A 72,089-nucleotide genomic window follows, 5' to 3' on the forward strand; every position below is an offset into this window, starting at 1 on the left:
ATGAATTAGATGCAGGGCTGAGTAGAGGAGAAATCAAGTATAGCTCCCCAGTTTTTTGATTTGATGATTGAGATACAGGGCGATACACCATGTGCTGCTGGAACCCACATCTGTGGTATCTTGGGAAGCTGGACTGTGGTTGTTTGAAATACAAGTGTCTGTGACTAAAGCCAAAGGTTTTACTTTACAATTTTGATGCCAATATAAGTAGAGAATAGAAGAGGAAAAGTAGGCATGGGAGAGAAGACAATGCATTCAGTTGTGCAATACTTTGAGTTTCAGATGTCTGTGTGACATCAAGTGGAAATGGTAGTTGATTAATGGATTTGGCACACAGGAAAAAACACAAATACAACAGGCTTTCTATTCAGTCTCTTTCTTTCTCTGGGGCACAAGGAAATAATGAGGGGCAGGAATACAGCAAGAACACAGACAGAACACAGTAAATGACTTCTGTATGCACTCAGTTGAGACTCTTCTACGGAAGTTTTATGTTTTTCCTTATTATGGTAAAATATACATAACATAAAATTGATCATTTTAACTGTTTTTAAGTGTACAGTTCAGAGGCATTAAGCACATTCACATTGTTGTGCAACCATCACTATCATCCCTCTCAATATTTCTTCTTTTAAAATTTAATTTTAAATTGACATAATAATTGTACATATTTATGTGGTATATTGTGATGTTTTGATATATATATAATGTATTGTAATCAAATCAGGATAATTAGCATCTTCATAATTTCAAATATTTATCTTTTTTTGTGTTGAGAACATTTAATATCTTCCCTCTAGCTATTTGAACCTATACATTATTGTTAACTATAGTCATCCTATAGTGGTATAGAGCACTAGAACTTATTCCCCCATGTAGCTGTAATTTTATATCTTTTAACAAATCCATGCGTGTCCCCACCTCCCCCTACCCTTGCCAGACTCCAGTATCCTCTGTTCTACTTTTTTTTATTTTTAATTTTAATTTATTATTATTATTATTATTATACTTTAAGTTTTAGGGTACATGTGCACAATGTGCAGGTTTGTTACATATGTATCCATGTGCCATGTTGGTGTGCTGCACCCATTAACTCGTCATTTAGCATTACGTATATCTCCTAATGCTATCCCTCCCCCGTCCCCCGACCCCACAACAGTCCCCGGAGTGTGATGTTCCCCTTCCTGTGTCCATGTGTTCTCATTGTTCAATTCCTACCTATGAGTGAGAACATGCGGTGTTTGGTTTTTTGTCCTTGCGATAGTTTACTGAGAATGATGGTTTCCAGTTTCATCCATGTCCCTACAAAGGACATGTTCTACTTTTTACTCCTAGGAGATCAAATTTTTTCTTTTTTATTATTTATTTATTTATTTAGCTTGTGTGAAAACATGTAGCCTTTATCCATTTATCTGTTATTGGATACCTAAGTGGATTCCATATCTTGGCTATTGTGAATAGTGTTCCAATAAACATGGAGGTACAGATTTCTCTTTGATATACAGATTTTCTTTCCTTTGGATAAATACCCAGTAGTGGGACTACTGGATCATTTGGTAGTTCTATTTGTAGTTGTCCGAGGAGACTCCATACTGTTTCCATAATGTCTGTACTGTTTATATTCACAACAACAGTGATTAAGAGTCCCTTTTCTCTACATTCCCACCAGTATTTGTTTTCTTGTCTTTTTGACAATAGCGTAATAGCCATGCTAACTGGGGTACCTAACTGTGGTTTTGATTTGCATTTCCCTAATGATTAATGGTGTTGAGGATTTTTTTTCAAACACCTGTCAGCCATTGGTATGTCTTCTTCTGAAAAATGTTTGTTCAGATCATTTGCCCATTTTAAAATTAGATTGTTTGGATTATTTTGCTGTTGAGATGTTTGAGTTCCTTGTATATTCTGGGTATTAATTCCCTCATAGAAAAATAGTTTGCAAATATTTTCTCATATTCTGTACATTGTCTTTTCACAGTGTTATTGTTTCCTTTTATGTGCAGAAGCTCTTTAGTTTGATGTAATCACATTTGTTAATTTTTGCTTTTGTTGCCTGTACTTTTGAGGTCTCAGCCATAAAATATTTGCCTAAATCAATGTTCTGGAGTATTTCCACTGTGTGTTCTTCTAGTAAATTTATAGTTTGGGGTCTTACATTTAGGTCTTTAATCCATTTTGAGTTGATTTTTGTATGGGGTAAGAGGTAGGGGTCTAGTTTAATTCTTCTGTATATAGATATCTAGTTTTCTTAGCATTATTTATTGAAAAGACTGTCCCTTCCCCAGTGAATGTTCTTGATGTCTTTGTCCATACCATTTGCCTATAGATACATGGATTAGTTTCCAGGTTCTCTATTCTGTTCCATAGGTCTATGTGTCTGTTTTATACCAATACCATGCTGTTTTGGTTACTATAGCTTCATAGTATATTTTGAATTCTGGTAGTATGATGCCTGCAGCTTTCTTCTTTTTTCTATTAGCTGCTCTGGTTATTTGGAGTCTTTTTTTGCTCCATACAAATTTTAAGATTTATTTTCTATTTCTCTGAAGAATGTCATTAGAATTTTAATAGAGATTGCAATGAATCTGTAGATTGCTTTGGGTAGTATTATCATTATAAAAATATTAATTCTTCTATTATGAGCATGAAATGTCTTTCTATTTGTTTGTATCCAATTTGATTCTTTCATCAGTGTTTTGTAGTTTTCCTTATAGAGTTCTTTCACCTCCTTGGTTAAATTTATTCCTAGGTCTTCTTTTTTCCATAGCTATTGTAAATGGGATTGCCTTCTTGATTTCTTTTTAATTAGTTTGCACTTTGTGTATAGACATGTTACCGATTTTTTATGTTGATTTTGTATCCTGCAACTTTAATGAATTTATCAGTTCTAAACATTTTTGTAGAGTCTTTAGTTTCTTTTTAGTATATAAGTTTATGTCTGCAAACAGAGATGATTTGACTTTTTCCTTTTCAATTCAGGTGCCCTTTATTTCTCTCTTGACTAATTGCTCTGGCTAGGACTTCCAGTACCATGTCGAATAAGAGTGCTGAAAGTAGGCATTCTTGTTTTGTTCCAGTACTTGGAGGCAAAGCTTACAGTTTTTTCCCCATTTAGTATAATGTTCACTGTCAGTTAGTCATATATAACCTTAATTGTGTTGAGGTACGTTCTTTCTGTCCTAATTTATTGAGAATTCTTATCATGAAGGGATGCTGGATGTCATCAAATGCTTTTTCTGCATCTATTTTAGTAATCGTATGGTTGTTGTCCTTCATTATGTTGATGTGATGTAACACATTTATTGATTTGCATATATTGAACCATTCTTGAATTCCTGGAGTAACTCCCACTTGAACATGGTGTATAATCTTTTTGATATATTGGTAGATTAAATTTCTGGTATTTCATTGAGGATTTTTGTATCTATGTTCATCAGGAATTTTGGTCTGTAGTTTTATTTTTTTGTTGTGTCCTTGTCTGGTTTTCAGATGAGGGTGATGCTGGCCTTGTAGATGGAGTTAGAGTTCTCTTTGCTTCATTTTTTTGGAATAGTTTGAGAAGAATTAGTATTAATTCTTCTTTAAAGTTTTGATAGAATTAGCAGTGAAGCCATCTAGTCCCAGACTTTTCTTTGTTGGGAGACTTTTTATTACTGATTCAATCTCATTATTGGTCTTTTTGGGTTTTTTATTTCTCCTGGACTCAATCTTGGTATATTGCATGTGTCCAGGAATTTACCCATTTCTTCTGGATTTTCTAATACATTGGCATATAGTTGTTCATGGTAGTTTCTAATGATCCTTTGTATTTCTGTGGTATCAGTTGTAATATGTTTTTATTTCTAATTTTATCTATTTGGGTCTTCTCTATTTTTTTTCTTAATCTAGCTAATGGATTGTTGATTTTGTGTATCTTTTCAAAAAACCAACTTTTTGTTTCATTGATCTTTTGTATTTTTTAATCTCAATTTCACTTATTTCTGCCATGATCTTTATAATGTTTTCTATTCTACTCATTTTGGGATTTATTTTTTCTTTTCTAGTTCCTTGATATTCATCATTAGGTTGTTTATTGGAAGTCTTTCTCAATTTCTGATGTAGGCATTTATTGCTAAAAGTGTTTCTGATTAGTGCTTTTGCTGTGTCCTATAGGTTGTTGTATGTTGTGTTTCTTTTTTCATTTGTCTCAATGAATTTTGAAACTTCATTCTTAATTTCTTTTTTCACCCAATCATCCTTCGGGAACAAGTTGTTTAATTTCCATGTGTTTAATATAAAAAATTAGCCAGGCATGGTTGTGTGCACCTGTAGTTCCAGCTACTCATGAGGCTGAGGCAGGAGAATAGCTTGAACCTGGAAGGCAGAGGTTTCAGTGAGCCAAGATCATGCCACTCCACTCCAGCCTGGGTGACAGAGTGAGACTCTGCCTCAAAAAAAAAAAAAGTACATTTGTTTGTATAGTTTCAAATGTTTCTCTTGTTATTGTGTTCTGGTTTTATTCCACTATGGTCAGATAAGATACTTGATATAATTTCAAGTTTAAAAAATTTTTTGAGACCTGTTTTGTTTTTGTTTTTGAGTCCTGAAGAATGTTCAACATGCTGATGAGGAGAATGTGTGTTCCGTAGCTGTTGGGTAAAATGCTCTTCATTGTCTCTTTAACCCATTTGATCTATGGTGCAGTTTAAATCATCTGATGTTTCTTTGTTAATTTTCTATCCACATGACCTGTTCAAAGCTGAGAGTGGAAGGAATTATTATATAGGAGTCTATCTCTCCCTTTAGAATGAGTAAAGAATTATTATATAGGAGTCTATCTCTCCCTTTAGAATAGTCTATCCAGCTATTATTATATAGGAGTCTATCTCTCCCTTTAGAATGAGTAACATTTACTTTATATATCTGGGTGGTCCTGTGTTGGGTTCATGTATATTTACAATTATTATTTTCCCTTGTTGAATTGATCATTTTATTACTATATAATGTCTTTGTCTATTTTTATAACTTTTGATTTGAAGTCTGTTTTATCTGATGTAAATAGAGCTATACTGGCTTGCTCTTGGTTTCTGGTTGCATGGAATATCTTTGTCCATCCCTTCACTTTCAGTCTATATGTATCTTTACAGACGAAGTGAATTTCTTGTGGGTAGCATATCTTTGGGTCTTTTTTTCATAAAAAAAATCAATTTAGCCCATCTATAGCTTTTAAGTGGGGGAATTAAATCTTATACCCAAGGTTATTATTGATAGGTGAGAACTTACTCCTATCATTTTCTTGATTATTTTCTAGTTGTTTTGTATAGTTTTTGTTTCTTGCTTCCAATTTCATGTTTACTTTTGTGATTGAGTGGCTTTCTGTGGTGACAAGATTTGATTTCTTTTTCCTTTTCTTTTGTGTATTGGCTATATCAGTAAATTTTATTGTTTTGCTTTTTTTTATGATGTTGGTTTTCATTTTTTTCACTTTCAGATATAAGACTCCATTGAATATTTATTGTAATTCAGTTCTAATGGTAATGATTCCTTTAGTTTTTGCTTGTCTGTAAAATATTTTATTTCTCCTTTATTTTGAACTGATAGCTTTGCTGAGTATAATATTCTTGACTGACAGTTTTTTTTTTTTTTTCCTTTCAGTACTTTGAATATATCAGCCTATTCCCTCCCAGCTTGTATGGTTTCTGCTGAGAAACATGCTGCTGGTCTAATGGGGATTCCTTTATATGTGACTTGACACTTTTCTTTTGTTTTCTAGAATTTTTTTTTGTCTCTTACCTTCGAAAATTTGACTATAAGGATCTATTCAGGTTAAATCTGTTGGGGTTCTTTGAGCTTCCTGGATATGGATGTCCATTTCTCTCTCAAGACTTGGGAAGTTTTTGGCTATTATTTCATTAAACATGATTTCTACACATTTTCCCTTCTCTTTTCCTTCTGGAACACCTATAATGAGAATATTTGTTTGCTTAATGGTGTCCCATAAATCCTATAGACTTTCTTCATTCTTTTTATTTTTATTTTTGTCTGCCTGTATTATTTCAAAAGATCTATCTTCAAGTTTAGAAATTGTTTCTTCTGCTTGGTCTCTTCTGTTGTTGAAGCTATTGATTTTCAAAATTTCATTTGTTGAATTCTTCAGCTCTAAGTTTTTTTTTTTTCGAGACAGAGTTTTGCTCTTGTTGCCCAGGCTGGAGTGCAATGGTGCAATCTCAGCTCACCACAACCTCCACCTCCCCAGTTCAAGCAATTCTTTTGCCTCAGCCTCGTGAATAGCTGGGATTGCAGGCATGTACCACCATGCCTGGCTAATTTTGTATTTTTTAGTAGAGACGGGGTTTCTCCATGTTGGTCAGGCTGGTCTTGAACTCCTGACCTCAGGTGATCCACCCACCTGGGCCTCCCAAAGTGCTGGGATTAGAGGCATGAGCCACTGTGGTTTTTTAAAAAGTCATATATCTCTTTGTTAAATTTGTCATTCAAATCATGAATTATTTTTCTGATTTCATTGATTTGTCTATTTGTATTTTTTTGTATCTTATGAGTTTCATAAGATTATTAATTTGAACTCATTTTCTGGCATTTTATATATTTACTTATGATTGTGTTCTGTTACTTAAAAATTATTACATTCCTTTGGAGGCATTATGTTTCCTTGCTTTTTTATGTTTGATGTGCTCCGACATTGATTTTTATGCATCTGGTGGATCAGTTGCCTGTTCCAATTTTATAGGGAAAGACTGATTATGAATGGGACTTGGGGTGCTGGTTCGATGGGGTGCATTGGCTTTGGTTTCAGGTGCATGCAGTAGTGTAGTCTCTGTGTAGTTCCTTCAGCCATAATTCACGCCAGTGACATTTGTGGCTTTCTCAGTGGCCTAGGCTGAGATTTTGTGGTGATGGTGGTGTGGCTTTGCCATGGTGGGCTAGCTTATTTCTCAAGTCAAAGGAACATGCGTGCACATGGTGGCCAGCTTGAGTTCTGGCCACTAGGATTGGGAATGTTACTCTGGCCAGGGGCACAGGCATATAGTTGCTTGGCTGGCCTGGGGGCTTGTTTGCTGGGGTTGGCCTATAGGCTGTTTCTAAGGCCAGGGGCATATGCACACAGCTTTGCTAGCCTGGGGGGTGCGCCCACCATGGGAAATCTGTGGAGCTGTTTCTCAGCCTCAGGATGTAGGCCACAGAGCTGTTCAGCTGGCTTGGGGGAGCGTTGCTAGGGGCTGTCTATAAGACTTTACTCAGACCCTGATTGTTGGGTGTGGGGACTTTGGGTATGCCAGGGGCATGTCTGGAAGGTGCCATGAGGCTGGTTCTCAGGCCTTGGATGTGGGTATGCAGCTTTACCACTAGCCTATGGGTATGCTATCTGCTCAGTGACTCAGGGACCCCTCCTGATTGGGAGAGATGGCAAGCATTAGTTTGGCTGGCTCTGGGGTGGGTTTGCCCTGGGTAGGACTGCCAAACTGTTCCTCCGTCTGGAAGTGCAGATAGCAGGAGTTGCTGTGCAGGGCCAGATTTGCAGCTGATCCTGGGCCTATGCTCTGCAAAGCTGGGTTTGTGGTGTTCAGCCACCCTTCTGAGCTTGCTGGAATAAAGATGGAGCCCCAGTGATAGAGAAGTGCACTGGCTACTTGATCCCAGAGGAGCGCACGCCCGAGAGGTGGCTCTGATCTCAAGGTGGTATGGTGCTATAGCAGTTTGACTCACAGGCAGTGCATGAAGGGTGGGGAGTGCGCATCTTACCCTCCCAATCTGGAGCAATGCAGCTTTGTGAATTTCTGGCAGCTCTCCAAACCGGGCTCAGGGCTTGCAAGCACTGTGGGATTCTCCTGTAGTAAGAACTGTAGGTGTCTGCGATGGCAATGGGGCCTGGGGATCTTCTGCTTACCTTTTCCCCAAAAGGGGAAGTCCCTCCTATCTACGGACTGATCTGATGGGGGTGAGGGAGATGAGGTTGCAGACTTTGCATCCACACTTTCCTCTGTGCTTCCAATTACCACAGCTGTCTCTCTACATCCCCACTGCCCTACAGCACCCTCCTTTCAACACTCCATTCAAATCTTAGATGTTTTTTCACTGCTTTGGTCCTTTCTTGTTAGGGGAATGAGGGCCAGGTGTCTGTAGCCAGCCATCTTACTTATGAATCACTCTAGAAGTTTTTTCTTTTCTTAAATCTCCTATAATTGTTAGTGATGTTGAGCGTCTTTTCATGTGCTTATTGGCCATTTATATATCTTGTTTGGAAGAATGTCTATTCATGTCCTTTGTCCCATTTTTAAAATTTTTATTTGTATTTTAAGTTCTGGGGTACATGTACAGGATGTGCAGGTTTGTTGCATAGGTAAACATGTGCCATGGTAGTTTGCTGGACCTATCAACGCATCACCTAGTTACTAGGCCCAGCATACATTAGCTGTTTTTCCTAAGGCTCTTCCTCCCCCTCACCCCGCTCCTCCGACAGGCCCCAGTGTGTCATTCCCCTCCCTGTGTCTATGTGTTCTCTCTGTTCAGCTCCCACTTTTAAGTGAGAACATGTGGTGTTTGGTTTTCTGTTTCTGTGTTACTTTGCTGAGGATAATTATTTGTTTTTCATTGTTGAATTGTAAAGAAAAATTTTAAACCCTGAAGAGGTAAAGTCTGACCATTTACCCAATTGTGATTTTCATTATTTGTAACTAATAATTTTATTCATTTAGAAAACAGCATACGAAGCATTGAATTAAAATGTGATTAAGTAGAATGAATTTCAGGTACATTTTGCACAGATCTAATATTTCTAGCTATCTTTGCCTAGCTAGATGCTTGAGATGATTTTTCCATATAGTGAATCAGTGTGTATCCTTTTTGTCCACATTCACAACTATTTCTGTACTTGGCTAAAAGTTCTAAGAACTATGCTCAGACCCTTGTCTTGCTTACAAAAACGCTAGATAAATATATGCAAATGACAGTGTGTTTTCCACTTTCAGGATATATTTGGCATTAAACTCAGGACAAAAGAAGACACAAACTTTATCTTGTGGTTTGGGTCCTCCAATCCTCATAAAAGTGTGGTTTCACCTGTTACCTCATAAAGGTGCCATTGCTGTATGCACATCTGAATCTATTTACAATTTGAGAATAGAGGTGAGAAAGAATGATTTTCTGTTTTGTGACATTCGTATGGTCAAAATTTTTATGAAACCTCACCATGAAATTTCCCTTTTCTGAAAATATAACATGAGAAACTTTTTTAAAAGAGTAAAAAAACTATTTAATTACACTTGTGTGCTCCATAACAAACCTGCACTCAATTGTTTGTAATTGGCTTAGCGGACTGATTTAGGGGCAGTAAATTTTAATAGATTTCGATGATATTCAGCTATTTCTACATTAACAAGGGGAACTATATTATTTAAAAACGCCTCAGAGTATAAAGTATTGTTTATAGAAGCATTCAGTAAAATGTTGCATTGTAAATAACCTAAAATTGTTTTCATATGTTACCATTTATTTATCCCCAGGAAGATTGTAAGCAACTCAAAGGAGCTGTTTTTAATCCCCTTTTATTGCATAATATCATGGTCCATGTACAGTGCTAGCTAAATAAGTGTTGCTGACTGATCTGGGACTTGAAACTTTTTAATTTGCTATTCAAAAGTTGTTTTACACTTTGGGTGGAAGAAAAAGAGGCTTTAAGACTTACAATGTTTCGGTTAGATAACCAGTTTTAAAACATTCTGAAGAATTCAAATGTTGTGGGTAAGTGGACTCATGTGCTCTATATTCCAAGCATTCAGAAATGTTCTTTGGCTGTACCCTATTCAATTTCATTTATCATTCAGTTTTTTTTATTATTATACTTTCAAGTTTTAGGGTACCATTCAGTTAATGATGTCAATATTTATCAGCCTGTGATAGACAACTCTTTTTTCAAATCCACTTGCTTCTTATGTATGACCCTTTGAGGCTTTCCAAACAGCATCTTCAATTTTGTCTGTCATGGCACTTGTTTAGAACTAGAAAAATCTTTGGTATAAGCTTGGGAGAGGACTTCTCTCATGTCTTGCAAATTGAAGAGCCCCAGCTCTTTCTAGACCAACAAAGTGAAATATGTATTTCTAAACCTTGGGAAATACACTTTACCATAGGGTAGCCATTAGCGACTTGAAATGTGGTTAACCTGAAATGAGGTATGCTATACATGCAAAAGACAGTGGATTTTGAAGAGTTAGTACCAAAATAATCAGAATATAAAATACTTGGATAATTTTAAAATATTGATTCCGTGTTGAAATTATAATATTTTGGATATATCAGGTTAAATAAAATGTTATTAATTTAATTTCCCATTTCTTTTTTTCTATATTTCACAATAAAACAGAAATTTTAAAAAGACATATGTGGCTCACATTAAATTTTTACTGGATAGTACTGTTTTTAGAGCAAGGTCCCTCAATCTCAGCAGTATTGACATTCTGAGTCAGATAATTCTCTGTCAAGGAGTTATTCTGTGCATTGTAGGATGTTTAGCAGCATCTCTGGTCTCTACTCGCTAGATGCTAGTAAATCTCATCCTCCTCAGCTGTGACAACCAAAAATATCTCTAGACAATTTGCAAATGTTCCGTGGTGCATAAAATTGTTTCTGGTTGAGAACCATCCTTGAGCGTGTAAAGTAGTGCTTGTAGAGACACTCATTAGAATCTTGCTTTGACATGTCCTAAGGTCTTTTTCATGGGTTTCAGGTTGTTTTACCCAATAGATTACCTGCAGTGTATGGAACGTATGTTAAGTTCATTTTGCTGCATAATATATAGTGTTCTATGCGCAGTGAAAAGTAAATAATTACTCTTCACCTCTTCCACTTTTTCATTCCCAATTTTCACCCACCCCCAACTCTTGTAGGCAGTTAGTTCACAAGGCAGAATGGTCTATCTGTCATACATAGTCTTTTAAAATGTTGACATTTAGCAATCACTGTCAACAGTGTTGTTTTTCTGTACACAAGCAGTGCTGTGAGTCAATTAATCATACCAGACTTATTGCAGAGACAAACTCTGCAAATTAGCTGTCAGTATATTAACTGTCTGGGGAAGTGCTGAAGAACAGCTGGGACCCCTCCCCTGCAAGAGCCCAAAGACACTATAATAGAAGCACACTAATTTTAGAAGAAATGATATTTGTTTTGGCCACAGCTGTTGGCATTCCAATGGGCTGTCATTCTGTCTGTTGAAATGAGGATGTTCTTTTAGAGGTTTTGTTCTGTCTGAGGATTTGGTGACATCATTTAGAGAATTACTAGGCTGTCAGCAAATATATTTTATGTATGGTGAATAACTATTTAAAACTGGTTTATAAGAATTAAGAATAGGAATTCTAAAAGCTAAGCAGGGGTTAGTTCTTAGAGGAAAATGCTTCATTTGTGAGAGCACTTTCCGAAATTGAAGTGGAGAGATTGCTTTTCTGGAGAATTTCCAGTGTCATTGGCCACCAATATAAATGAATATGCTGAGGGCCACAGCAGGTTTGCTGGCCCCATGTTTATATTTCCAACCTTCTCTTTTCCTCCTCAAATTTCATAACTTGCTAACAATTTATATAGTTAGTTACAATGGTGGCATTATCTATTGAACACCACTGTTGTGATACAGAACACACTATTGTGATTTAAGAAAGCCCCTCCATCTGCTGCCACAAACTTCGTAGATTTTGCATCGCTTTTTGCAGGGGCCCTAAGGACTTCTGTCTCATATTCGACAGCAGGTCAATTTCTAGCTCACATTCTGGTTTACCTCCAGGTATATTTAGCAGCTACTCTAACAGAGCTGTGATCATTGCCTCTTTGTTTATCATCATTAAATGTATGGGTAATTGTGGTTGAACTCAGTTCAATTTAGCCCATATTTAAAATAACAATTTTCCTAAGAAGCTAGATTCCTTGGCTTACTAGACCTTTCTTCCAAAATATATGTTAGTTCCCCTTTTCTTAATATGCGAACTGGGTTTCTTCAATATTCATTTCCAGGGCTTTAAGTGTAGCTATTTAACTACTGATCTGTGATGTATACTTGATCATCTTGTGTAGAAAAATGTTGAGGGGCAACTCTACCCAGAATACAATCATTTTTCACTTGGAATTTGGAAGTTTGAGAGTTTCAAACTTGGGTCACAGCTAGCAGTCGCACTTTAGATGATGATCTTAAACAATTAGTGTATCTGTTTCTGTCAAAAGATTATAAGTGCAGTAAGGGAAGGAAGCATGTATTTAAGGAACCAAGCATGCTGAAAAATGTTTAAAATAAAAATGTTAAAGTATCAGAAAGCAGTAAGTTTTTGTAGTAGTGGAAAAAGATAAAACTGATGGAGAGAAACCAAATTCCATACAAAAAAGTTCTAGTTCTTAGAATTGTTGATTATAAACCATAATGCCATCCCTCAGTCCTGGCTTTTAACAAGTGTTGAAAACATAATAGCAAGCCCCATCCACTTGCCTCCATCATTAGAAATACTTGAATTTACCTCTTTTTATAAAATAAGTCTTGGAAATGATGTTCTGACCTTAGGAAAAAAAGGAAGACAAGATTAAGAAAGCAAAAACAAAACAGCTTCACTCATACTCTGCCCTCCCACCAAAAAATATTGTTTTCATTGCCGTTTTAACTATATGAATAAAGTAGTTTAGAAACCATTACTGGAAAACAGTGAGACTGGAAAATTTAATCAAGTAAGTTTAGTGTCAGGCAGTCTGCAAATTGGCTATGGTCTAAACTTGGACATAAATCCAATGCATTTGGCAGTCACTTTACTTGGCTACATAAAATACAATTTTGTGTAATTTGAATGCTTTAGTCAATATTAACCTGTAACTGTCAATATGAGTTTAAATAACAAGGTTACATCAAAGTTTCAGAGCCCACAAAGTGCTATTTTACTCCCAGTTTTAGTAAATTATAGAGTATTCTTCTCTGAGCAAGCAAATAGATAAGCAATAATAGAGACACTGTAACCCACCTTATTTTGATTATGTATATTCTACCATTTTTCTAATTTTTCTTGGTCCTTCTCAACTTCCACAAATTTGTTTTTCAAAAACTCTACTTGCTCAAAGAAGAATTTACTTTTCAAATATGCCTACTAAGTACAAAGCACATTCAGGTTTTTTGAACTGTGATACCCTGAGTCACTTGTTTTGCCTTTGACTCTTGTCTTGCATTGATTGCTTTGCTTTACATTGCAATGGGCCCCTTCATATGAGCAAATCTTATTTTCACCCCACCTCCATGGCTTACTGAGATATAAAGCACCAGGAGATCAATACTCAGTAACATTTATATTGTTAGTATTCCCTATGGTGCTGCAAAGATCATTCTAAGCACATAGCCAACCCAATGATATTGAATTGCCAATATTAATTTTATAAAAACAGGGGTTGTTGTTGTGTTTTGTTCTGTTCTATCTTTGATACTTATAACAACACCTGGCATACTATAAGCATTCAGTAAATAATTTTTAATAAATGAATTAACCCACAATGATAATTTATACTAGTTAGACCTTTCTAAAAAATACAGAGAATAGTTCATTCTAGCATGATTGTTGAGATTTGGGAATTCTAGACTTTTGGGAATTATTCACCCCTTTTTAGTGTACTGATTTGATGGGCTTTTTATATCAATATTTTTTAAATTACTTAAAATACCCTCATGTTTATTTTCGCATTAGTGTGGACCTGGCCTTAGAATCTTCACCCCAAAGAGCAGTCCAATCAAACAAAGAAGGAGGAAATATTCCATTGTAGGGGGCAATCAAACAACTAGCACTGCCCTAGACAGGGAATTAGGAAAATAAAGATGGGCACTAGCTGTAATTTAAACGAATTCTATTTTTCTTTATGTGATAATGGAAGATAATTATCTCCCAAAGTTCTATTGGGTGAAAGAAAGCTGGTTTTGGTATTTTCTTATCTATTTGTCTATTAATCTTTCTGTCTATTCTCTCTCTCTCTCTCTCTCTGTCACCTATCAAAAAAGAGCCAGGAATTGGACTTGTTCAGTGATTGTAGGGGCTGTCTTTTAAGCATATATATTCATATATTTTTGTTCATGCCACCCTTTACATAATTATAGCTAAATTTATTGAGTTCTTAATATGAACCAGCCATTTTAACTTGGAAAATGGAAAAAAAATCATTTAACCCTTAAAAAATCATAATGTTGATACTATTTTTTAATTACTTCTACTTTACAGGTGAGGACACCGAGGTTCAGAGTAGTCAATATCTTTGCTAAAGGTCCACAGGCGAATACATGACTGAAGTGGGATTTAAACCCAGTAGTTATGACTCCGAAGTATGGTCTTTAAATATTAGGATAAACTGCCTTAACAGCTTTTATATTATTGTTTGTGATGTTTTTTGTCTCTCTTACTTGATAGTGAGATTCTCAAGAGCCTAAATTGTGTCTTGTATATCTTTATACTCCTCACAATACTTCTTACAGATTAGTACCTTGAACAGAGTAAGTGACCAGTACCAGATGGAAAGCAATGTTTGTATAGTTGAGAGTCGGAAGCCTAGGTATCATGGCGATTAACAGACAACTTTAGGGTCCCTGTAAATCTCACTGGCTTACATGCATTTATAGATATGTATTTTTTATTTTTTGCAAATTGAAATAATGCAAAAAATTCAGAAGAAAAAATAACTAGAATGCTAAAAAATTCTATGATTCAGTTTCAATCTACTGTTTTAGTCAATCCCCCAAGTTTTTCTTTCTTTTTTTTTTTTTTTTTTAACAGCAAGGACTTGTGAAACCAACTTGGAGTAGAGGTTTTCCAGGAATATTTAGTGAAGCCTTTGGGGGAGTTGTTTGCTTTTGACTTGGAGAATAGAATCTGCTGCCAGTGATTAACTTGAGTGCTCTCCTGGAAGATGAGCTTTGACCTGGGGGTACTCAAAGGGAAAGTTCACTGTTGCTGTTGTTCCAGAGTGGTGTAAATATCCTGCCAAAACTCTGGGTGAGCTAGACTCAGACACATTTTCTCTTTGATGTTAGAGTCAGACAGGCAGGAATTGGCCCAGAAGGTTTGTGCTTAGTGGCTTTCTCCAATCTGAACCCTTGCCAGTAAGGCCCTAAGGCAATCTCAAGTTAAATTCATATATTGATTTCAGATTTCCCATGTCTTGCACCATAGTTACACTATACAAACATCTTATACCATGTTCACTGATGGGCGAGGTCGCTGCCTTAAAAGGCAATTCATATTCATGAACATACTCTTCTATTCTTCCTCTGTCCTTATATCTCTGAGAGAGCCAGTTAAGCCAAGGTCTTTTGTATAGATTCGACAGCTCTCCCTGGAACATGTCTGAACATGCTGGTTCTCAGATTTTAATTTGTAATGAGAAGTAGAACACCTTATTTAGGCCTGGTAAAGTAGATCTCCCAAGTCTAAGACAAAAAGCTCTTTGCTGGCATCTAAGGCCTTTGATGGACTTTTAGTAGGATGGGTTCATTGGCTGTTTGGTTCCTCAGGAGCATGTAGGGAAAAGGGTGGGTTGATAGAATGGGATTTGAGTATTTTTTGGTTCCTGGTTATTATACTATCTAAACTGCACCAATTTATCTTAACCTCTACAAATACTGTCAAAATTTATAACAGTATCCTGAAAACTTCAGGGTTAATAAAATATAGAAAGTTCTATCTTGTTAACACATGTTGATAAGCAATAATGTGAGTTATGTAATCACACAAGAGTAGTTAGGCAAGCACAGACTGTAAATAAAATAGGTTTTTGGTGGACGGATTTATATAAATATAATTAATTTGTTGTTTAGCCCATGGGTATTTTTTCTCCCTTTGTGAAGTTCTGTTTAATGGAAACAGAAAAGTTCCCTGTTTAAGATACATTTTAGGATTGAAATTTGTCATTGATTATGGAATGTGGTGAGGTGGAAAGAAAACAGGTCTGAAGGCCAAGAATCCCAGGTTTCTCACATCAATTTATTTTGTGAATTCAAACAATGGGCAGCATCGCTATCTGTAAAGTAGAGGAATTAGCTGTGGTTTCTACACTGCTTTCCCCATCCAGCACGCTGTGTTCAATGTGTCCCTGTTTGAAATGGAGCACATCTCAGACTGAAATATGCTTGCTGGAAAACCTTGGATTTCAGAAATAGAAAAAAATTATTTATGGCTCCAAACATTTCCTCACCCCTCCTTCTCCTTTTGGTAAAATGTGGATGGCATAGTAAGGAGACTATGACTCAAGAGTAATGTCCTCAGCTTCGTGGAAATCATTTCTCATTTTCTTCTAAGGTTAGTGCCATTGGCTTAACACACTTTCCTCTTCCATTCTCAGCCTCCCCTTCAATTAATATCTCAGTAATAAGCTAGTTTACTGTCAAAAATCCCAGAAATAGCTTAGTGTTAGATGCAACTCCATGAGCAACAAAGACAGTTTTAGGGGCCTGATTCCCCAGGGCCAAGCAGCCATGATGTACAGCACAGCATGTGTTCCTGCTGTGAGGACCAATGACAATGTGAATAGAAAAATGGTTAAGTGCATGTTCAATTTGAGACATGAGAGTCTCTCCAGAAATAAGTGCATGTGGCTGGCTTTAACTAGGTATATGCTTCTGAGGTTTGTGCAGAGCCCCTTGGTGGAAATGCTGGACACTTAAAGAGACTGAGCCCATATATCCTGACCCCTTCCTCTCTCATTCTGTGAGTAAAAATAGCCTTGAGACTTGGCAATAATCTCAGTTAGTCCTCATTTGTCCTTTTTCTTGTTCTATGAGCTATTATTTATTCTGTATAATTTAAAAAAAAACTCATGTAAACAGGGTAAATAATGAAGTTTTATTTTAAAATGACCACACAAACTTTATAGAGATTTGTACCCACATTTAAATCTGGCCTGGCATATCCCCTTCCTCCTGCCTCAGCTGAGATCCTCCCCACCCGCTTCTGTTGTGTTAGTAGAAGAAAACACCTGGCACGGTTTCTGGCAGTGGAGCATGCAAATATAGTTAATTTCCAATTTTGGTAAAGTTGGAACTTCTGATTTATTTTTCGATGAGAAACAAGCTAGCAAATCAAAACACACAGGTTTTTTTTTCTTCTTCACAAGGAGAGAGTGTTGAAATAAGAGGTATTTTTCAGATCTCTATAAAGTAGACTTTTTCATCTCCATTTGATTTTCAATTCCATGGAGGAGCAATCTCATTTTCCTGTTTGTTGAGTAGATTGTCCATGGTCCCATGACAACACCAGTTCAAGGCTAATGTTCCATGAGGGGACACAACTTCAGTCAACAATCATGAGCACATGTGGCTCCAGCCTAAGGCACACAAGCTTTCTGGTGGCTTGGGGAAATAGCAAGACCACAGTTGAAAGTGAATAAAAGTAAGAGAGCTCCTGAGATTTTCTAGACAGTCAAATATTTACCGTAAGTCTTTCTGGATATGGTGTTATGCTTGTTGCAAAGTAAACAGCTCAAGGCCAGGCTTGCACTAACCTCACAGAGTGGAACATTTTCCTTATGATGCAGTTCAGTTCAACAGGGATTTATTGAGCTACTCACACTGTTATGGAAAATATAAAAGTATAGCAATTGAAGGCATCATCACATTTCTTGAGTAAATTTTGATCTACTTGGGGATACAAGACTTAGCAATAAAAGGTACAATATTGAATTTATTTTGAGGTGCAGATACTTCTTAACTTTTTAACATTTTTCATATCATGGTACACATAGAAAATAATCATATTTAGTTAGTATATTTATAAATTTGGAAGTAATTAGGATTAATTCCAGTATGGCATTTGGTAAAAAAATGAAACATTCTTATACTGTATAATAATGATAAGAAAAATGTAACAAAAAGTATTAGAGGATAGATATGCTAAATAGTGAATTTGTAAATAAAAAGAAATTCCAAAAAATCTTTTCAAATGTTTGAAGGAGAAACTTGAAATGTTACAAATACATTTTTTTAAATCCTATGCTTGAAGCAGCCACATGCAATTCCTGATCAAGACATTCTAATGATGATCTCCTTAAAGTCTTAAGAACCACCATTAATAAGAAAATTTGTCCAAATGTGTATCTGATAGAACATGTCAAACAAATTTTAAGATGACTGAAAAGTTTACAGTCATTGAAATTACATTTAAAAACTAATAGCTCTTTCTGATGAGGTTGTTTGTTTTTTTCTTGTAAATATGTTTGAGTTCATTGTAGATTCTGGATATTAGCCCTTTGTCAGATGAGTAGGTTGCAAAAATTTTCTCCCATTCTGTAGGTTCCCTGTTCACTCTGATGGTAGTTTCTTTTGCTGTGCAGAAGTTCTTTAGTTTAATTAGATCCCATTTGTCAATTTTGGCTTTTGTTGCCATTGCTTTTGGTGTTTTAGACATGAAGTCCTTGCCCACGCCTATGTCCTGAATGGTATTGCCTAGGTTTTCTTGTAGGATTTTAATGGTTTTAGGTCTAACATTTAAGTCTTTAATCCATCTTGAATTAATTTTTGTATAAGGTGTAAGGAAGGGATCCAGTTTCAGCTTTCTACATATGGCTAGCCAGTTTTCCCAGCACCATTTATTAAATAGGGAATCCTTTCCCCATTTCTTGTTTTTGTCAGGTTTGTCAAAGATCAGATAGTTGTAGATATGCGGCATCATTTCTGAGGGCTCTATTCTGTTGCATTGATCTATGTCTCTGTTGTGGTACCAGTACCATGCTGTTTTGGTTACTGTAGCCTTGTAGTATAGTTTGAAGTCAGGTAGGGTGATGCCTCCAGCTTTGTTCTTTTGGCTTAGAGGCAAAGGACATGAACAGACACTTCTCAAAAGAAGACATTTATGCAGCCAAAAAACACATGAAGAAATGCTCATCATCACTGGCCATCAGAGAAATGCAAATCAAAACCACAGTGAGATACCACCTCACACCAGTTAGAATGGCCATCATTAAAAAATCAGGAAACAACAGGTGCTGGAGAGGATGTGGAGAAATAGAAACACTTTTACACTGTTGGTGGGACTGTAAACTAGTTCAACCATTGTGGAAGTCAGTGTGGCGATTCCTCAGGGATCTCGAACTAGAAATACCATTTGACCCAGCCATCCCATTACTGGGTATATACCCAAAGGACTATAAATCATGCTGCTATAAAGACACATGCACACGTATGTTTATTGCGGCACTATTCACAATAGCAAAGACTTGGAACCAACCCAAATGTCCAACAACGATAGACTGGATTAAGAAAATGTGGCACATATACACCATGGAATACTATGCAGCCATAAAAAAGGATGAGTTCATATCCTTTGTAGGGACATGGATGAAACTGGAAACCATCATTCTCAGTAAACTATCGCAAGGACAAAAAACCAAACACCGCATGTTCTCACTCATAGGTGGGAATTGAACAATGAGAACTCATGGACACAGGAAGGGGAACATCACACTCCGGGGACTGTTGTGGGGTTGGGGGAGGGGGGAGGGACAACATTAGGAGATATACCTAATGCTAAATGACGAGTTAATGGGTGCAGGAAATCAACATGGCGCATGGATACATATGTAACAAACCTGCACATTGTGCACATGTACCCTAAAACCTAAAGTATAATAAAACAAACAAACAGACAAACAAAAACTAATAGCTCTTTCCTTCCTTTTACTGACAAATGTAACTTTTCAAGTTTTTCAAATAATGGTGAAGCTCTAATGAGTAGAACTTGTATGGTGTTTTTTTCTTATGTGAAATTCACATAACACACAGTTAACCATTTTAAAGTGTACAATTCAGTCATATTTAGAGCACTCACAGTGTTGTGCAATAGCCACCTCTCCTTAGTTTTAAAACTCTTTCATCACCCCGGAATAACACCTTATACTCATCAAGCACTCATTCCTTGTTTCCCTCTCCATCCATACCCTAGCAAACACTCATCTGCTCTCTGTCTGTATGGATTTGCCTTTTCTGGATATTTCATATGCAAGAAACTATACAACAGGTGACCTTTCGGGTCTGGCTTCTTTCATTTAACATAATTTTTGAGGTTCATCCAAGTTGTAGCATCTATTAGCACTTCATTCTTTTTTGTGACCAAATAATTTTTTTTTTATGTAGCACAATTTGTTTATCCATTTATCCATTCTTGGACATTTGGGTTGTATTCCCCTTTTGGCTATTGTGAATGTTATGAATATTCACGAGCAAGTAGTAGTTTGAGTCCTGCTTTATATGTATTTTTTTACTTTAAGTTCTGGGGTACATATGTTGAACGTGCAGGTTTGTTACATAAGTATACATGTGCCATGGTAGTTTGCTGCACCTATGAACCTGTCATCTAGGTTTTGAGCCCTGCATGCATTAGGTATTTGTCCTAATCCTCTCCCTCCCCTTTCCCCAGACCTCCTAACAGGCCCCGGTGTGTGATGATCCCCTCTCTGTGTCCATGTGTTCTGATTTTTCAGCTTCCACTTATGAGTGAGAACATGCGGTGTTTAGTTTTCTGTTCCTGTGTTAGTTTGCCAAGGATGACAGTTTCCAGTTTCATCCATGTCCCTGCAAAGGACGTGAACTCATTCTTTTATTGTGGCTTCACAGTAGTTCATGGTGTATATATGCCACATTTTCTTTATCCAGTTTATCACTGGTGGGCATTTGAGTTGGTTTCAAGTCTTTGCTATTGTAAATAGTGCTGCAATAAACATACGTGTGCATGTGTCTTTATGGTAGAATGATTTATATTCCTTTGGGTATATACCCAGTAATGGGATTGCTGGGTCAAATGGCATTTCTGGTTTTAGATCCTTGAGGAATCACCACACTGTCTTCTACAATGGCTGAACTAATTTACACTCCCATCAACAGTGTAAAAGTGTTCCTATTTCTCTACATCCTCTCCAGTAACTGTTGTTTCCAGACTTTTTAATGATCACCATGCTAACTAGCATGAGATGGTATCTCATTGTGGTTTTGATTTGCATTTCTCTAATGACCAGTGATGATGAGCTTTTTTTCATATGTTTATTGGCTGCATAAATGTGTTGTTTTTTAAAATTTTTTTATTATTTATTTATTTATTTATTTATTGTTATACTTCAACTTCTAGGGTGCATGTGCACAATGTGCAGGTTTGTTACACAAGTATATATGTGCCATGTTTGTTTGATGCACCCATCAACTTGCCATTTACATTAGGTATTTCTCCTAATGCTATCCCTCCCCAGACCCCCACCCTCTGACCGGCCCCAGTGTGTGATGTTCCCCACCCTGTGTCCATGTGTTCTCATTGTTCGACTCCCACTTATGAGTGAGAACATCTGGTGTTTGGTTTTCTGTTCTTGTGATACTTTGCTTAGAATGATTGTTTCCAGCTTCATCCATGTTCCTGCAAAGGACATGAACTCATCCTTTTTTACGGCTGCATAGTATTCCATGGTGTATATGTGCCACATTTTCTTAATCCAGTCTATCATGGACAGACATTTGGGTTGGTTCCAAGTCTTTGCTATTGTGAATAGTGCCACAATAAACATACATGTGCATGTGTCTTTATCATAGAATGATTTATAATCCTTTGGGTATATGCCCAGTAATGGGATTGCTGGGTCAAAAGGTATTTCTAGATCTAGATCCTTGAGAAATTGCCACACTGTCTTCCACAATGGGTGAACTAATTTACACTCCTACCAACAGTGTAAAAGCGTTCCTATTTCTCCACATCCTTTCTAACATCTGTTGTTTCCTGATTTTTATTGATTGCCATTCTAACTAGTGTGAGATGGTATCTCATTGTGGTTTGATTTGCATTTCTCTGATGACCAGTGATGATGAGTATTTTTGCATGTCTGTTGGCTGCATAAATGTCTTCTTTTGAGAAGTGTCTGTTCATATCATTTGCCCACTTTTTGATGGGGTTGTTTGTTTTTTTCTTGTAAATTTGTTGAAGTTCTTTGTAGGTTCTGGATATTAGCGCTTTGTTAGCTGGGTAGATTGCAAAAAAATTTCTCCCATTCTATAGGTTGCCTGTTTACTCTGATGATAGTTTCTTTTGCTGTGCAGAAGCTGTTCAGTTTAATTAGATCCCATTTGTCTATTTTGGCTTTTGTTGCCATTGCTTTTAGTGTTTTAGTCATGAAGTCTTTGCCCATGCCTATGTCCTGAATGGTATTGCCTAGGTTTTCTTCTAGGGTTTTTATGGTGTAAGGTCTTACATTTAAGTCTTTAATCCATCTTGAGTTAATTTTTGTATGCAGTGTAAGGAAGGGATCCAGTATCAGCTTTCTACATATGGCTAGCCAGTTTTCCCAGCACCATTTATTAAATAGGGAATCCTTTTATATGAGTTAAATGTGTCCCAGAGATTCTGGTACATTGTGTCTTTGTTCTCATTGGTTTCAAAGAATATCTTTATTTCTGCCTTCATTTCGTTATTTACCCTATAAATGTTTATGTCAGGTTTGTCAAAGGTCAGATGGTTGTAGATGTGTGGTGTTATTTCTGAGGCCTCTGTTCTGTTCCATTGGTCTATATATCTGTTTTGGTACCAGTACCATGCTGTTTTGGTTACTGTAGCCTTGTAATATAGTTTGTAGTCAGGTAGCATGATGCCTCCAGCTTTGTTCTTTTTGCTTAGGATTGTCTTGGCAATGCAGGCTCTTTTTTAGTTCCATAAGAACTTTAAAGTAGTTTTTTTCCAATTCTGTGAAGAAAGTCATTGGTAGGTTGATGGGGATAATATTGAATCTATAAATTACTTTGGGCAGTATGGTCATTTTCACAATGTTGATTCTTCCTATCTATGAGCATGGAATGTTATTCCATTTGTTTGTGTCCTCTTTTATTTCACTGAGCAGTGGTTTGTAGTTCTCCTTGCAGAGGTCCTTCACATCCCTTGTATGTTGGATTCCTAGATATTTTATTCTCTTTGTAGTAATTGTGAATGGGAGTTCACTCATGATTTGGCTATTATTGGTGTACAGGAATGCTTGTGATTTTTGTACATTGATTTTGTATCCTGAGACTTTGCTGAAGTTGCTTATCAGCTTAAGGAGATTTTGGGCTGAGATGATGGGGTTTTCTAAATATAGAATCATGTTATCTGTAAACAGGGACAATTTGACTTCCTCATTTCCTAATTGAATACCCTTTATTTCTTTCTCGTACCTGATTGCCCTAGCCAGAACTTCCAACACTACGTTGAATAGGAGTGGTGAGAGAGGGCATCCTTGTCTTGTGCCAGTTTTCAAAGGGAATGCTTCCAGTTTTTGCCCATTCAGTATGATATTGGCTGTGGGTTTGTCATAAATAGCTCTTATTATCTTGAGATACATTCCATCAATACCTAGTTTATAGAGAGTTTTTAGCATAAAGAGCTGCTGAATTTTATCGAAGGCCTTTTCTGCATGTATTGAGATAATCATGTGATTTTTATCGTTGGTTCTGTTTATGTGATGGATTATATTTATTGATTTGGGTATGTTGAACCAGCCTTGCATCCCAGGGATGAAGGCAAATTGATCTTGGTGGATAAGCTTTGTGCTATGCTGCTGGAATTGGTTTGCCAGTATTTTACTGAAGATGTTCAAATTGATGTTCGTCAGGGATATTGGCCTAAAATTATCTTTTTTTGTTGTGTCTCTACCAGGCTTTGGTATCAGGATGATGCTGGCCTCATAAAATGAGTTAGGGAGGATTCCCTCTTTTTCTATTGATTGAAATAGTTTCAGAAGGAATGGTACCAGCTCCTCTTTGTACCTCTGGTAGAATTCAGCTATGAATCCGTCTGGTCTTGGACTTTGTTTGGTTGGTAGGCTATTAATTATTGCCTCAATTTCAGAACCTGTTATCGGTCTATTCAGAGAGTCCACTTCTTCCTGGTTTAGTCTTGGGAGGCTTTGTCCAGGAATTTATCCATTTCTTCTAGATTTTCTAGTTTATCTGTGTAGAGCTGTTTATAGTATTCTCTGATGGTAGTTTGTATTTCTGTGGCATTGGTGGTGCTATCCCCTTTATAATTTTTTATTGCATCTATTTGATTCTTCTCTCTTTTTCTTTATTATTCTTGCTAGTGGCCTATCAATTTTGTTGATCTTTTCAAAAAACCAGCTCCTGGATTCACTGATGTTTTTTTGAAGGGTTTTTTATGTCTCTATCTCTTTCAGTTCTGCTCTGATCTTAGTTATTTCTTGCCTTCTGCTAGCTTTTGAATTTGTTTGCTCTTGCTTCTCTAGTTCTTTTAATTTTGATGTTAGGGTGTCAATTTTAGCTCTTTCCTGCTTTCTCTTATGGGCATTTAGTGCTATAAATTTCCCTCTATACACTGCTTTAAATGTGTCCCAGAGATTCTGGTATGTTGTGTCTTTGTTCTCATTGGTTTCATAGAATATCTTTATTTCTGCATTTATTTCGTTATTTATCCAGTAGTCATTCAGGAGAAGGTTGTTTAGTTTCCATGTAGTTGTGCGGTTTTGAGTGAGTTTATTAATCCTGAGTTCTAATTTGATTGCCCTGTGGTCTGAGAGACTGTTGTGATTTCTCTTCTTTTACATTTGCTGCGGAGTGTTTTACTAACAATTATGTGGTCAGTTTTAGAATAAGCGTGATGTGGTGCTGGGAAGAATGAATATTCTGTTGATTTTGGATGTAGAGTTGTGTAGATGTCTATTAGGTCCACTTGATCCAGAGCTGAGTTCAAGTCCTGGATATCCTTGTTAACTTTCTGTCTCATTGATCTGTCTAATATTGGCAGTGGGGTGTTAAAGTCTCCCATTATTATTGTGTGGGAGTCTAAGTCTCTTTGTAAGTCCTCAAGGATTTGCTTTATGAATCTGTGTGCTCCTGTAGTGGGTGCACATATGTTTAGGACAGTTAGCTCTTCTTGTTGAATTGATCCCGTTATCATTATGTAGTGGCCTTCTTTGTCTCTTTTGATCTTTGTTGGTTTAAAGTCTGTTTTATCAGAGACTAGCATTGCAACCCCTGCTTTTTTTTTTTTGCTTTCCATTTGCTTGGTAGATCTTCCTCCATCCCTCTATTTTGAGCCCTTGTGCGTCTCTGCATGTGAGATGGGTCTCCTGAATACAGCATACTGATGGGTCTTGACTCTTTTTCCAATTTGCCAATCTGTGTCTTTTAATTGGGGCATTTAGCCCATTTACATTTAAGGTTAATATTGTTATGTTTGAATTTGATCCTGTCATTATCACGTTAGCTGGTTATTTTGCCTGTTAATTGATGCAGCTTCTTCATAGCGTCGCTGGTCTTTACAATTTGACATGTTTTTTTCAGTGGCTAGTACCAGTTGTTCCTTTCCATGTTTAGTACTTCCTTCAGGATCTCTTGTAAGACAGGCCTGGTGGTGACAAAATCTCTCAGCATTTGCTTGTTTGTAAAGGATTTTATTTCACCTTCATTTATGAAGCTTAGTTTGGCTGGATATGAGATTCTGGGTTGAAAATTCTTTTCTTGAAGAATGTTTAATATTGGCCCCCACTCTTTTCTGGCTTGTAGAGTTTCTGCTGAGAGATCTGCTGTTAGTCTGATGGGCTCCCTTTGTGGGTAACCCGACCTTTCTCTCTGGCTTCCCTTAACATTTTTTCCTTCATTTCAACGTTGGTGAATCTGACAATTATGTGTCTTGGGGTTGCTCTTCTTGAGGAGTATCTTTGTGGTGTTCTATGTATTTCCTGAATTTGAAGGTTGGCTGGCCTTGCTAGGTTAGGGAAGTTCTCCTGGATAATATCCTGAAGAGTGTTGTCTAACTTGGTTCCACTATCCCTGTCACTTTCCGTTACACCAATCAAATATATATTTGGTCTTTTCACATAGTCCGATATTTCTTGGAGGCTTTGTTTTTTTCTTTTCACTCTTTTTTCTCTAATCTTGTCTTCTCACTTTATTTCATTAATTTGATCTTCAATCACTGATATCCTTTCTTCCACTTGATCAAATCGGCTATTGAAGCTTGTGCATCCATCACGAAGTTCTCGTGCCATGGTTTTCAGCTCCATCAGGTCATTTATGGTCTTCTCTACACTGTTTATTCTAGTTAGCCATTTGTCTAACCTTTTTTCAAGGCTTTTAGCTTCCTTGCGATAGGTTACAACATGCTCCTTTAGCTTGGAGAAGTTTGTTATTATTGACCTTCTGAAGCCTACTTCTGAAAACTCATCAAACTCATTCTCCATCCAGTTTTGTTCTGTTGCTGGCAAGAAGCTGCGATCCTTTGGAGGAGAAGAGTTGCTGTGTTTTTTGGAATTTTGAGCTTTTCTGCTCTGGTTTCTCCCCATCTTTGTGGTTTTATCTACCTTTGGTCTTTGATGTTGGTGACCTACAGATGGGGTGTTGGTGTGGATGTCCCTTTTGTTGATGTTGATGCTATTTTTTTCTGTTTGTTAGTTTTCCTTCTAACAATCAGACCCCTCAGCTGCAGGTCTGTTGGAGTTTGCTGGAGGTCCACTCCAGACCCTGCTTGCCTGGGCATCACCAGTGGAGGCTGCAGAACAGCAAATATTGCTACCTGATCCTTCCTCTGGAAGCTTCGTCCCAGAGGGGCACCCACCTGTTTGAGTGTCTGTTGACCCCTACAGGGAGGTGTTTCCCAGTCAGGCTACACAGGGGTCCGGGACCTGCTTGAGGAGGCAGTCTGTCCATTCTCGGAGCTCAAACGCAATGCTGAGAGAACCACTGCTCTCTTCAGAGCTGTCAGACAGGGATGTTTAAGTCTGCAGAAGCTGTCTGCTGCCTTTTGTTCTACTATGCCCTGGCCCCAGAAGTGGAATCTATAGAGGCAGTAGGTCTTGCTGAGCTGCAGTGGGCTCCACCCAGTTTGTGCTTCCAGGCCTCTTTGTTTACATTGTGAGCTACTCAAGCCTCAGCAATGGTGGACACCCCTCCCCCCATCCAGCTGCAGCAAGGCAGGTTAATCTCAGACTGCACTAGCAGTGAGCAAGGCTCCGTGGGAGTGGGAACTGCTGAGCTAGGCACAGGAAGATATCTCCTGGTCTGCCAGTTACTAAGACTGTGGGAATAGCGCAGTATTTTGTCAGGAGTGTACCGTTTCTCCAGATACAGTGTGTCACAGCATCCCTTGGCTAGGAAAGGGAAATCCCCCAACTCCTTGTGCTTCCCAGGTGAGGCGACACCCGCCCTGCTTCAGCTCACCCTCCATGGGCTGCACCCACTGTCCAGTCCCAGGATGAACCAGGTACCTCAGTTGGAAATGTAGAAATAACCCTCTTTTGTGTCAGTCTTGCTGGGAACTGCACACCGGAGCTGTTCCTCTTTGCCCCTCTTGGAAGTGGAGTGTATAAATGTCTTCTTTTGAGAAGTGTCTGTTCAGGTCCTTCACCCACTTTTTGATGGAGTTGTTCATTTTTTTCTTGTAAATTTGTTTAAGTTCCTTGTAGATTCTCGATATTAGACCTTTGTCAGATGGGTAGATTGCAAAAATTTTCTCCCGTTCTGTAGGTTGCCTGCTCACTCTGATGATAGTTTCTTTTGCTGTGCAGAAGCTCTTTAGTTTAATTTGATCCCATTTGTCTGCTTTGGCTTTTATTGCCATTACTTTTGGTGTTTTAGTCATGAAGTCTTTGCCCAATCCTATGTCCTGAGTGGTATTGCCTAGGTTTTCTCCTGGGGTTTCTATAGTTTTAGGTTTTATGTTTAAGTCTTTAATCCATCGTGAGTTAATTTTTAAATAAGGTGTAAAGAAGGGTCCAGTTTCAGTTTTCTGCATATGGCTAGTTAGTTTTCCCAGCACCATTTATTAAATAGGGAATTATTTCCTTATTGCTTGTTTTTGTCAGGTTTGTTGAAAATCAGATGATTGTAGTTGTGTGGCATTATTTCTGAGGACTCTGTTCTGTTCCATTGGTCTGTATATCTGTTTTGGTACCAGTACCATGCTGTTTTCATTACTGTAGCCTCATAGTACAGTTTGAAGTCAGGTAGTGTGATGCCTCCAGCTTTGTTCTTTTTGCTTAGGATTGTCTTGGCTATGCAGGCTCTTTTATGGTTCCATATGAAATTTAAAGTAGTTTTTTTCTAATTCTGTGAAGAAAGTCAATGATACCTTGATGGAATAGCATTGAATCTATAAATTACTTTGGGTAGTATTGCCATTTTTGTGATATTGATTCTTCCCATCCATGAGCATGGAATTTTTTTTATTTGTTTGTGTCCTCTCTGATTTCCTTGAGCAGTCGTTTGTAGTTGTCCTTGAAGAGGTCCTTCATCTCCCTTGTAAGTTGTATTCCTAGGTATTTTATTTATTTGTAACAATTGTGAATGGGAGTTCACTCATGATTTGGCTCTCTGCTTGTCTATTATTGGTGTATAAGAATGCTTGTGATTTTTGCACATTGATTTTTTATCCTGAGAGTTTGCTGAAGTTGCTTGTCAGCTTAAGAAGTTTGTGGGCTGAGACGATGGAGTTTTCTAAATATACATTGATGTCGTCTGCAAACAGAGACAATTTGACTTCCTCTCATTCTATTTGAATGCCTTTTATTTCTTTCTCTTTCCTGATTGCTCTGTCCAGAACTTCCAATACTATGTTGAATAGGAGTGGTGAGAGAGGGCACTTTTGTCTTGTGGCCAGTTTTCAAAGGGAATGCTTCCAGCTATTGCCCATTCAGTATGATATTGGCTGTGGTTTTGAAATAAATAGCTCTTGTTATTTTGAAATATGTTCCATCAATACTTAGTTTATTGAGAGTTTTTAGCTTGAAGGTGTGTTGAATTTTATCGAAGGCCTTTTCTACATGTATTGAGATAATCATGTGGGTTTTGTCATTGGTTCTGCTTATGTGATGGATTATGTTTATTGATTTGTGTATGTTGAACCAGCCTTGCATCCCAGGAATGAAGCTGACTTGATCACGGTGGTTAAGCTTTTTGATGTGTTGCTGGATTCAGTTTGCCAGTATTTTACTGAGGATTTTCACATCAATGTTCCTCAGCGATACTGGCCTGAAATTTTCTTTTTTTATTGTGTCTCTGCCAGGTTTTGGAATCAGGATGATGCTGGCCTCATAAAATGAGTTAGAGAGGATTCCCTCTTTTTCTGTTGTTTAGAATAGTTTCAGAAGGAATGGTACCAGCTCCTCCTTGTACCTCTGGTAGAACTTGGCTGTGAATCCATCTGGTCCTGGACTTTTTTTGGTTGGTGGGCTATTAATTAGTGCCTCAATTTCAGAACTTGTTATTGGTCTATTCAGGGATTCAACTTCTTCCTGGTTTAGTCTTGGGAGGGTGTTTGTGTTCAGGAATTTATCTATTTCTTCTAGATTTTCTAGCTTATTTGCATAGAGGTGTTTATAGTATTCTCTGATGGTAGTTTGTATTTCTGTGGCATCGGTGTTGATATCACCTTTATCATTTTTTATTGCATCTATTTGATTCTGCTCTCTTTCCTTCTTTATTAGTCTTGCTAGTGGCCTATCAATTTTGTCGATCTTTTCAAAAAACCAGCTCTTGGATTCATTGATTTTTTTAAGGGTTTTTTGTGTCTCTATCTCTTTCAGTTCTGCTCTGATCTTAGTTATTTCTTGTCTTCTGCTAGCTTTTGAATTTGTTTGCTTTTGCTTCTCTAGTTCTTTTAATTGTGATGTTAGGGTGTGGATTTTAGATCTTTCCCACTTTCTCCTTTGGGCATTTAGTGCTATAAATTTCCCTCTAAACACTGCTTTAACTGTGTCCCAGAGACTCTGGTGCATCAACCAGTAAGTTGATCCCATTGGTTTCAAATAACTTATTTATTTTTGCCTTAATTGCATTATTTACCCAGTAATCATTCAGGAACGGGTTGTTCAGTTTCCATGTAGTTGTGTGGTATTGAATGAGTTTCTTAATCCTAAGTTCTAATTTGAGTGCACTGTGGTCTGAGAGACTGTTATGATTTCCTTTATTTTCCATTTGCTGAGGAGTGTTTTACTTCTAATTATGTGGTCAATTTTAGAATAAGTGTGATGTGGTGCTGAGAAGAATGTACATTCTCTTGATTTGGGGTGGAGAGTTCTGTAGATGTCTATTAGGTCAGCTTGATCCAGAGCTCAGTTCAAGTTCTGAATATCCTTGTTAATTTTCTGTCTCATTGATCTGTCTAATATTGACAGTGGGGTATTAAAGTCTCCCACTATTATTGTATGGGAGTCTCTCTTTGTAGGTCTCTAAGAACTTGCTTTATGAATCAGGATGGTCCTGTATTGGGTGCATATATATTTAGGATAGTTAGCTCTTCTTGCTGCATTGATTCCTTTACCATCATGTAATGCACTTCTTTGTCTTTTTTTATCTTTGTTGGTTTAAAGTCTGTTTTATCAGAGGCTAGGATTGCAAGTCCTGTTTTTTTTTTTTTTTTTTTTTTTTTTTTGGCTTTCGATTTGCTTGGTAAATATTCCTCCATCCCTTTATTATGAGCCTATGTGTGTCTTTGCACATGAGATAGGTCTCCTGAATACAGCTCCCTGATGAGTCTTGACTCTTTATCCAATTTGCCAGTCTGCATCTTTTAATTGGGGCATTTAGCCCATTTACATTTAAGGTTAGTGTTGTTATGTGTGAATTTGATCCTGTCATAATGCCAGCTGGCTGTTTTGAATATTAGTTGATGCAGTTTCTTCATAGTGTCATTGGTCTTTTTATTTTGGCATGTTTTTTCAGTGGCTGGTACCGATTGCTCCTTTCTATATTTAGTGCTTCCTTCAGGAGCTCTTGTAAGGCAGGCCTAGTGGTAAGAAAATCCCTCTGCATTTGCTTGTATGTAAAGGATTTTATTTCTCCTTAATATAGTTTGGCTGGATATGAGATTTTGCGTTAAAAATTCTTTTCTTTAAGAAGATTGAATATTGGCCCCCACTGTCTTCTGGCTTGTAGGGTTTCTGCCGAGAGATCTGCTCCTATTGTGATGGGCTTCCCTTTGTAGGTAACCTGACCTTTCTCTCTGGCTGCCCTTAATATTTTCCCCTTCGTTTCCAATTATGTGTCTTGGGGTTGTATCTTAGTGGTGTTCTCTCTATTTCCTGAATTTGAATGTTTGCCTGTCTTGCTAGGTTGGGGAAGTTCTCCTGGATAATATCTGGAAAAGTGTTTTCCAACTTGGTTCCATACTCCCTGTCACTTTCAGGGACCCCAATCAATTGTAGGTTTGGTCTTTTCACATAGTCCCATATTCCTTGTGGGCTTTGTTCATTCCTTTTCATTCTTTTATCTCTAATTTTGTCTTCATGCCTCATTTCAGTAACTTGATCTTCAATCTCTGATATCCTTTCTTCCATTTGATCGATTTTGCTATTGATTCTTGTGTACGCTTCACGAAGTTCTCGTGCTGTATTTTTCAGCTCCAACAGGTCATTTATGTTCTTCTCTAAACTGGTTATTCTAGTTAGCAGTTCCTGTAACCTTTTATCAAGGATCTCAGCTTCCTTGCATTCTGTTATCACATGCTCCTTTAGCTCACAGGAGTTTGTTATTACCCACCTTCTGAAGACTACTTCTTTCATTTTGTCAAACTAATTCTCTGTCCAGTTTTGTGCCTTTGTTGGAGAGGAGTTTTGATCATTTGGAGGAGAAGAGGCATTCTGGTTTTTGGAAATTTCAGCCTTTTTGCACTGGTTTTTCCTCATCTTCATGGATTTATCTATCTTTGATCTTTGAAGCTGGTGACCTTTGGATGGTGTTTCTGTGTGGGTGTTCTTTTTGTTGATGTTGATGTTATTGCTTTCTGTTTGTTAGTTTTTCTTCTTACAGTCAGGCCCCTCTTTCTGCAGGACTGCTCCAGACCCTATTTGTCTGGATATCACCAGCAGAGGCTGCATAGCAGCAAAGATTGCTGCCTGCTCTTTCCTCTGGAAGCTTTGTCCCAGAGGGGCACTGGCCTGATGCCAACCAGAGCTCTCCTGTATGAGGTGTCTGTCAATCCCTGTTGGGAGGTCTCTCCCAGTTAGGAGGCACAGGGGTCAGGAACCCACTTGAGGAGGCAGTCTGTCCTTTAGCAGAGCTCGAGCCCTGTGCTGGGAGAACCCTCCTTGTCAGGATCTGTTGCTCTCTTCAGAGCCAGCAGGCAGGAATATTTAATTCTGCTGAAGCTATACCCACATCCGCCCCTTCCCCCAGGTGCTCTTAAGCAGTGAGATGGGAGTTTTATCTATAAGCCCCTGACTGGGGCTGCTGCCTTTCTTTCAGAGATGCCCTGACCAGTGAAGAGGAATTTAGAGAGGCCATCTGACCACAGCCGCTTTGCCATGCTGCGTTGAGTTCTGCCTAGTCCTTAGTAATGGCAGGGGAAAACTGTTTACACAAACCTCAGTAATGTTGATGCCCCTCCCATTACTAAGCTCGATCCTCTCAGGTTGACTTCAGACTGCTGTGCTGGCAGTCAGAATTTCAAGCCAGTGGTGTTTAGCTCACTGGGCTCCGTGGGAACGGGACCCACTTAGCGAGACCCCTTGGCTTCCTGGTTTCAATCCCCTTTCCAGGGGAGTGAATGGTTCTGTCTTACTGGGGTTCCATGTGCCACTGGGGTACGAAAAAAGCAAACAAACAAACTCCTGCAGCTAGCTCAGTGTCTGCCCAAACAGCCACCAAGTTTTGTGCCTGAAACCCAGGGCCCTGTTGGTGTACGCACACAGGGAATCTCCTGGTCTGCGAATTGCAAAAACCATGTGAAAAGCATAGTATCTGGGATGGATAGCACAGTCACTCACTTGGCTGGGGAAGGGTGGCCCCCGACTCCTTGCACTTCCCGGGTGAGGCGATGCTCTCCATGGGCTGCACCCACTACCTAATCTGTCCCCTCAGTTGGAAATGCAGAAATCACCCATCTTCTGTGTTGGTCTCGCTGGAAGCTGCCAAACGGAGCTGTTACTCAGCCATCTTCAAGTCCTGCTTTCAAATGTTTGAAGTATAAACCTAGAAGTGAGGTTTCTGGGTCATAAGGTAATTCTGTGTTTAACTTTTCTGAGTAACTGTCAAAGTGATTTCCACAGCAGCTGCACCATTTTATATTGCCACCAATGATGGATAAGTATTCTTGTTTCTCCACATCCTCAACACTTCTTATTTTGTTTTCTTTTAATAATTATCCTGGCCAGGCGCAGTGGCTCACGCCTGTAATCTCAGCACTTTGGGAGGCTGAGGCAGGCAGATCATGAGGTCAGGAGATCGAGACCATCCTGGCTAACATGGTGAAAACCCATCTCTACTAAAAATACAAAAACTTAGCAGGGCATGGTGGCACACACCGGTAGTCCCAGCTACTTGGGAGGCTGAGGCAGGAGAATCACTTGAACCTGGGAGGTGGAGGTTACAGTGAGCCGGGATCACACCTCTGCACTCCAGCCTGGGTGACAGAGCAAGACTCCGTCTCAAAAAAAAAAAAAAAAAAAAAAAGTAATAATCCTAGTGTGTGTGAAGTGGTATCTCATGTTTTTTCTTTTTTTCATTTATTACACTTTAATGCTTATGACATAATTTTTAAAGAGGAAAATATTAGTTGGGACAATGGAAGGAGTCAGATTTTTAGGTAACACTGGAAAATTTTAAGAAGAAACAGCAAGATGATACATGAAATTATATAGACCTTATGCCAAATCCTTTACTCAGACGACAATACAGACACAAAACTTGTTTTGTACAGACTTGGAAATCCCAAACTTTTTCTGTGAACTTAATTAAGTGGTCCACTTTGCCTGTTCTGATACCTTTCTCAAAGACATAGTGAGGTATTGTACAACTATGATGCTGAGTGGTGGTCCCATTGCTGGTATTTTTTTACTCTTTCTCTAAGATCATTTCATCCATATGTGCAATCCCATCAGCTCAGGGGAAGCATAACGCATTTCCCACCTGAGTGTCTCACCTCTCAAATATGTCCTTATTTTATTGTAGGAGCACAGGGTTGCACCTTAGTTTTGCTGCTACCCACAACTCATGCTCTAATGCAACTGCCTCAGTGAGGCACACTGTGGTTAAACCCTTACTAAACGCTTTCATCTTAAAGTCAAGTAATAAAGACATAAAATGAGATCTGAAAGGATTCTTCAGAGGAAAGCAATGGAAGCATCATTTTTCAAAAAGTGCATGTGATTTTATTGTGGTTTTGATTAACATTTCCTTAATGATCAATGATGTTGAATGACTTTTCATGTATTAGCCATTTGTACATCTTTGGAGAAAAGTCTTTTCAAAATCCTTTGCCCATTTTAAAATTAGATAGTTTGTCTTTTTGTTGTTGAGTCGTAAGAGTTCTTTATATATCTTTATATATTCTGAATACTAAACTCTTATCTGATATATGACTTGCAAATATTTTTTCCATTCTATAGATTGTCTTTTCATTTTATTTTTGTGCTAATATCTTTTGATGTGCAAAAATTTAGTTTTTTTAATTATTATTATACTTTAAGTTTTAGGGTACATGTGCACAACGTGCAGGTTTGTTACATATGTATACATGTGCTATGTCGGTGTGCTGCACCCATTAACTCGTCATTTAGCATTAGGTATATCTCCTAATGCTATCCCCCCTCCCCTCACCCCACACCAGTCCCCAGTGTGTGATGTTCCCCTTCCTGTGTCCATGTGTTCTCATTGTTCAATTCCCACCTATGAGTGAGAACATGTGGTGTTTGGTTTTTGGTCCTTGTGATAGTTTGCTGAGAATAATGGTTTCCAGCTTCATTGATGTCCCTACAAAGGACATGAACTCATCCTTTTTGTGTGGCTGCATAGTATTCCATGGTGTGTATGTGCCACATTTTCTTAATCCAGTCTATCATTGATGGACATTTGGGTTGGTTTCAAGTCTTTGCTATTGTGAATAGTGCCACAATAAACATACGTGTTCATGTGTCTTTATAGCAGCATGATTTATAATCCTTTGGGTGTATACCCAGTAATGGGATGGATGGGTCAAATGGTATTTCTAGTTCTAGATCCCTGAGGAATTGCCACACCAACTTCCACAATGGTTGAACTAGTTTATAGTCTCACCAACAGTGTAAAATTATTCCCATTTTTCCACATCCTCTCCAGCACCTGTTGTTTCCTGACTTTTTAATGATCACCATTCTAACTGGTGTGAGATGATATCTCACAGTGGTTTTGATTTGCATTTCTCTGATGGCCAGTGATGATGAGCATTTTTTCATGTGTTTTTTGGCTGCATAAATGTCTTCTTTTGAGAAGTGTCTGTTGATATCCTTTGCCCACTTTTTGATGGGGTTGTTTGTTTTTTTCTTGTAAATTAGTTTGAGTTCATTGTAGATTCTGGATATGAGCCCTTTGTCAGATGAGTAGGTTGCAAAAATTTTCTCCCATTCTGTAGGTTGCCTGTTCACTCTGATTTCTTTTGCTGTGCAGAAGCTCTTTAGTTTAATTAGATCCCATTTGTCAATTTTGGCTTTTGTTGCCATAGCTCTTGGTGTTTCAGACATGAAGTCCTTGCCCATGCCTATGTCCTGAATGGTATTGCCTAGGTTTTCTTCTAGAGTTTTTATGGTTTTAGGTCTAACATGTAAGTCTTTAATCCATCTCGAATTAATTTTTGTATAAGGTGTAAGGAAGGGATCCAGTTTCAGCTTTCTACATATGGCTAGCCAGTTTTCCCAGCACCATTTATTAAATAGGGAATCCTTTCCCCATTTCTTGTTTTTGTCAGGTTTGACAAAGATCAGATAGTTGTAGATATGCAGCATTATTTCTAAGGGCTCTGTTCTGTTCCATTGGTCTATATCTCTGTTTTGGTACCAGTACCATGCTGTTTTGGTTACTGTAGCCTTGTAGTATAGTTTGAAGTCAGGTAGCATGATGCCTCCAGCTTTGTTGTTTTGGCTTAGGATTGTCTTGACAATGCGGGCTCTTTTTTGGTTCCATATGAACTTTAAAGTAGTTTTTTCCAATTCTGTGAAGAAAGTCATTGGTAGCTTGATGGGGATGGCACTGAATCTATAAATTACCTTGGGCAGTATGGCTATTTTCATGATATTGATTCTTCCAACCCATGAGCATGGAATGTTCTTCCATTTGTTTGTGTCCTCTTTTATTTCATTGAGCAGTGGTTTGTAGTTCTCCTTGAAGAGGTCCTTCACATCCCTTGTAAGTTGGATTCCTAGGTATTTTATTCTCTTTGAAGCAATTGTGAATGGGAATTCACTCATGATTTGGCTCTCTGTTTGTCTGTTATTGGTGTGTAAGAATGCTTGTGATTTTTGCACATTTATTTTGTATCCTGAGAGTTTGCTGAAGTTGCTTATCAGCTTAAGGAGATTTTGGGCTGAGACAATGAAGTTTTCTAAATATACAAGCATGTCATCTGCAAACAGGAACAATTTGACTTCCTCTTTTCCTAATTGAATACCCTTTATTTCTTTCTCCTCCCTGATTGCCCTAGCCAGAACTTCCAGCAATATGTTGAATAGGAGTGGTGAGAGAGGGCATCCATGTCTTGTGCCAGTTTTCAAAGGGAATGCTTCCAGTTTTTGCCCATTCAGTATGATATTGGCTGTAGGTTTGCCATAAATAGCTCTTATTATTTTGAGATAAGTCTGACCAATACCTAATTTATTGAGAGTTTTTAGCATGAAGGGCTGCTGAATTTTGTCAAAGGCCTTTTCTGCATCTATTGAGATAATCATATGATTTTTGTCTTTGGTTCTGTTTATATGTTGGATTATGTTTATTGATTTGTGTATGTTGAACCAGCCTTGCATCCCAGGGATGAAGCCCACTTGATCATGGTGGATAAGCTTTTTGATGTGCTGCTGGATTTGGTCTGCCAGTATTTTATAGAGGATTTATGCATCGATGTTCATCAGGGATATCAGTCTAAAATTCTCTTTTTTTGTTGTGTCTCTGCCAGGCTTTTGTATCAGGATGATGCTGGCCGCATAACATGAGTTAGGGAGGATTCTCTCTTTTTCTATTGATTGGAATAGTTTCAGAAGGAATGGTACCAGCTCCTCCTTGTACCTCTGGTAGAATTCGGCTGTGAATCCATCTGGTCCTGGACTTTGGTTGGTTGGTAGGCTATTAATTATTGCCTCAATTTCAGAGCCTGTTATTGGTCTATTCAAGGATTCAACTTCTTCCTGGTTTAGTGTTGGGAGGGTGTATGTTTAGTGTTGGGAGGGTGTATGTGTCCAGGAATTTATCCATTTCTTCTAGATTTTCTAGTTTATTTGTGTAGAGCTCTTTATAGTATTCTCTGCTGGTAGTTTGTATTTCTGTGGGATCAGCGGTGATACCCCTTTTTCATTTTTTATTGCATCTATTTGATTCTTCTCTCTTTTCTTCTTTATTATTCTTGCTAGTGGTCTATCAATTTTGTTGATGTTTTCAAAAAAACCAGCACCTGGATTCATTGATTTTTTGAAGCATTTTTTATGTCTCTATCTCCTTCAGTTCTGCTCTGATCTTAGTTATTTCTTGCCTTCCGCTAGCTTTTGAATGTGTTTGCTCTTGCTTCTCTAGTTCTTTTCATTGTGATGCTAGGGTGTCAATTTTAGCTCTTTCCTGCTTTCTCTTGTGGGCATTTAGTGCTATAAATTTCCCTCTACACACTACTTTAAATGTGTCCCAGACATTCTGGTACGTTGTGTCTTTGTTCTCATTGGTTTCCAAGAACATCTTTATTTCTGCCTTCATTTCATTATGTACCCGGTAGTCATTCAGGAGCAGGTTGTTCAGTTTCCATGTAGTTGAGCGGTTTTGAGTTTCTTAATCCTGAGTTTTAGTTTGATTGCCCTGTGGTCTGAGAGACAGTTTGTTATAACTTCTGTTCTTTTACATTTGCTGAGGAGAGCTTTACTTCCAACTATGTGGTCAATTTTGTGTGGTGCTGAGAAAAATGTATATTCTGTTTGTTGATTTGGGGTAGAGAGTTCTGTAGATGTCTATTAGGTCTGCTTGGTGCAGAGCTGAGTTCCCTGGATATCCTTTTTAACTTTCTGTCTCATTGATTTGTCTAATGTTGACAGTGGGGTGTTAAAGTCTCCCATTTTTATTGTTTGGGAGTCTCAGTCCCTTTGTAGGTCTCTAAGGACTTGCTTTATGAGTCTGGGTGCTCCTGTATTGAATGCCTATATATTTAGGATAGTTAGCTGTTCTTAGTGAATTGATCCCTTTACCATTATGTAAAGGCCTTCTTGTCTCTTCTCATCTTTGTTGGTTTAAAGTCTGTTTTATTAGAGACTAGGATTGCAACACTTGCTTTTTTTTTTGTTTTCCATTTGCTTGGTAGATCTTCCAACATCTCTTTATTTTGAGCCAATGTGTGTCTCTGCATGTGAGATGAGTCTACTGAATACAGCACACTGATGGATCTTGATTCTTTATCCAATTTGCCAGTCTGTGTCTTTTAATAGGAGCATTTAGCCCATTTACATTTAAGGTTAGTATTGTTATGTGTGAATTTGATCCTGTCATTATGATGTTAGCTGGTTATTTTCCTCATTAATAGATGCAATTTCTCCTAGCATCGATGGTCTTTACAATTTGGCATGCTTTTGCAGTGGCTGGTACCGGTTGTTCCTTTCCATGTTTAGTACTTCCTTCAGGAGCTCTTCTAGGATAGTCCTGGTGGTGACAAAATCTCTCAGCATTTGTTTGTCTGTAAAAGATTTTATTTCTCTTTCACTTGTGAAGCTTAGTTTGGCTGGATATGAAATTCTGGGTTGAAAATTCTTTTCTTTAAGCATGTTGATTATTGGCCCCCACTTTCTTCTGGCTTGTAGAGTTTCTGCCGAGAGATCTGCTGTTAGTCTGATGGGCTTCCCTTTGTGGGTAACCTGACCTTTCTCTCTGGCTCCCCTTAACATTTTTTCCTTCATTTCAACTTTGGTGAATCTGACAATTGTGTGTCTTGGAGTTGCTCTTCTCGAGGAGTATCTTTGTAGCATCCTCTGTATTTCCTGAATTTGAATGTTGGCCTGCCTTGAGAGGTTGGGGAAGTTCTCCTGTATAATATCCTGCAGAGTGTTTTCCAACTTGGTTCCATTCTCCCCGTCACTTTCAGGTACACCAATCCGATGTAGATTTTGTCTTTTCACATAGTGTCATATTTCTTGGAGGCTTTGTTCATTTCTTTTTACCCTTTTTTCTCTAAACTTCTCTTCTTGCTTCATTTCATTCATTTGATCTTCAATCACTGATATCCTTTCTTCCACTTGATCAAATCAGCTACTGAAGCTTGTGCATTCATCACGTGGTTCTCTTGCCATGGTTTTCAGCTCCATCAGGTAATTTAAGGAGTTCTTTACACTGGATTTTGTAGTTGGCCATTTGTCTAATCTTTTTTCAAGGTTTTTAGCTTCTTCGTGATGGGTTCGAACTTCCTCTTAGCTCGGAGAAGTTTGATCGTCCAAAGCCTTCTCTCAACTCGTCAAAGTCATTCTCCATCCAGCTTTGTTCCACTGCTGGCATGGAGCTGCATTCCTTTGGAGGGGGAGAGGTGCTCTGATTTTTAGAATTTTCAGCTTTTCTGCTGTTTTTTCCCCATCTTTGTGTTGTTATCTACCTTTGGTCTTTGATGATGGTGATGTACACATGGGGTTTTGGTGTGGATGTCCTTTCTGTTTGTTAGTTTTCCTTATAACAGTCAGGAGCATCAGCTGCAGGTCTGTTGCAGTTTGCTGGAGGTCCATTCCAGACCCTGTTTGCCTGGGTATCAGCAGCAGAGCCTGCAGAACAGCGAATATTGCTGAACAGCAAAGGTTGCTGCATGATCGTTCCTCTGGAAGCTTTGTCTCAGAGGGGTACCTGGCCATGTGAGGTGTCAGTTTTCCCCTATTTGGGGATGCCTCCCAGTTAGGCTACTCAGGGGTCAGGGACCCAGTTGAGGAGGCAGTCTCTCCGTTCTCAGATCTCAAACTCCGTGCTGGGAGCAACACTACTCTCCTCAAAACTGACAGACTGGATCATTTAAGTTTGCAGAGATTTCTGCTGCCTTTTGTTTGGCTATGCCCTGCCCCCAGAGGTGGAGTCTACACAGGCAGGCAGGCCTCCTTGAGCTGTGGTGGCCTCCACCCAGTTTGAGCTTCCGGGTCACTTTGTTTACCTACTCCAGCCTCAGCAGTCGTGGGCACCCCTCCCCCAGCCTCGCTGCCACCTTGCAGTTTGATCTCAGACTGCTGTGCTAGCAATGGGAGAGGCTCTATGGGCGTAGGACCCTCCGAGCCAGGTGCGGGATATAATCTCCTAGTGTACCATTTGTTAAGCCCATTGAAAAAGTGCAGTATTAGGGTGGGAGTGACCTGATTTTCCAGGTGCCGTCTGTCACCCCTTTCTTTGACTAAGAAAGGGAATTCCCTGACCCCTTGTGCTTCCCGGGTGAGGTGATGCCTCGCCCTGCTTCGGCTCATGCATGGTGTGCTGCACCCACTGTCCTGCACGTTCGGCACTCCCCCATGAAATGAACCCGGTACCTCAGTTGGAAATGCAGAAATCACCCATCTTCTGCGTCACTGACGCCGGGAGCTGTAGACTGGAGCTGTTCCTATTTTGCCATCTTGGCTCCACCCCCCAAAATTTAATTTTTATGGAGTCTATCTCTTTTTCTTCATTGCTCATGCTCTTGATGTCAAATCTAAGAATTCATTGTCAAATCTGTGGTCATAAAGAGTTAACACTTTATTTTTAGTGACTTTAGAGTTCTTATTATTCTTTTCTCTTTTTTGTTCATCTCCACTCTAATTTTTGTTATGTCCTTCCTTCTTCTAGCTTTGGATTTAGTTTGCTGTTCTTTTTCTAGCTCCTTAGATGTAATGGTTAGCTGATTTATAATCTTGTTTCCTTAATAAAATAGACATTTACAGCTATATGTTTTCTTCTAATCATTGAGCAACATCCCTAAGATTTGGTATACTGTGGGTTTTTTTTTTCATTTATTTCAAAGTATAATTTCTCTAGTAATTTCTTCTTTGATCTACTGGTTATTTAAGAGTATACTGTTTAATTTCCATATATTTCTATATTTTTCAGTTTCCTTCTGTTGTTGACTTTTGTCTTCCATCCATTGTGGTCAGAAAACATTTTTTGTATAGTTTAATATTTTAACATTTATTGACAGTTGTTTTATAACCTCACAGAGTGCCAATCTAAAAAATATTCCATGAAGATTTGAAAAGAATATCTATTTTCCTGTTGTTGGGTAGACTGTTCCATATATGTAGATTAAGTTTAATTGCTTTATAGTGCTATTCTTTCATCATTTATCATCTGTCTAGATATTCTATTGATAACTGAAAGTGAGGTATTGAAGTTTCTAAATATTGTAGAACTGTCTCTCCAATTCTGTCAATGTTTTCTTCATATATTTTGGTGTTATGTTACTTGATGCATATATGTTTATCATTGTTATATCTTATTGATAAGACCTTTTAAACATCAATGTACAATGTCCTTTGTCTCTTTTAACTTTTTCTTAAAATTTATTTTTTCTGGTATTAGTATAGACACTCTGGTTGTCTATTGGTTACTAATTGCATGGAATATCTTTTTCATTATTTCACTTTCAACCTACTTGTGTCTTTAGGTCCAAACTGAATCTCTTGTAAACAGTATATAATTGGATCATTTAAAAATCCATTTTGCCAATCTGTATTTTAATTGGTGAGTTTAATACATTGACATTCAAAGTGATTACTGACAAATGGGAACTTACTTCTGCCATTTTGCTATTTTTTAAATCTTTCTTATTCCTCAATTTCTCTATTACTGCCTTCTTTTTTATTTGAATTTTTTCTTAGTGTGCCATTTTCATTCTCTATTTACTTCCTTTTTATATACTTTCATTGAGTTATATTATTAGTGGTTACTATGGTCATTATAGTTAACATCCTAAGTTTATAACAATCTAGTTTGAATTGGTACCAACTGAGCTTGAATAGTATACATTAACTCTGCTTTTATTGTATCCAGTTCTGTCCCCCTCTCAGGTTGTTATTGTCACAAATTACATCTTTATACATGGGTAACAATTAACGTAGATTTATAATTATTTTTATTCATTTTTGTTTTAAATCACATGGGAAGCAAAGATATAGTTGTAAACAAACAATATAAAATACTAACTTCTATATATGCCTATACAATTATATTTACCATTGATATTTGTTTCTCCCTACAGCTCAAGTTACTATGTAGTGTCATTTAAGCCTGAAGGACTCCGTTAAGCATTTCTTTTTTTCTTTTTTTTTAAACTATACATTAAGTTCTGGGATACATGTGCAGAACATGCAGGTTTGTTCCATAGGTATCCATGTGCCATGGTGGTTTGCTGCACTCATCAACCTGTCATCTACATTAGGCATTTCTCTTAATGCTATCTCTTCCCTAGTTCTCCATCCTCTGACAGGCCCCAGTGTGTGATATTCCCCTCTCTGTGTTCATGTGTTCTCATTGTTCAACTCCCACTTATGAGTGAGAATATGCAGTGTTTGGTTTTCTGTTCCTGTGTTAGTTTGCTGAGGATGATGGTTTCCAGCTTCATCCACGTCCCTGCAAAGGACATGAACTCATCCTTTTTTATGGCTCCATAGTATTCCATGGTGTATATGTGCCACATTTTCTTTATCCAGTCTATCATTGATGGGCATTTGACTTGACTCCAAGTCTTTGCTATTGTAAATAGTGCTGCAATAAACATACTGGTGCATGTGTCTTTATAGTAGAATGATTTATGTTCCTTTGGGTATATACCCCATAATGGGATTGCTGGATCAAATGGTATTTCTGGTTCAGAAATCCCTCAGCCTCCCAACGTGCTGGGATTACAGGCATGAGCCACTGTGCCCAGCCGGATTCATTGTTTTTTTTTTGAAGGGTTTTTCCTGTCTCTATCTCTTTCATTTCTGCTCTGATCTCAGCTATTTCTTGTCTTCTAGTATCTTTTGAATTTGTTTGCTCTTGCTTCTCTTGTTCTCTTAATTGTGATGTTAGGGTATTGATTTTAGATCTTTCCTGCTTTCTCCTGTGGGCATTTAATGCTATAAATTTTCCTCTGAACACTGCTTTAGCAATGTCCCAGAGATTCTGGTATGTTGTGTCTTTATTCTCATTGGTTTCATAGAACTTATTTATTTCTGCCTTAATTTTATTGATTACCCAGTAGTCATTCAGGAGCAGATTGTTCAGTTTCCATGACGTTGTGCAGTTTTAAGTGAGTTTCTTAATCCTGAATTCTCATTTGATTGCACTGTGATCTGAGAGACTGTTTGTTATGATTTCCATTCTTTTGCATTTGCTGAGGAGTGATTTACTTCCAATTATGTGGTCAATTTTAGAATAAGTGTGATGTGGTGCTGAGAAGAATGTATATTCTGTTGATATGGGGTGGAGAGTTCTGTAGATGTCTATTAGGTCAGCTTGGTCCAGAGTTGAGTGCAAGTTCTGAATATCCTTGTTAATTTTCTGTCTTGTTGATCTATCTAATATTGACAGTGGGGTGTTAAAGTCTCCCATGATTATTGTGTGGGAGTCCAAGTCTCCTTGTAGGTGTCTAAGAACTTGTTTTATGCATCTTGGTACTCCTGTATTGGGTGCATATATATTTAGGATAGTTAGCTCTTCTTGTTGCATTGATCTCCTTACCATTATGTAATGCCCTTCTTTGTCTTTTTTGGTCTTTGTTGGTTTAAAATCTGTTTTATGAGAGACTAGGATTGCAACCCCTACTTTTTTTTATTATTTTGCTGTCCATTTGCTTGGTAAATTTCCTTCATATTTTTATTTTGAGTCTGTGTGTATCTTTGCATGTGAGATGGGTCTCCTGAATACAGCACACCAATGGGTCTTGACTCTTTTTCCAATTTGCCAGTCTCTGTCCTTTAATTGGGGCATTTAGCCCATTTACATTTAAGGTTAGTGTGGTTATGTGTGATTTGATCCTGTCATTATGATGCTACCTGGTTATTTTGTCTGTTAGTTGATGCAGTTTCTTCATAGTGTCAATGGTCTTTACAATTTGGTTTGTTTTTTCAGTGGCTGGTACTGATTGTTCCTTTCCATATTTAGTGCTTCCTTCAGAAGCTCTTGTATGGCAGGCCTGGTGGTGACAAAATCTCTCATCATTTGCTTGTCTGTAAAGGATTTTATTTCTCCTTCTCTTATGAAGCTTAGTTTGGCTGGATATGAAATTCTGGGTTGAAAATTGTTTTCTTTAAGAATGTTGAATATTGGCTCCCACTGTCTTCTGGCTTGTAGGGTTTCTGCTGAGAGATCTGCTGTTAGTCTGATGGGCTTCCCTTTGTGGGTACCCAGCCTTTGTCTCTGGCTGCCCTTAACATTTTTTCCTTCATTTCAACCTTGGTGAATCTGACAATTACCTGTCTTGGGGTTGCTCTTCTCAGGGAGTATTTTAGTGGTGTTCTATTTGAATTTGAATGTTGGCCTGTCTTGCTAGGTTGGGGAATTTTCCCTGGGTAATATCCTGAAGAGTGTTTTCCAACTTGGTTCCATTCTCCTCATCACTTTCAGGTACTCCAATCAAACGTGTGTTTGGTCTTTTCACATAGTCCCATATTTCTTGCAGGCTTTGTTTGTTCCTTTTCATTCTTTTTTCTCCAATCTTGTCTTAATACTTTATTTCATTAAGTTGATCTTCAATCTTTGATATCCTTTCTTCCACTTGATCAATTTGGCTATTGATACTTGTGTATGCTTCATGAAGTTCTCATGCTGTATTTTTCAGCTCCATCAGGTTATTTATGTTCTTCTCTAAACTGATTATTCTAGTTAGCAATTCCTCTAACTTTTTTCAAGGTTCTTAGTCCTTGCATTGGGTTAGAACATGCTCCTTTAACTCGGAGGAGTTTGTTATTACTCACCTTCTGAAGCTTACTTCTGTCAATTTATAAAACTCATTCTCTGTCCAGTTTTGTTCCCTTGATGACGTGGAGCTGTGATCCTTTGAAGGAGAAGAAGCGTTGTGGTTTTTGGAATTTTCAGCATTTTTGCACTGGTTTTTCCTCACCTTTGTGGATTTATCTACCTTTGGTCTTTGATGTTGGTGACCTTTGGATGGGGTTTTTGTGTGGACATCCTTTTTGTTGATGTTGATGCTATTCTTTTCTGTTTGTTAGTTTTCCTTCTAAAAGTCAAGCCCCTCTGCTGCAGGTCTGCTGGTATTTGCTGGAGTCCACTCCAGACACTGTTTGCATGGGTATCACCAGCAGAGGCTACAGAACAGCAAAGATTGCTGCCTATTCCTTCCTCTGGAAGCTTTGTCTCAGAGGGGCACCTGCCAGATGCCAGCCAGAGCTCTCCTGTGTGAGGTGTCTGTGTACCCCTGCTGGTAAGTATCTCCCTGTCAGGAGGCACGGGGGTCAGGGACCCACTTGAGGAGGCAGTCTGTCTCTTAGCAGAGCTTGAGTGCTGTTCTGGGAAATTCACTGCTCCCTTCAGAGCCAGCAGGCAGGGACATTTAAGTCTGCTGAAGCTGCATCCACAGCCACCCTTTCCCCTAGGTGCTCTGTCCCAGGGAAATGAGAGTTTTTTCTATAAGCCCTTGACTGGGGCTGCTGCCTTTCTTTCAGAGATGCCCTGCCCAGAGAGGAGGACTCTAGAGAGGCAGTCTGGCTACAACGTTTTTTGCTGAGCTGTGGTGGGCTCCACCCAGTTCAAACTTCCCAGTGGCTGTGTTTACACTGTGAAGGGAAAACCACCTACTGAAACCTCAGTAATGGTGGACGCCCCTTCCCCCACCAAGCTGGAGCATCTCAGGTTGACTTCAAACTGCTGTGCTAGAATTTCAAGCCAGTGGATCTTAGCTTGCTGGGTCTGTGGCGGTAGGATCCGCTGAGCTAGACTACTTGGCTCCCTGCCTTCAGCCCCCTTTCCTGGGGAGTGAACACTTCTGTCTTGCTGGTGTTCCAGGTGCCACTGGGGTATGAAAAAAAAACTCCTGCAGCTAGTTTGGTGTCTGCCCAGATGGCTGCCCAGTTTTGTGCTTAAAACCCAGGGTCCTGGTGGTGTAGGCACCTGAGGAAATCTCCTGGTCTGAGGGTTGTGAAGACTGTGGGAAAAGTGTAGTACCTGGGTACTCACGCACTGTTTCTCACACAATAGTCCCTTATAGCTTCCCTTGGCTAGGAGAGGGAGTTGCCTGACCCCTTGTGCTTCCCAGGTTAGGCAACGCCCCACATTGCTTTGTCTCACCCTCCAAGGGCCGCACCCACTGCCTAACCCATCCCAGTGAGGTGAGCCAGGTACCTGAATTGGAAATGCAGAAATCACCCGCCTTGTGCGTTGATCTCCCTGGGAGCTGCAGACCGGAGCTGTTCCTATTTGGCCATCTTGCCAGCCACCTCCTTTAAGCATTTCTTATAGGAAAGGCCTACTGTTGACAAACTCTGAATTTTTTTTTTAAGCTAGAAATGTCTTAATTTCACCTTCAGTTTTGAAGGATATTTTTTGTCAGATATAGAATTCTTGGCTTGCCTTTTTCTCTTTTTTTCCTCTCAGCACTTTAAATATATCATCTCTTTGCCTCTGATTTCTATGGTTTCTGTTGAGAAATTTGTTTCATGTTGAGGATTCCTTGTTCCTGAGAAGGCACTTCTTTCTTGCTGCTTTCAATATTTCCTCTTTGTTTGAAAAATTTGATTATATCTCAGTGTGGTTCTTTTTGAGTTCGGCATGCTTGGAATTTTTTGAGCATCTCAGAAGTGTAGATTTATATTTCCCATAAAATGTGGGCAGTTTTCTATCATTATTTCTTCAAATAAGCTATCTCCTTTTCTCTCTTTCTTTGTGTCTCTTCATCTTGCTCTGTTTTGCTCCTCTGAGACTCTGAAAATATATATGTTAGTCTGCTTGATAGTGCACCACAGCCCCACTTATACTTTGTTTACTTTTATTCATTATTTTTTCTTACTGCTCCTTGGATTGGGCACTTTCAATTGCCCTATCTTTAAGTTCACTTGTTCTTCTGCCTGCTCCAATTTGCTGTTGAAACCATCTAGTGAAATTTTCACTTCAGCCATTGTATTTTTTAAGTATCAGAAATTCTATTTGGCTACTTTTTGTAATGTATACCTCTTTATTCATAGCCCCTGCTTGTTTATACGTCATTCTCCTGATTTTCTGTAGTTCTTTGTTCCTGGTTCACTCAGCTTTTTGATTACATTTAAGAGAGTTAATTTGAAGTCTTTGTCTAGTATACCCAATGTCTGGGCTTCCTTAGGGATAGTTTCTGTCAACTTCTTTCATTTTTGAGTGAATGGGCCAAACTTTCCAGTTTGTTTATATGCTTTCCAATTTTAAATTGAGAACTGGACATTTTCACTATTGTAACATGCAACTCTGGAAATCAAATTCACCTCCTCCTTAGGGATTGCTGTTATTGCTTGGTGAGGGATGGATGCTGCTGTTATTTGTTTAGAAAATTTTCCTTGCATTTTTTTTCCTGAACTATATTCCTTGTGATGTGTAGTCATTGAGTTCTCTGTTCCATTTTCTTGTGGTCAGCCATTATTCTGATAGAAATTTCCTTAAATTCCTGGATTCAATAGGAAAAGAAAAAAAAATAAAAACTCTATGTAATTTCTCATTAAATTATTTTGGGAAGAGGGAATTCAGGATGGCTGACTAGAGGCATCCAGCACTTACCTCGTCCACAAGGAAGAACCAAAATAGCAAGCAGATAATCACAATTCCAAGAAAGCATATAAGAGAGAACACTGGAATTCAACAGAGAAATTACAGGAAACACCCAAGGCATGGATGGAGAAGGAAGCAAAGTAGCCCAGCTCAGCCTTTGATCAGCTGGGATCCCAGGGCAGCTCACCAGTGTGGGGAATGGATAAATGAGAGATCCCCAGTGGTCTACATTTCCACCACGGACTCCTGCAACCCTAGCCATTGGAGAGCTCCTCAACCATTGCTGACCTTGGGACTAGCAGAGAGAGAGCTGCATAGATATCACATAATAACATTGCTCCAGAGAGGGAACTCATACTGTGCTCCAGACCATCTTCTGAGTCCTAGCAGCTGCAGCACAATGCCACTTTGAGAACCTAGTCCCCACTTGCCTGCATTCTGCCCTGGGGCCCAGCAGCCCCTGCATCCACACATCCTTGAAGCCACACTGACATCCTCCTTTGTCTACCTGGAGGTCTGCAGCAGTGTAACACTGGTTGGACTCAGTGGAGCAGTAGGGTTCCCAGCACTCTAACACACATAATGTATTGTTTCCTGGAAAATGCGTGGTGCAATGCATTGGGAAAGCTCTCCTTGGGACAAACATGCACTTATCAGAGCCCAAAATCCACCTGCCTGGGGCTATTGCCACTGAAAGGAACCCAGTCCTCACCAACAATAGAGCTTCAGTGCCCTTGCACATGCTCTGAGGAAAAGCGCTCTCAGCCTACAACTGCTGACACTGCTGCTGCTGGGGGCAAAGGTGTACACAACTGGCAGCCACCCCATTACCCCCAGCAGCAAGGATGCTGCACACTGGCACGCACACTGAGGACTGCTATCCCTGCAGCTATCATTGCCACCATCAAGGCTACCATTACTGGGGGCTGAAGCATGAACACCCCAGAGCCTTACTGCTGCTTGCCTGTGGCTGCTGCCACTGGTAGCAACCCTGTTTCCCCAGCAGCAAGGCCATAGTGCACTTGCCTGCGCCCTGAGGTGGGGTCTCCTTGCTCACTGCAGCTGTTGCTACTGCCACCCAAGCATTCCACTGGGGAACCTGGGAATAAGACCGTCTTGCCTACCACAGCCTGTGCCTGTGTGCACCACTAGGGGACCCAAGGATGGGTCTATCTGGTCTGACACTCCCCCTCTTCCTCAGTGACTAAACACAATTTCCAGGAATCTGGATATTGCTCCCTCCATCCACCATTGTTGGCATCTGTGCACTTCTCCTGGGAGCTTGAGGATGGGTCCACTTAGGCTACTGCTACCATTATAGCCAGCATCAATCTACATCTACCACCTGGAGTTCTTGGTACTGACACACTTAGCCCGTCAAAGCAATTCTAACACAAACATTTGCCCCTTGGGAGCCCATTGGTTGTCCTACCAGTGCTACAGCCATCACTAACATCATACACTCTGCCCAGGGGCCAAAAGACTCACCTACCTGCCCAGCCATTGTTGCCACTACCAGCACCTGAGCAGCCACCTGGAGGCCCAAGAATTGGCCTACTTGGACCCAGTAACATTGGTGCTTGTGTACACCACCAAGAGGCCCAAGGACAGGCATGTTTAGCATGCTGCCACCACTACTGGGACTCAATGACAAGTTCACCTGGAGTCCTTATCCCAACAAAACTGCACTACAGACAACACTGACAACCATAGCCTGTGCCACTGAGGAAGTCACAGACACTACTGATGCTGTCTAGAGCCAAATAAATCATACAAAGACCAAACTACTGTACATACTCAGAATCAAAGCTCAAGTGTCCTACCCAACCAAAACCATAGATACATCTTCAAAAAAACATCATTCCCTAAAAAAGGAAATTCAACAAATCAGAAGAAGCAACTGTTACATCGGATGGCAGATACTAACATAAGAGCACAAGAAATATGAAAAAGCAAGGGCATATGACACTTCCAAGGCAGAACCTTGGATTACCCTTTGCAACTTTGGGCTTGTGTCTCATCCATGATAGATGGTAGCTGATGTAGATGACCTGGCAGTAAAGGACCCTCTTCCCTATACTCAGCATGTTGGGTAGAGCAGCAAGTACTAGAAACAATTCATCATGCTGTCTCTTGTGGGAACCAAGGAACTGTTGATGGCCAGAGGTGGTGAGCCTGGCAGACTTTGGCCACCTGACTTGCCTCAAGCTCTATCTGGTTACCCCAAATATTGAAGAGACTAATTATGACCAATATAATCCATTGTTAGACTGCCAGAGGGCTCAGAACACTTTGTGAGCCTCTGAATTTGTCTATAAATGCTATAAATGTTTTGTTTTGTTTTGTTTTAAAGTTAAACATTATATGAGTATATATGATCTTGCCTCATGGGTAAGTAACACAAAAGCCTGTAAAGAGCAGATTTTGGATCCAGATTTGTTTAACTTTAAAACCCTCATTTGTCACCTTTCTTGTGTTGCCTCTATTTTTGTGAGAAGAGGTATCAAGTGATCAAGCAAGACTTCTTTGAGGAGTGGTACAGGGTTCATGCTGAGTTTTGAAGGCCTAGCAGAATTCGGAGAAGCAGAGAACAGGGGAGCATGCATCTCATATAAGGAAAAAAGCAGATGTTTCCATAGACACTGAAATGGTTTTCTAAAAACAAATTTGGGGAGAACAGTGAAGATTGTGTGTAATCATTCTCCATTTGAGTGGGTGTCTTTAGCTGATGTCTTATGACTTTTTTAAAAGTATGATTTTAAATTTTTGTGGGTACATAGTAGGTGTATATATTTATGGGATACATGAAATGTTTAGATACAGGCATGCAATGTGTAATAATCACATGATGGAAAATGAGGTATCTGTCACCTCAAGCATTTATCCTTTGTGTTACAAGCAATCTAATTATAGTCTTTTAGTTATTTTAAATTGTACAATTAAATTATTATTGACTATAGTCATCCTGTTGTGGTATCAAACACTAGGGCATATTAATTCATTCTATTTTTGTACCCCATAACTATCCCCACCTTCCCAGCCTCTGGTAACCATCATTCTACTCTCTATCTCCATGGGTTCAACTGCTTTGATTTTTAGATCACACAAATAAGTGAGAACATGTGATGTTTGTCTTTCTGTGCCTGGCTTATTTCACTTAACAGTTGCATCCATGTTGCAAATGACTTAATCTCATTCTTTTTTATGCCCAAATAGTACTCCATTGTGTATAAGTATCACATTTTCTTTATCTATTCATCTGTTGATGGACAATTAGATTGCCTCCAAATCTTGGCTATGGTGAACACAGCCACAACAAACATGAGAATGCAGATATCCTTTTGATATACTGATTTCTTCCTTTTAGGTATGTAACTAGCAATGAAATTGCCGGATCATATGGTAGCTCTATTTTTAATTTTTAGTTTTTGAAGAACTTCCAAACTGTTCTCCATAGTGGTTGCACCAATTTTCATTCCCACCAACAGTGTATGAGGATTCCTTTTTCTGCACTTCCTTGTCAGCATTTGTTATTGCCTGTCTTTTGCATAAAACCCATTATAACTAACGTGAGATGATATCTCATTGTAGTTTTGATTTGCATTTCTCTGATGATCAGTGATGCTGAGCACCTCTTCCTATGTCTGTTTGCCATTTGTATGTCTACTTTTGAGAAATATCTATATAAATCTTTTGTCCATTTTTTAATTGGATTATTAGAATTTTTCCTACAGAGTTGTCTGAGCTCCTGATATATTCTGGTTATTAATCTTTTGTCAGATGGGTAGTTTGGAAATATTTTCTCCCATTCTGTGGGTTATCTCTTCACTTTGTGGATTATTTCCTTTGCTGTGCAGAAGCTTTTTATGCGATCCAATTTGTCCATTTTTGCTTTGGTTGCCTGTGGTTGTGGTGTATTACTCAAGAAATCTTTGTCCAGACCATTGGCCTGGAGATTTTTCCCAATGTTTTCTTGTAGTAGTTTTATAGTTTGAGGTCTAAGATTTAATTCTTTAATCCATTTTGGTTGATTTTTGTATATGGTGAGAGATAAAGGTCTAGTTTCATTCTTCTGCATATGGATATCCAGTTTTCCCAGTATCATTTATTGAAGAGACTGTCTTTTATGCAATGTGTGTTCCTGGCACCTTTCTTGAAAATCTCATCACATTTTTTTTCTCACCAAATTGATAAATCTGTTCCTTAAAGCAGAAAGTCCAAACAATGGAAGGAAAGTGCCCTGAGCAGAGTCAGACGACTAGATTCTTGGGCTGGCTGTGTGATCTTGGGCAATTTATACAACTTCTATATTACAGTACACCTTTGACACTCAAATTCAGTTCATCTGCTTCTCAGAGTAATGGACACCAAACAGCCCTCAAAATCCTTTTGTGGACAGACTGCTGGGGCTATTCATTGTATTGATTATAGTGCATCAGCCTTGGATGTGTAAAATAAATTAAGCCAATCAGGGCTACAAATGACAGAAGTAGAATTTTCTAAAAGTTATTCCATTATTTCAAAATCCTTACAAATAATCCTCCTCTTTTAAGTAGTTCACTAATTATTAAAAATAATGTTGGCCGAGTGCAGTGGCTCATGCCTGTAATCCCAGCACTTTGGGAGGCCAAGGCAGGTGGATCACAGCGTCAGGAGATCGAGACCATCCTGGCTAACAAGATGAAGCCCCGTCTCTACTAAAAATACAAAAAAATTAGCCGGGCATGGTGGTGGGCGCCTATAGTCCCAGCTACTCAAGAGGCTGAGGGAGGAGAATGGCATGAACTTGGGAGTCGGAGCTGGCAGTGAGCCGAGATTGTGCCACTGCACTCTAGCCTGTGCAACAGAGTGAGACTCTGTCTCAAAAATAAAAAATAATAATGTTGGTGCACTTAGCCATTGAAGGGTCTATTACTAAAACCATTGTTTGTTTTAGAAACACCATTCTTAATTATTGAGGATATAAAATTTCCTCTCAAAATTCTCTTGATGTGTGCTTTTATGTAGTCTCCTAAGTAGGTTCCTCCTTAGCAAGAATAGAAGCTTCTCGGATGGGGCAGTTTGAATAAATGACTGTTCTGAGAGTCTCTCCTTTTTTTGTTGTTTTTGCCCTCTGTTTCTAAAGATGGCAACTCTGACTGGCCAAAGAGGCTTTATTAGCAATAGGTTAAGGTACTGCAGTGAAAAGGCACGTAATTGCTGGAAGGCCTAAGCTTTGGGAAAGTTCCTGGCCACAGGAGGAAGTTCTGCTCCTTTTATTGCCTGTTTTAGGAGAATTGTTATGATCAGTGAAATGAATAGTTTTGGTTGTAGTAGAAAGCCAGGAAAAGTGTGTTCTAAATTAGAATCAGATGACTAAGGGTGAGTGAGTACACATTTTTAACCCACTTTCTTCATTGAGATGGAGCAGATTATACATATGGGTTTTGGGAAATCAAAATAATCTTTAGAAATTGATCAAACCTCAGTATTTAAACAAGATCACATGACAGTTGTTGCTTAGAGAGCAAGAATGTAGCTAATTCTTGATTGCCTCAGAAATGAGTAGCTGCCTTTCTGGTTTCTGTGGATTATTCCTGCTATTGAATTCTCCCTGCCATCTCCTTATACTTGGGCTTTTGGGCCCTTTCCTTGCTTATAACCTCTTCTACCAAAGAGGACTGACAGCCAGGGCTGGGGGAAGGCAGGACAACAACCCTCAGTTAGATATTTGGTTTCTAATGTTCAGTTCTGGCAAAAGGTCTGTGGCAAAGGAGACAATGCTTGCAGCCATAAAATGTGGTTTGGGGGCTGTCCATGTTGTCCTTCCTTCTCCTTCCTCCTTACCACATATAATCAGGAATTGGCTGTCTAGCAACTCTCCTACACTCTAGGAAAAAGCAGTCTGAAGGTGGGTGGGGAGGGGGAAGAGGACTGCTTTCCTCACTTTCTTGATGTTGATTCTACTCTTAAGTGTGCAGTGTTCTCTCCACTGAGCTATTATCAGAGGACCTGCAGTTTTCCTCTTTCATAATTGCAATGCAAACAACTGCAGGGAGAACACACTGAGATTTGGAGGGCTGTTGTTTCATTGTAAAATGGTAGCTGTCTTAGGAGATGGGACCACAGTTTCCAGCACTAGCTTGTGGCTGAACTTTGGCTCCTTAGTTGTGAGTTATCACAACTCTGACCAGAGGTGTTTTTCTATTCTCATTTCTGCCTATGAGAACTAGTTTTTTAAAAAATAGAAATTCATCTTCATGTCTATGGATACATTTAAGTGACTTAGGGGTTTGTGAGTAGATTAGTCATTGAGTCACAACTTTGCAGATTGTCTTTAAATATAGTGATAATGTTGATTATGACAACCATAATGATAAAGGTAAATTAAATCTACAATCCAAGCTAACCTCTTTGGAGCCTCCCATTCACTGGAAGTTACTGAGCCTGAGCGGGCAGAGCATTGTTGGAGAGACTGTAGTGTATGGGGCCAGACAGCCTGCTTTGGCCACTAGCCATCTCTATGGCCTTGGACAAGTTATTTAACCTTACTAAACCTCAATATTCTGGTTTGATAAATAGAGATACTAATAGTGAGGATATTTACAGTGGACATTTGTCATTCTTTTTGGTTGTCCAGTGTGTGGAGTCTCCCTCCTGTGACTCAGGAATGCGTTCGCTATATAATGTCAGCTACTTGCTCTCCCAGCCTCCCTTGTAATTATGGTGTGGGCACCTGCCCCAGAGCTGCAGTTAACAAGTGACTTCTCACAGTGGATGGTGGTAGAAGAATCAAGTTCAGGAGCAGCAGTGGTGGCAGGGATGGTAGTCCCAGTGGTTAGCACTATAGGCTGCACTAGCCAATTCCCAGAGTAGCAGTGGTCACCTCACCAAAATGGTTCAATTGTGTGATTTTTAGGCGGTGCTCCAGCCTGCAGAGCCTCAAAAGGGTTCTCCAGCCCTTCCATAATCCTATAAGCTGCCTGATATCCTCCTTAAATCAGCCCAAATTGGTTTCTATAGCTTGCACTATAAGTCCCAATTGGTACAGTATCTCAGTGAGGTGAATATTAAATGAGATAATACAAGGAAAGTCTTTGGCACAGGGGCATAACACCTAGTAGATGCTCAAGGAATACTATGTTAATAATGGTAATAGTATTAATAGTAAGAGCAACCAGAGATTAGACTGAAAAGAGACCTAAGGTGTTGTCAGCTTTGTAGGAAGAGAGTTTAAAGGTTAACTGCTAGATGGAATCTATCAATGTAATTTTGGTTACCATAGAATTAACTGGACTTAGCCCAGCTTCCTTTTTTATTGATAAAGAAGGTTTAGGGACATTGGGTAAATTAGTCAGTGCCAACAGCTAGTGAATGACAGAGCCAAGCTGGAGGCTTTTGAACTGTCTGTTCTCTACTCCACACACTGCTCTATGCTATTTAAATTTAAGAATTTAACAAACATATATGTGTGGCATGGACTAAGATCTGTGAGGAACTAAGAAAGAACTATGGTTGGTACCTGCAATTGTTCAATGCCGTCTCTCCTGATCGTCATTGAACCTGGTGAAGCAGAACATGCACATGCCCAGTTAGAGAACAGAGTAAAAAAGCACAGTGCATGCTGGGCCCTGTGGCTAAAAACCACAGACAGGACAGTCTCTATGGCTAAAGTCAGGGAAGATCTCATGGGAAGGTGAGAATTGAAGCTGATGTGTGAAGTGACTTTTACCACCTAAATAAGGTGAGATTTATTTATTTTTTTAAGTGTTAGGGCAAAGCCAAAGTTAGACATTTACTGTGGTTTTACTTGTTTGTTTTTGAGAGGGCATCAGGGTAGAACTTTTAAAAATACCATGGAAATTATAGGATATAAATTATAATGTGTAAATTTTTAAAAGTCTTAAAATCTCTGCTGAAAACAGAGGGCTGTTTTGTTGGTTCTTAATCATCTTTGGAAATTTAAGCCATACTCAACATGTTTAAAAGGTTAATAAAAATATGGCATTTTTATATCATTTGGTGGCATTTTTGTTTTGTTTCATTTTGTTTTTTTTTTTTGAGATGGAGTCTTGCTCTGTCACCCAGGCTGGAGTGCAGTGGTGCAATCTCAGCTAACTGCAACCTCCGCCTCCCGGATTCAAGCGATTCTCCTGCCTCAGCTTCCTGAGTAGCTGGGATTACAGATTCCTGCCACCACACCTGGCTAATTTTTGTAATTTTAGTAGAGATGGGGGTTTCTCCATGTTGGCCAGGCTAGTCTCGAACTCCTGGCCTCAAGTGATCCACCTGCCTCAGCCTCCCAAAGTGCTGGGATTACAGGCATAAGCCACCACACCCAGATTCATTTGGTGTTTTTAAAGCACATTTATGGGCATGATCTTTGATCACAGTGACAACAAATGAGAGGTGGGTAGAAACGTTTTAAATTTAAAGAGGGGAAAACTGAAGCTCGGAAGGCCTAAATGGCTTGTTTACGTCATAAAGTTGGTTTATTTCACAAAATTAAGTTCAGATTTCTTGACTTTGGGTCTGAAATTCTATTTGCTAAGAAAAAAAAGTCCATGTGTCAAAAAGCAACTTTAGAAACATTGCATATTGTCATAATAGCCTCCAACTTTAGTTTGCTTGGATATGCTTCTCTCTGTATCTCAAAGCTGCTTTACCAGTGAATATAAAGGAATTCCTCACCATTGCCAATCCTAGATTGTCTAAATTGTGTTAGTAAACTGCATCTATTGGGTTTCTGATTGCTGAGGACTCCAGGCTGTAGCGACGTCATGAACCGATCTTACAGGACTCAAGATGCTTGCTGATCCTGACAGTTCCTTCTGGAATACACTGCCAAAGGTAGCTGAAGATTTTTGTTTTGTTTTGTTTTTTTTAAAGCTAGATAATTCCACATTTAGAATTTTTCTCAAGGGAGAACGTTGACATATTCTAGTCTGTCAAAAGGTAAAGAAAATTATTTTCTTCTTACTAGCTAAAGAAGATAATGAAAAGAGGGATCTGAAATTTGAAATCTCCAATCCATAGGTAGATGAAAAGAGGAATCTGAAATTTGAAATCTCCAATCCATAGGTAGAAAGTGCCAAAAATCACACTTCGGGGTTGTTTTGATTTATTTGTCCTAAGAAGTTAGCCTTCCTCCCTTCCCCTCCCCTCCCCTCCCTTCCCTTCCCTTCCCCTCCCCTCCCCTCCTCCTTCCTTCCTTCCTTCCTTCCTTCCTTCCTTCCTTCTTTCCTTCCTTCCTTCCGTCTTCCTCTTTTTCTTTCTTTCTCTCTCTCTTTCACAAATAAGACTCTCCTTAGCTGGAAACTATATCCTGCTATGAAATTGTGTGTTCATCCAGTTTTCATTTTACTTGAATTTTCAGCAGCATTGAACACTATAGCCCCACTCCCATCATCTACACCTTTTTGAAACACTATTTTCTTCTGGCTTTCACCCTCTACTGGTCTTTCAACTAAATTTTCTCTCTGTTCTTCCTTAATTACCTTTCAGACTCATGCTACTCTATATGACCATTAAATAGCAGAATTCCCAAAAACTCATTCCTAGGCCCTGTCCTCTTCTTGCTCTATACGTCTTCCTCAGGCAAACTCTATGATCAGGATTGAATTCCTGCCCACATGGCCATGACTTGGAAATGTGTATCTCCTTTGAATACCAGGTCAAGCATGTCCTCATGTATCCACTTGGTCATCTCAAAAACTTCTTAAATTCAACATGAACAAAATAAATTCATCATGTTCCCTCTACTAACCCTGACTGACACTCACTATTCCCAAATCTCAGTGAACATAACGGCATCCTGCAGTTGTGGCAGCTTGGGCATCATTCTCTCTCAAATCCTGTATCCAATCCATCAGCAGCTGTGATATTTCCTATATCCATCCACTTCTCTCCATTTCTTCTGTCACCACTGGTCCTGACTTCCATTGCTTTTCACCTGGATGGTTGCTGGAGCCTCCTCACAGCTCTGCCTACATCTTTTCAGCATTCTTCCACCATCACAGGTAAACAGTGTAGTTCAAGTTGTGATGATATTGACATAAACAGCCTCCAGTATACTAAATCCAGGCACTTAGTAAATATTTGTTGGCTGTTGTTTTTTTTCCTGTAAGGTGGGATGCTTATGGCCTGGGATCTGAAACAGGAAAAGATCATCATACGAGCATTACCTCTAACTTCAGTCTCTTTTTTCCCCTCCTTCAATCCTCAGAGCAAAGGCCAGAGAAATCACGTTTTTGCAACAATATCAGGGACAAAATAAGCTGAAAGAAAGAATTTTGAGAACAGGCTGAAATAATCAGTGATACATAATTTCAATCTTAGCTCTAAAGATTGGGGGAGAAGGAGAAGAACAATTACAGGAGTTTTCATCAAAATGTACAAATACAAATAAAGATACACACAATTATGGGTGTACTTTTGCACACCAATAATACACACATGCATACCCTGTACCCAGTGCCTCATCCATGCCGGTACATAGTAAATGAATGTTGAACAAATGAACAAAACAAAGCCAGCTCCTTATCAGGTTTGGATAAAATATCGGCTGCTTGTTTTTGTAGGTCATCAGAAAATGAACCGAAAACAAAATAAATTTACTAGTTAAGATGCATTCTTAAATAATTCTTTTTCAAAATTATTCTAAAAAATATTTAAATCCCAAAGTTCTTAGAGCCAAATAAAACTACATGTCTTTAATTCTTTTTTTTTTTTTTTTGAGATGGAGTCTCGCTCTGTCACCCAGGCTGGAGTGCAGTGGCTCAGTGGCTAGATCTCAGCTCACCACTGCAAGATCTGCCTCCTGGGTTCATGCCATTCTCCTGCCTCAGCCTCCCGAGCAGCTGGGACTACAGGCGCCTGCCACCATGCCTGGCTAATTTTTTGTATTTTTAGTAGAAATGGGGTTTCACCATGTTAGCCAGGATGGTCTCGATCTCCTGACCTCGTGATCCGCCTGCCTTGGCCTCCCAGCGTGCTGGGGATTACAGGTGTGAGCCACCTCGCCTGGCCCTTTAATTCTTTTACTTGACTCTATCCCATATTTATACCGTCTCTAATATTTCAGTTGTGATCCTCAGAGGTAAGTATCCCATTTTCCCACTTTATAGACTAGGAAACTGAGGTGTATGCAAAAGTAACTTCAGAAAAAGGTACACAATTGCACAACAGAATTTCCCTTAAAGTATGATCTTCCATACTAGTAATGTCCCCTTGAGTCAATAACTTTTTAAAAAATACACAGTAAACATTCAATTTTCTTAAGAGTTCAATTCTTCCTAAATTGATCTATAGATTCAATATATTCCTAATCAAAGTGTCAGCATGCTAGTTTTTAGAAATTCAGAAGCTAATTATAAAATGTATATGAAAATGCAAATTATTGAATAAATTTAAAAAGAAGAACAAAGTTGATGGTCTTATGTTATCCAATTTGAAGACTTTATATAGTGTTAAATAATCAAGACTGTATGGTAGTGGTGGAAGGGTAGATATATAGATGCATGGAACAGAAAAACCCAGAAATAGACTCTTATATTTATGATCAGTTGGTTTTTTACAAAGATGGAAATTTGATGGGGAAAAGAAAGTGTTTTCAACAAGTGATGGTGGAGCAACTGGATGTTTGTAAGGAAACAATGTATCTTGATTCTTACCTCAGATACAAAATGAATGTTGTCATTCATTCAAGAGATAATGAGTGTGCCAGGTGAGAGGGGGTCTTGTTGGATAATCTCCAACAAGCCTGCACACTGGGAGGAATGCACGTGGGGGTGGAACCTTGGGAAGTTTGTGCCATTTGCAGTGGGGAAGAGCCCAGCCCCTCCTCTTCCTGTGCGGAACCTGGGATTCAAGCTGCGCATGGCAAGCACTCTAGCAGGGACTCTGGCCTTGCAAGAGTCCCTGTTTCCGCCTTTTCTTCCTTTTCACCTAATAAAACCCTGTCCTACTCATCATTCAAATTGTCTGTGAGCCTGAATTTTCATGGCCGTGGGACAAAGAAGCTCGTCTTTAGCTGAACTAAGGAAAAGTCCTGCAAAAAGATTTCCTATGTACCAGGAAAAATGGATGGTAAATGTAAACTTAAGAACCAAAATGATAAAAATTCTAGAAGAAAACATAGGAGAAAAATCTCGATGTTCTTGAAGAAGGCAAAGAGTTCTTAAATGCCCAAATAATGAACCATTAAAGAAAAAATGATAAAGTGGACTTTATCAAAATTAAAATCTTTTGCTCTTCAAAAGACACCTTTAGAAAAATAAAAAGGCAAGCCATGGAATTGGAGAAAATTGTTGCAATGTTATGTGTTAGTTATCTATTGCTCTATAAAAAATTACCCACAAAACTTAGAAACTTGAAACAACAAACAATTATTATCTCACAATTTCTGTGGGCCAAAATCTGGGAAATGGCAATTAAGCTGTTGGCTGGGACAAAGTCATCTAAAGACTGAATTTGGGAAAGATCCTCTTTCAGGCCCTCTTATGTGGCTAGTGGTAGAAGATGCAAAAGATTACCTCAGTTTCTGGACACATGAGCCTCTCCATAAGGCCTCTTGTCTGTCCTCAGGACATGGCAGCTCCCTTCTCCTTGAGTGAGTAGCTGAAGAGAGAGAAGTGAGCGAGTGCACTAAAGATAGCAGCTGCGGTCATTTTATGATCTACTCTCTGGAGCAACATCCCATAACTCTGTGATGTTCTATTTGTTAGAAGTGAGTCCTTAAATCCAGCCCGTATAAAACAGAAGCTGAATTAAGCTCTACCTCTTGAGTAGACGAGTATTCAAGAATTTATACACATAACTATAAAACCACCAGAGTATATAGCTTACAAAAAAGTTTGTATACAGAATAGACAGAGAACACTACAACTCTATAATAAGCAAAATTCTATGAAAATGGTAAAATCGTGGAATAGACACTTTCAAAGGAAGATATTCTTATGTTTAATAAACACAAGAAAAGATGCTCAACATCACTGGTCATCAGGGAAATGTAAATGAAAACCACTATATGTCTACCAGAATGGTTAAAATTAAAAAGACTGAAAACTTTGACTAAATGCTGGCAAGCATGTCGAGGCATTGGAATGCAACATTGCTGGTGGGAACGTAAAAGAATATAACCACTTTGGAAGATGTCGATTTTTTAAAAGTTGAACATACAGTTTACATACACCCTAACCATCCCACTCTGAGATATTTACCCAAGGAAAATGAAAACATATAACAGCATAAAAGTTTGTATACATATATTCACAGTAATTTTATTTGCTGTAGCTATAAGAACTGGAAATAACCCAAATGTCTTTCAGCAGGTAATGGAGAGACAAAATGTAGTGCAGCCATCCAAGGGGGTACTACCCAGCAATACAAAGGAATGAGCTACTAACACACAAAACATCATGAAGGAATCTCAAAATCATCATGCTAAGGGAAAGAATTCAGACACAAAGGAATCTATCTGAATATTAATTTAGTTATATAAAATTGTAGAACATGCAAGCTAATCAATAGCAACCAATGCAGATCAGTTTTTGCCTTGGGGTTTGGGTAGAGGGAATAATAGAGTACAAGGGAATGGAGGGTATCTTTTGGGGATGGTAGAAATCCTCTGTTTTTTGACCATTGGAGTGGTTTCAAGAGTGTACACATCTCTCAAAACTTCTTAATTTGTGTACCTTAAATAAATGCAGTTTTCTGAATACAAATTATAATCCCAATAAAGTTGACTTTAAGCAGGGGGGTGGAGGAGAAACTAAAAGTCGATAATTTTTCATCTTTAAAACTGTTGAATGTCACTTTGTATGAGTATGTTCACCATTTGCGTAACTTGTGAGTTGGTGAGGCATTTGAATGACCTGATTAGCAGTGTTTTTATCTGTGAAATGTGTGTATTTGGCAGAGTTGTAATCAGGCAGGAGAGGGGCAGAGGGTTTGTCGTGATGCATTAGGCCATCTCTGAGGTTCCTCCCAGTTGTTGCATAATTCTGTCTTCTGTCCCTACGTGGACAAGAGCCCAGGCCTTGTAATATAACAGACCTGCATTCAATTCCGGCTCAGCTATTTCTAGCAGTGTGACCCTGGGCCAGTTACTAAGTTTCAGTTTCATCAGAGGTAAAATAAGGATAATATACTTACATAGAAATGAGCTGTGATATAAAACACTCAGCACACAAAGAAGAAGATACAGAAGAGGTATTTGATAGGTATTCAGCTTTTCCCCTTCCTTTTCCAGAAAAATCTTAACACTACTATGTTTGAAATCATGGGTTCTAAGAAAATAAGTAATTTTCAGGAGCATTAAAATATCAGCAAAATCTGTATCTTTTGCCTATATAGGCAAAATATAAGTGGCAAACTGGTTAATAAAGACATCTAAAGAGGAAAGTAAAATAAGAATTAAATCTTTCCTTTGTTTTGAATCAGTACTTTAAATTCCAAAGACATAAGTTACTTCTTCAAAATGCACTGAAACTGCACTGTAATTTTTTATATATAATCACATTATTAGCAGCATAATTTGAAAAATGTAAGCTATAGGACAGCAGAAGATTAGGCCCTTAATCCACAAAACTATATAAGGAAACCTAAAGCACACACCCATTGCTAGGCTCAAAATAAAACAGAAGTTCAGTGAGAGTTACACTATCCATTTAACCTCCATTGCTGTTTTCAGTTAAAAAAAATTGGTAAATATTATCTATGCCTTTCCTGTTGTAAAGTAAATATGAACTGTTTGATGTTCGTATTGGAAAAGCAAGTATTATATGTAATGGGAAAATGCAATAAAAATAATTTAAAAACAAAAAGTTATCTTCCTGCCTTATTTAAAAGAATCAAGAAAAGAGGGTAATTTGCTTGTGTGTGTTTAAATTATTTTGTTTTTATTGCAGTCTGTTGACTATTTTACTCATAAATTTGAAATGCTAATTAGGAATGTTGTTTTTCATCTCATCAATCAGAACATGCAGTCAGAAGCTTGTTTTTGCTAGTTGGTGCAACAGCTTATTGTTGGTTCTAGGAAGACACACTTAAACTAAGTAGGAGTAAATGTTCCTTAAAGGCAAGTTCAGCTTTCACCAGATAATGTAATGAAGGAAGTGAATATTGAATGCCTACTTTGTGCAGTTTGTGATTGACTTGATGTCTCCCTGTTTCCGCGCCATCCACAACTTCTTTTTCATGTCATTTCCTTTTACACATTTTCTTTTTTAAATTGCATGCTTCCTGCTGGTAGGAGTTGGTGCTTACATTGCCAATGGATACTTGCACCTGTGAATGCTCTATACACCAGTGGCTTTCCGTATGGAGTGACAGCTGGCGAGAAGTCTGATTCCTTTTCATATAGAATATTTGAAATATATTGTGTTTCATGTCTTCTTATACCTCTCCTTCCCATCTATATAGACAGATGAGAGATACCAGAAATGAATGCAGGTGGAGTTTAGGACCCTGCCTAGGGCACACAAACAGGTAGTAAATACTTGTCATCCAAGGCTCCAACTGCTTAGAATTTCCTCTTCTTGTGAGCACAACCATAGTGGTGGATGCCAATGCGCCAGTGGCCTCTTGTAGGTTTCAGGGAGCTGTTTCTCCCTGAGTTCAGGGCATGTTCACACTAAACCACCCTTGTCCTTTATAGCTTTTCCAATAGAGTGAATGAAAGTTATATCCTGGCCCAATCACCTGAAACACTGAGAAGGAATTCAGCGGCTTAGCTCCACAAAGATGTAAATTTCCCTTTCTGAGGTTGAAAATGGAGTGGTGAGGCTAGAAATTTGAGCTTTGTGAAGTTTGCCTCAACTTCTAAGAAACATGCAATGAGCTGGGCACGGTGGCTCATGCTTGTAATCCCAGCACTTTGGGAGGCCAAGGTGGGCAGATCACTTAAGGTCAGGAATTGAAGATCAGCCTGGGTGACATGGCAAGACCTCGACTCTACAAAAACTACAAAAACTCAGTCGGGCATGGTGGTGCACGTCTGTGGTCCCAGCTACTTGGGAGGCTGAGCTGGGAGGATGGCTTGAGCACAGAAGGCAGAGGTTGCCGTGAGCTGAGGTCATGCCACCACTGCACTCCAACCTGGGCAACAGAGCAAGACCCTGTCTCAAAACAAACCAAGAAACATGCAATAAACTCTCTGTAGATAGAAAGCTGAATATCTTGTTTTGTCTGAGATGGCTTAGGTGTGGAATTGCCTAGATATGAGAGAGGTAGACCAAGTGACCCCCTCAGATTCTCCTAGGAGCCTTTTATTTATGAGTCCTTGGCAGGACATTCTAGCTTCTCTCCAAATTGTCTCCATAATGTCTGCCCAAATTCGTGAACCTGGTTCTCCCATGTAAAATTTCTATTTCTGTCAACTGATATTTTAATAATAGCTCTTCTTCAATCCCTTTGTCCTCTATATGATTTATTTATTTCTTCAACAAATATTTATTGGGTACTTACTCTGTGCCAGGCACCGTTCTAGGTTTTGGGAATCCAGTAATAAACAAAACAAACAAAATTTCCTGCTTTAGGGAGTTTACATTCTAGTGGAAGAAAGAAAAAATAACTAAGATAAATAATTAAAGTATAAAGTAGATTAGGTAGTGACAAATACTGAAGAGAAAATCTAAAGCAGGAAGAGGTAATATGAAATTGTAGGGGGTGGCAAGGATTGACATTTTGGATAAGGTAGCCACTGAGAGGGTGGTGTTGAGTAAAGACCTGGAGAAAGTGAGGGATGAGCTATATGCGTATCTAGGGGGAAGCATCTCAGTCAAGGGAACAGCAAGTGCAAAGTCCCTGCAGTGAGGACATACCGTTTTGTCTCTGTGCCTTTGCCCTCTTCACACTCCTGTCCTGTTATACTCTTCTCTTCCAAATTGCACTTCCTTCATGGTCTCTTCTATGAAGACTTCAAGATCTCTTCTCTCACTTTCTCTCTCTCTCCCTCCCTCATTTTGTGTTTTTTATTTTTTTTTTCATAAAGGCTTCCTTATTCGGTATGGGATCTCTTCCCACTCCAGATTCTTGAAGTATGCTTTTGATTTGTACTGATCCTGTAAGGCTTCGAATAGACTCTCTTCTTAATTTTGTCATCTGTTTGTAATTACGCCTGTGTCTGTCTAATCAACTATGTGTAACCCATGAAGGACTGGGGCCATGTGCGTCCTGAAAAGGACAACAGAGAGCAGGGGTTCAACATGTTTCCTGCTATCATTGCTGCTTTTAAAGATATGGGGTTTCACTTCACATTTAGAATTATGGTTGTGTTATATTTGGTAAATAGCCTTTTTCAGAGTTTTCAGGAGTGTATCCAAAGGTCTTAGATCATTCCCTTGATGATGCCTCCCTCTTTTATTATCTGGCAAATTTTAAACAATGATTGGAAGCGAAAATCTAGAAAATTTCACCCCGGGAACAATTTTGAGCTGACTGTGACTTTCTAGAGCAATCTTTTGAAAAAAATTCTGAAGCTTTTTAATATGGATGGTTTTTGGTAAGTCAGTATGCCACTAGGATTTGTTTTTCAGTTCAACATTTTACTCTTCCTTGATATATTGATATCTATTTATCTCTCTCTCTCTCTCTCTCTATATATATATATATATACACACACAAACACACACATACATATATGCATATATTTTTAATTTTTTTGTATATGTATATTATATATGTTATGACATAATATGTATTATAACAAATTATGTTGGAATAAATAAATAATAGTGGCATAATAGTATTAAAATTAACCACAAACAGATTGAACTCAATCATCAGGCAAGGACTGTTAGATGCACTATTAAACTATGCAAGCTACTATAATGAAATACTAGATGTATTTTTGATAGTTTCATATTATTCTTAGCAAAAGAAAAATTTAAGTTTAAGAAAAAATCTTTTTTTAGTTTAAGACATAGATGTTTGATGGTTAAAGACTCAAGTCTGGGCTTCTCATATCTTCAGATAAGTTTCAGATCTTTTCTTTCATGGCAGCCATTGCTGCCACTTATTCCTCCATGTGGCCTTTGTCAATGGTCATTTTTGGGGTGAGCCCTCTCATCACTGTAGCTTTGAGCTAAACATCCATCAGGAGAACCCCTTTCCACAGCCATGATAGGAAAATCCTACTGGGACTTTCAAAATTTTGTGCCATAGAGAGGTACTAAAAAAAATCTTTGGATAGGTAAAGATATTTTCCGCTAAATGATTCCCAGGATTGGATGCCCAGTTGAAGCTATCTCAGTGATGTCATGTGAGGAAATGAAGCATATCAAGTTCAACCATGTGCTTAAGATTGCTTTGTTGTTTCTACATTGGATTCCTGGAGCATTATCTCACACCAACTATTATCACTTCATTACTACTTCATTTGTCTCTCTAGTTACCCTTTCACCTTGTCTTTTGCCTTCCCTGCAATGAGGGGGTGCACTGGTCTTATTAACTTCATTCATTCATTTAACCAATATTTATTTGCACTTATGATATGCACTGGGGCTATGATGAAGATGAAATGACAGTTTCTGCTCTTGAAGACTCATAGGCTGCAGGAGAGATAGGCAGGTAATTCCAACACAGTATCAGGGCCACTGTGATGAAGGAGATATGACTAATGAAAGCAGAAAGAAAAGAATGCTGTATGCCTGTATAGGGGGCACCCAGGGAAGGCTTCCCCAGAGAAAGCAGTGGTTAGCCAAAACTAAAAGTAACTAGGAATTTTCCAAGTGAGAGAAACTGGATGATAGGAAATTTCCTTCTAGGAATTATGGGCTGGCTTATTCAAGGAATAGTGAGCTGTTTGGGACGGCTGAGGCTTAGCATGTGGGAAAGAATGGCAGAAGATGAAGCAGGATGAGTGGGCAGATCCTCCTTTTTAATGGCATAGTATGTTTAGATTTTATCTCACAGGGAACATGAATAATGGAAAAATTTTAAGAAGGATAATGGCAAGAACATATTTGCATCTGAGAGATAATTATTTTAGCATTTGGAAAATGGATTTTTAGGAAAGGGTGAGACTAGAGGCCAATTAATAGATGACTGATAATAGTAAGTGCTGCAGCCAGATTAAAATCCAGATATCCTGGCTCCAAATCAGGAGGTCTCAACCACTGTCTAGGTTGCCTTTCTTGTGCAGAGTTCATGAATAGAGTTCAGGAGGCAGTCTACTTGGGTTCAAAACCCTGTTCTGACCCTTAGAGGTGGTGAAATTATTGAAGGATCACTTAATCTTTCTTTGTTTCAGTCCCCTCATCTGTATAATGGGGAGAATGTAAATATAGTACAACCTCATGATGTGTGTGTGTGTGAAGATTAAGTGGAGAAATATTTATAAAGTTCTAATAATTGTGCTTGGCAAATAGCAACCACTGTGTGAATGTTGGCAGTGATGATGATGATGCTGGTGGTGATGGTGGTGATGATAATGATGTAGGCAACTTTGTCCCACAGCAGGTCCTAATGGAGGGAACTCAGCGGGGTGTCCATTCCTGGAAACTGTGAGAACTGATCAGTTACTCTGAATAGGAAAGAGACGTTATTTCTCAAATTCTCACTATGACCTTCACAGTCTATTGGCAGTGAGGTTTTCAGTGAGTTTCCAGATCTGGGTCCACCCATATCTAGAAGCAAGTTGAGCTTTCTCAAAAGGCAATACAAATGATTGCTGACTATCTCCTGGTGCAGGGTTCTCAAACATTGGAATGCATCAAAAACACCTGAAGAGTTTGTTTAAACATAGATTTCTGCGTTCCAACTCCAGAATTTGTGATTCAATAGATCCAGAGTAGGATCCAAGAATTTGCTCTTCTAACGCATTTGAGGGTGATGCTGATGCTGCTGGTCCTGTCTGGGGTCCACACTTGGAGAACTCCTGCCCTGTTATGTGCTCTACTACCTTGCATTAAAGAAAATGAATAAGACTCAGTATTCCTGGCTTCCTGCTGCCTCCCAAACCGTCTGCTGAACAACCCCTGATTTCCTCACTGTTTCAGATGCACTGGCTCTGTAGGCTCCCAGGATGTGTGTGCTGCATGGATCTCTTCTCATCTGTATAACCTCATCCATATAACTAAGAGATTGAACCAATTCCCCAGGCCTACTGAGTAAGAAATCAGAGTTAAGGCCCCCATGGGAGAGGTGAGTACATCAGAAGCCAATCTCGTGTGATCCTGCCATTCATTTCTCTATTGCCCCACTGGAATCATTTGTTGTTGAAGTGTCTATGGCTCTGTGTTTGTGAAGAAAACAGGCAACTCTCTCTGACATTTTCAGTTGTGATTTTGATTTTCCATCCCATAGTTAACTAGTTTAAAGGAGCACAAACCAAAGGTTGTCACCATCGCTAATCTTTGCAGTGATTAACTAATTAACATAATGATTGCAAAATGAACTATTTTCACAACTCAGTGATTCTGATAACTGTGGTTAGCTTGGGTATTGTGTGTGTGCGTGTGTGTGTGTGTGTGTGTGTGTGTTTGTGTGTGTGTGAGAGAGAGATTCTCTGATTTCCAGGATTGGCTCCTGTCACTTGGCACACTTGCTGACTGCACCTGTTTGCAACACTGGGCTACAGGAGGAGTCCTGGAATGGAAGCCTGATGAAAATGACTGGTTAATTCTTAGGATGAAATAGGAGAAGAAATGTAAGACATTTGGGGTTGGCAAGCAGGCACCCTACCAGTTTTGAGATGGGGCAGGTAGGATTTCAATGGCATGTTACATAACCACCCTCTAAAGGGACAGAATGTACATTTCAGTGGCAGAAAAAGAAAAGCCACTCTGTTCTACTATGGTTAATTGTTATTCATAATTTAAATGTTGCTTTATCATATTACATATTTCTGCTTACATCCAATGACTTACATAAAAAAAATCCTTAGATGCTAGATTTTTGGACTAAGTAATCTTTTTTTTTTAAAAAAAGCATGAAAGCTCTAATTGAATCCTAGCAAATATTTTTTTATTGGGATTTATTAGAATGTCTCTTTTTGCAGCTTTCAAATATGTTAGAATAATAAAAATAAATATTAATCTTAGCAACATATTGGGGATGGTGGCAGACCATCTGTATTTAGTAGTGGCAAAAACCGAGTTCCTACTAGGTCAAGGAATAGCACTAGGTCCTGGGGAGGTTAAAAAAATGTTCTTGCCTTTTTACCATTTAATAAAGAGATTAAACAATTACACATTTATAATGCAAATTGAACATTTAAAATATCCAATAGATACATAATGCTATGGAGGTTGAGCAAAGGCAGTGCTTTTATCTGATTGTGAGGATTTGGAGGAATCCTAGGGAAGGGTGTGGAGTACAGAGTTTTGACAGGAGTGGCTGGAGGAGGGGCCATCTATTCTGGAGTCAAGAAGGGTAATATTTTGGCTCTGTGCAGAGTCACTGAAGGACAATTATGATGAAGCTGGTTCTTGAAATACTTCTTGTTCCCACCAGAGGCTGTCTGCTGACTCCCACAGACGTCTTGTCTTAGAAGATGTGTTATACCAGGCCGGGCATGATGGCTCATGCCTGTAATCCCAGCACTTTGGGAGGCTGAGGTGGGTGGATCACCTGAGGTCAGGAGTTCGAGACCAGCCTGACCAACATGGAGAAACCCCGTCTCTACTAAAAATACAAAAATTTAGCCAAGTGTGGTGGCGCATGCCTGTAATCACAGCTACTTGGGAGGCTGAGGCAGGAGAATCGCTTGAACTGGGAGGTGGAGGTTGCAGTGAGCTGAGATCGTGTCATTACACTCCAGCCTGGGCGACAAAAGTGAAACTCCATCTCAAAAAAAAAAAAGAAGATGTGTTATACCTCAGAACTCACTCTATGTGAAATGACTGCCACATAGTGAGAGGCTGTCACAATGGCCAGGCTTCAAGATGGGTTCATTTCCTCTATTCTCTTGTGCCCTCATTAAATCATTCCAAGTGTCAAAATTAGTGTTTTCAGAGGAATTGACATGTCAACTGGTAGCTTATTGAAACTGGTTGTCATTACAATAAACGTTGCTAGCATTACAATAAACCTAGAAATACTGGGCTTCTGCCATCTCTCAGAATGAGAGTCAGGTAGGTGTGAAAGTGATTAAGGAAGCTTTGTATTTAGGGCTGGGGAGGCATTGGCCATACAGCGCAAAGTAAGTATAAGTGAAGGAGGGATTTGAGATATAGAGATCATCAGGGCTGAAGCTGAAATGTTGGTGTTGCTTTTTAGAAGTGAGGTTTGTCTGTGGTAAGCATGCTTTTTATGACCAACATTTTTGCTATGTAAAGCTTAGAAAAAGCTTTTCCAACATAATATGTGAGTGAGATCACTTTAGAAGTAACTCAGGAAATTCTTTTTCCCATAAAAGTTGGGACTGAGATTGTTTCTGGCCATTCCCCACAAAGGAGTGACGTAGTTTACAGAAGAAATGGTTTACAGGATAACTATAAATCCCCACAAAACTTGTTATTTTCATCTGTATCACCAGGAAGACACTGAGCAGCATATTTCTGCCTTGAATCAATTCCCAGTAGAGTTAGAAGGCCAAACTACTGCAGGCTGAAAAGCACCTGAATGGTGGACTTTGTGTCAAGAAAGGTGGTAAACCCTACTCTCGGACTGAGATGGAGGCAAGAATAAGTGTGCATTCTTTAGAAAAGGCTCCAGGGATCATCTGGAAGAAGAGAAGTTATGGGTCATGCTTTACCATTTCAGGCTTGTGGACATTTCTCATATTTACGTAACAAAGTCTTTATATCAATATTAGCTTTTCTATGTACCAATTTGTTTCTAATTTAAAACAAATATAGAAACTTATTATTGACTAGTCTTGGCTACTAGATATGTCTTTAGGTGCTCTTCATGGAGGTAGAGTGAGTAAGAAAGCAACAACAACAACAACAACAACAACAACAACAACAACAAAAAAAGATGGGGCACTACCAAACACCAGTCTTTCCCATTAACTCTTTCTGCACTTCACCTTAAGGCTTAAATGTATTCTCTAAGCTTCATTTAATTTTTTTAATGCAAACATCCAGTGTCAGTGCTTCTTTTTACTAATTTGATAGTGACGTTAGAAATTATCGTGTATCACTCTAAGATACTTTCTTAAAAAATAGACTAGTTTTAGAGTAGTTTTAGTTAGGTTGAGTGGAAGATACAGAGATTTCTCATATACCCACTGTCCCCACATATGCAGTTTCCCGTATTATCAACACCCTCTCTGCATCCATGCACAGGGTACATTTGTTACAATTGATAAATATACATTATTATCACCCAAAGCTCATAGTTTACATTAGGGTTCACTCTTGGTGGTGTACATTTTATAGGTTTGGGCAAATGTATAATGACATGTATTTGTCATTATAGTATCACAATGAGTAGTTTTACTGTCCTAAAAATCCTCTGTGCTCTGCCTTTTCATGCCTCCCTTCTCCCTAACCACTGACTATATTACTGTCTCCATTGTTTTGCCTTTTATAAAATGTCATACGGTTGAAATCTTACAGTATATAGCCTTTTCAGATGGGTTGATTGATGGCTTGTTAAATCAATCAATAGATCTATGTTCATCTTTAGATTCTTACATCTTGACAATATTGAGTCTCCCTATCCACGAACATAGAATGTCTCTCCATTCATTTAATTCTTTGATTTCTTTCATCAGAGTTTTATAGTTTTTCTCAAATAGATCTTGTAAATATTTAGTTAAATATATACCTAAGTATTTCATTTTGGGGGGACTACACTGAATATAATTCCTTTGTCTGGATGTACCACAGTTTATTTGTTTATTTATTTATCTACTCAAGGAAATCTTGGTTGCTTCCAAGGTTTAACAATTATAAACAAAGTTTCTGTAACCAGCCATGTGCAGGTTTTTGTGTAGATGAAAATTTTTAACTCCTTTGGGCAAATACGAACAAGAGTGATTGCTAGATCATGTAGTAAGAGTACGTTTAATTTTGTAGAAAACTGCCAGACTGTCTTCCAAAGTGGCTGTACCATTCTGCATTGCCACCAGCAATGAATGAGAGTACCTGTTGCTTCACATCCTCACCAGCAATTGGTGTTGTCAGTGTTCTGGATTTGGGCCATTTTAATAGGTGTGTATTGGTAGCTCCTTGTTTGAATTTGCATTTTCCTGATAACATATAATGTGCAGCACCTGTTCATATGCATATTTACCATCTGTATATCTTCTTTGGTGAGGTGTCTGTTCTTGTCTTTGGCCCAGTTTTCAGTTGGGTTGTTTTTTTTTTTGTTACTGTTAAGTTTTAAGAGTTCTTTGTATATTTTGGATAACATTTCTTTATCAGATATCAGATATATCTTTGCAAATATTTTCTCGCAGTCTGTGACTTGACTTTTTATTCTCTTGACAATGTCCTTCACAGAGAAGAACACTTTAATTTTAATCAAGTTCAGTTTATCAATTCTTTATTTTATGGATTGTACTTTTGGCATTGGGATACAAAGTGGTGTTTAGATAAAAAGTTATCACCAAACCCAA

The sequence above is a fragment of the Nomascus leucogenys genome, chromosome 11 (genome assembly GCF_006542625.1).
Source record: "Nomascus leucogenys isolate Asia chromosome 11, Asia_NLE_v1, whole genome shotgun sequence".
Taxonomy (NCBI): Eukaryota; Metazoa; Chordata; class Mammalia; order Primates; family Hylobatidae; genus Nomascus; species Nomascus leucogenys.